This window comes from Lepidochelys kempii, chromosome 2 (genome assembly GCF_965140285.1).
Source record: "Lepidochelys kempii isolate rLepKem1 chromosome 2, rLepKem1.hap1, whole genome shotgun sequence".
NCBI classification, from domain to species: domain Eukaryota; kingdom Metazoa; phylum Chordata; order Testudines; family Cheloniidae; genus Lepidochelys; species Lepidochelys kempii.
The window spans coordinates 48,953,849-49,025,937 of NC_136381.1; the positions used below are offsets into that span (position 1 = coordinate 48,953,849).

A 72,089-nucleotide genomic window follows, 5' to 3' on the forward strand; every position below is an offset into this window, starting at 1 on the left:
ACAAATATGAAACTCCATAATATTTGTCATGAATATTTCTCAAAGTGTATTCTCAATTTAAGAATTTTAGCTGGTTTCTTTGAGGTTTTTCTTACTCTTCCTGTGGTTCTGCAGTGTGGATTTTTCTTCTTGCTATCAGAGAATGTTCATTCTATCTTACTGAACAACTATTTCTGTCTCTGAAATCAGTTTGTTCCAATGTCCTATCACCTGATCCAAGCTGCCTGTAAGTATTATTGCCATCTTTTTTTTTTTCCGATTTACTTTTCCTCAGTTTCTGCCCACTCCCTGTGCGGAAGATGAAGAACTGGTGGCTTGTGCTTGATCTCAGCTGCTTTTGCTTCTGAAATCATTGCAGAAGAATCTAACTTTTAGTGTTGGAGGCTTCATAATGCTGCTGTAAGGTCAAATGTGTGGCCAGTTACTACCTCCATTCAAACAACATGGATTTGCTAGCTCAGCAAACTTCTCTGCGTTTTAGGTCTTGAATTTGGACATTCTGAGACTGACAAACTCGGCCTATTTAAGCCAGGTAATTCTGCCCTATCTTACAATAATTGTCCAATGGAAAACATCCTTTCAGTTTTAACTATAGTCATAGGTTAGTCTATATGCTTGCCATAAAGATCAGTCCTGCTTTCATTTAGAGATTGCATTAAAAAAGAGAGAGAGAAATACTGATCTTGGAACGGAAGGTGGTTTGATCTCACTTAATTAAAAGTGGACAAATTTAGTCCAAGTACAAAACTACTTATGTAAGCAATATTCAACAGCTGTTATTATTTTAACTCTAGCCCCCACCCAACCCTAAAATAAAAAAAAAATGAGTTAACACAGCTGCATCTATCCATACACTGCTTTAGCAGCTGAGTATTGCCTCTACTGGCACCCAATGGCTTGAAGTAGAGAGGGGATTCTTTCCTCTCCAACCTCCTCAGAGAAACCTTGGCACAAAGCCTGTTCACTCAGTTTGTACAAATAGGGAGGATTTGAGTATTAGTGCAGACTCATTTGCTTTTAGTTCCTGTGTGATGAGCCTGTTAATTTTGTCCTCTGCATTTTTTATCCTTCATTATAAAATGATAAATAAACTCCTTAATTCCCATTAGCAAAAGAGTTTTGAGAGACATTTTAGTCTTCTTTTTTCCTATATTACTTATAATGTAGCTGCAGACTAGAAAGACTAGAAAGTTTTGGTCATAGCATAATGTGGGAAATAGAAATTTAGAAAAACAAGATAGTAAAAATAATGCAAGCAAGCAATTATATATACCAAAAATAGAATAATAATTCTACAAAACCCTAACCTGTCAGTATATTGTCCTTTTATAGTACTAATTTGTTTCCTGATTGAAGGGCTAAAATCCATATGCTGTTTATGTTACAACCTGATATATAGACTGTGTAGGCTCTTTTTACAGGCTCCAAAATCCAGAGTTTGGTCAAGAAGACCAAGGCCTAGCAAATAGTGAATAATATTAGCAAAGAAGCAGAACAAACAAAGGACAACCTTGTTTTTTGCTAAGATAAGCTTGGTCAGCAAGAAGCCAGGTGGAAATTATAATTGGTGGCTTTATCTCAAAGTTACAAACAGACCAAAGGAATGAAACGGGCCCTGTTTCTTCTGTAGAAGAGGTGCCTTCCTACACACCAGCCTTGAGTTTATGGAAGAGGTTAAAACATGTCAGTATGAGATATGATATCCTCCCTCTCACAGATGTACACCTCTCCTCCAAGCCACTGCCAGTGCCTGCCTTAGAAACACAAATGAACAACTAAAAGACTATCCTTATTGCTATATACTTTACATTTGTCCCTTTGCTTTAACTCCTAGGTGTGTACCTGTCGGACAATCAGGGGAGCTACTTCATTCCTATGGATCCCAAATCAGAATTCAACGTATATATTTTATACTAACACACTCTATGTATTGTTTAAAGGAAAACACCTGTGTACTAATTAAGTGTCATGTGTTAACCTGAAACCATGGGCGAAAACATTATGTAATCTTTGACTATTGGCTACTGTGCTTATCTTGTCTTGCTGTTGGACCTATCCAGGGGTCTGGGACTGCCTACCCCGTCATTTCCCTCCGCCCATGGACAATCCATATAATCTATTGTAATCAGTTGTTTGGCAGTGTCTCTGAGCCTAATAAGCAAGGTGACACTCCACCAGTGCTGTGCGTAATAAACCCATGTGCTTGATTCTACATGGTGTCCATATTTTGTTCCTTCACTGATAATGTAGGGTTACAAGATAAGGTGGTTCAGAGATACCAAATAGACTTACAGTGTAGTGAATTTCTTTTAAACAGTGACTTATATTTCCTCATTAATTACAAGCTTTTAAAAAATTCCTAATGCTGTAATATGTTCCTAAAGAAAATTGTCAACTGAAGTTATTACAAAATAATTTAAAGCACTAGTATTCTTCTGTACAATGATTCATGCAGTACATTAACATCTTTGGTTTTCCGTACAATTCATAAGTATCCAAAACAGCATGGGAAGTTCTGGTATTTAACTCATCAGTTACATCTGAAATTTAAGAGATGTTTATCTAAGTTGTGGCTTTCAAAGGAATTTATTTTTTCTGAAGTTTGAATTTATATAATCATCTTGATTCTCCTATGGTACTTAAAACATGGTATCTGAGTGCCTCCCATGGTTACAGTCTCTTGACCTCTACACCACTGGCTCCATGACTATGGAATTTGGTGAAGTTTAGTGCTCACATCCTAGATGTAGGGTTGCCAGGCGTCTGGTTTTCTACCAAAACGCTCGGTCGAAAAAGGACCCTGGCGGCTCTGGTCAGCACCGCTGACCAGTCCATTAAAGGTCCGGTTGGTGGCGCAGTGGGGCTAAGGCAGGCTCTCTGCCTGTTCTGGCCCTGCACAGCTCCCAGAAGTGGCCAGCATGTCCCTGCGGCCCGTAGGTCCAGGGGCAATCAGGGAAGCTCCACATATGCCCTGCACTCTCAGTGCCTGCTCCGCAGCTCCCATTGGCTAACCGTGACCAATGGGAGCTGTGGGGGGCAGCACCTGGGGGTGCAAGCAATGCACCCTGCACAGAGCCACTTGGCCATGCCTCCGCCTAGGGGCCAAACATGCTGGCCACTTCCAGGAGCAGCGCGAAGCTAGGGCAGACCCTAGCCCCACTGCACTGCTGATCAGGAGCTGCCTGAGGCAAGCACCGCGCAGCCAGAGTCCACATCCTGAATCCTCTGCCCTAGGTCGGAACCCCCTTGCGCACCCAAACTGCCTTCCAGACCCTGCACCCCAACCTTCTGCCCCAGGTCGGAACCCCCACCCTCACCCAAACTCCCTCCCAGAGCCCACACTCCCTCCTGCACCCCAATCCTCTACCCCAGCCCTAAGCCCCCTCCCAGAGCCTGCACCCCCTCCCACACCCAAACCCCTGCCACAGCCCTGAGGCCCCTCCTGCACCCCAAACTGCTCATTCCCAGCCCCACCCCAGAGCCCACACCCCCATCTGGAGCCCGCACTGCTACCCCAGCCCAAAGCCCGCTCGCACACCCTGAACCCCTCATGTTTGGTCCCACTCTGGAGCCCTCACCCCCTCCTGCATTTCAGCCCCCTGCCGCAGCCCAATGAAAGTGAGTGAGGGTGGGGGAGAGCAAGTGATGGAGAGAGGGGGGCTGGAGTGAGTGGGGGTGGGGCCTCAGAGAAGAGACAGGGTGAAGTTGTTCAGTTTTGTGCCATTAGAAAGTTGGCAACCCTAGCTAGAAGGAAGAAAGTGGTGGAAGAGCTGCAAGGGGACCGTCACAGGTTTTGTCTGTCTCGCTATTCCCCCAGTTAGTCCTTCTTGTCCCTTGTAACAGCAGCGTTAAGAGATCCTTAACTTTCACTTAACTATGATCTTCTAGGACTGAAATTGTGGTTCTACTGGCATGTATCAAACCATGTCCTTTGAGAAAACTGCTAGTTAGTTTCTCAAATTAAATCTTCTGATGAGACTTCCAAAAACCACTAGTGCAAAACAGACGTGACACTTATATTGGCATGGGAGGCAAAGAAGAAACAAACAGGAACCTGTAGGCAATTTTTATTGACCAACTAAATTAAAATGAGCATTTGAGGGGGGAAAAACAGCTAAAAATAAGATTCAGTCAATTATTATCTGATAAAGGGGAAAATACTTGTATCTATGATCTTAGTTTTTGTTTTGTTTCCATTGTGCTATGTATAAAGGTGACCATTAATACATTTTGTAAAATCTGTGAAAAACTTTTTAAAAATGTTCTTCTTCAGTATTCACAAATTGTTTCTGTTTGTGCACTCTAGAACTATAAATTAACTGAATTAGAAAATAGGAATGTAGTTGTTAATTTTTGTTCTATGTCTCTGGGAAATGCACTCAGCAATCCAGACAATATTTCTGCTTTCTTGTTCCTTCAGCTTGACATAAGCGTAGAACACTCCAAAATGGAACTGGTTATTGAAGGCAAGCACATTCATTTTTACCTAAGGAAAAACATTAAATCAGAACTATCTTTAAAATGATGCATTAAAGAAGAATAGGATTCTTAAGCACTTTACAAATTTAACTAACTATAACGAGGGATCTGCCCACTAAAAGCATGATCAAAATGCAGCAATGTCTGGTTTAATTGCGGCAACTCTTTAACAGATCACAGAAACATCATCCAAGAATTTAGGGCAGGAAATAAATGCTGTCTCCTATGGATATTGCAGAGGAAATTTCAGTAACTGGTTTATAATTGCTTGAGATGGAATTTGGCCATACCATGAGGCTTTAAACCTGCAATCACACACTTTCAAAGGGTGCCCTGGCATTTGTTTTACTTAGAAAGTGAAGCCTTCTGTTTTGTCTCCTCCAAATATACCAATTATAATAGTGCAGTGTGTCCTAACACAATGTTGGGTTATTGGGTCAGTATAGACTCAGAAGAAATAGCACTATCTACTGAATGACGACCACCACTCCCTGTCACAGATGAGTAAAATTGTTTTGATAGTAATACATTTAGAGGTGGAACGTCTTACCTCATGTTCAAAAAATGCATCTTCCAGTGTCTTTTCTCCCGTACCATTTCCTACCCCTTCAAACATAGCCTTGTATTCCTAGAAGCACAAACCATCACCAATGAGAAATAATATGTTAATTCATCCTATTTATCAAAATCAAACAAACCTTCTCTACATTAAGTAATCTTTCTGTAAATAGGAACCCATGCAGACTGTACTTGATTGTCTAGAATGCATGGACCATGCAAATATGCACTGAAGGAGAAAAATAGTGGCATTTGCCCTTGCTTGTCCTCCCCTTTTCCCTCTGAACTTCACAATTTAAATAAGAGAACTGTAAGGGGTTTGCTATTGCATGAGTACAACTACCCCATTTACTTCAGGACTTCTTCAGTGACTTAGAAACACATTTTCAGAAAGGCAGCCTCCATCTTGTGAATGCAGGTCAAGTAGCTAGAAGCACAAAAATCATGCTTGCATTCACAGTTCGTTTAGCAGATGCAAAATATGGGTGCAATCTGTATGTATTAATTTGTGATGCAACTTGTGTTGTAGAAGGGAGGCTGAACCACAAAATTCACTACAAAGATCTGATAGAAAGATCTGATGTTTTTTTTTTTTTTTGTGAAAGGAGGGCACCAATGTAGCGCATCTGGTGAAGATGCATTACATCGACAGGAGAGCGTCTTCTGCTGACATAGCACAGTGTAGACACCGATCAAGACTGCTGCAAGTAGCATTCGCTTAGTCTCTGTTGCTTCACCCTCCTCACAGAGAACGTTTGTGTGTGCATGTGTGACATGCCTCTCCAGTGGCAGTGCAACTTGTGTAGGAGCCATGCTGCCAGTGGACAGGGAGGTCCTATGGGGGCTTGGACCCCTTTTCTGTAAATCCCTATGATCTGTAGGTTTGGAAGAATACAGCCTGCATTTTCATGGCTGCCTAAACCCCTCTTCCCTGAGGTAACAACTGAGAAGCAGCGGTGCCAGTTAGGTGAGGGCTCTAGATGCGGAGGCAGCCCCACACACCAAGGTTTTTGCACTTACTCAAAGTACCATGGGCTGTGGAACTGGAGAGGGATATCCCAATCACTTTTAAGCAGTGATCCTGTGCTAAATCAGTACAGCTGCTGCCGGAGCAGTCTGGAGCATCACTCCAGCTGAGTGGTCACAACACCAGTGAAATTTGTCCCCACCACTGCTCTGTTCAAACAGAGGGGCGACTGGGCTAAATGATGTGGCAGCCCGGCACATGGGGAGCTTGTTTCTGTACAGAGTGCAGAAGAATCTACTGAGAACTTGACTGCTGGCGGTACTGGCTCATGCACTGTGCAGGTAAAAGAGAGGGGAAACTCTCCGGCTGAGGGAGGCCTGGGTCCCAGGGTCCCTACAGGATGGGGGTGGATACATGGGGACCAGAACTACCTTGGGACAAGGGGGAACCATAATCTGCCAAGAAATGTCAGACTTGTCTTCACTGCCAAAAAATGAACCTGAGTTTCTTGGGACCTTTGTGGTATGGGAACAGTTTTGCTTGTAGGAAGGTATGATTTGGCCCTACTTTCATGTCTCTGTGATGGGCATTTGTACTACACTAATGCAATAACTTCAATGTTCTCAATTTCCTGTACTGAAAGCCTTTGATTCAATATACCGTCATTTTGGATCCTTTGAATTTGATACTTGGGTTGGATACTTGACTTTTTAAAAAATGTTTTCATCTTGTAGTGCAGGGCTTTTCTTGGAAGCCAACATCCTGGAATATTGAAAGACATTTGAAACATCTTACATACTGCATAGTAATCTGCCACACACTTCACTTGCTCATAGTCCTCTGCGTTGGCCAGGAGATGTAAGCCTTCTGGATAAAGTTTTCCACAAGTTGGATATAGTTTCTCTCTGTCGTCTTTACTCAGCTCCGTGCCAAATGAATTAATGGTGATGATAAAGGCACGTCGGTCTGCTTCAAACTTAATTCATAAAACAAAACAGGTAACAGACTTAATTAGATGTCTTGATTCTAAAAAACAGCATAATAATGAGTGCTAGTGTTTAATGCCATGAGTAGTCCCATTAAAGTCTAACAGGACTACTCAAATCAGTAAGTGCTACACTTGGTAGAAAGTGTTTGCAAGAAGTAGGCCCTATGATTTTTGATACTACGTATTGGATGACTGCTCTATGTCATCTCAAAAGCTTGTCTCTCTCCCCAACAGAAATTCATCCAATAAAAGATATTACCTCGCTCCCCCTTGTCTCTCTAACGAGAAATTAAGAAAGTTAAGCTTTCATTCTATGACTCTTGCACTGACGTCTCATCCCATCCACTGCCCACCCCCTCATTTCCCTACTTGCTTCTCAAAACATTTAATTCTGCAGACTACTAGGAAATCTTTTCCCTTTCCCCCTTGTAGATTTAAGTAACATTGCTCAACACATTTAAACAAAAAAAAAAAAAAAAAAAGAGAGAGAGAGAGAGATCAAAAGTAGACCGCATTTATTTCAGTAACTTCAGGTCTCTGGAGAGCTGCTATTGAGATTAAAGGTGAAATGGAAAAGTTTAAAAATAATTGCTACATGTGCAGAGGACTTAAAACAACAGATAAGGACGTAGGAGAGGTGAACTGAAACATTTTGCCTGCCAGGTTCTAGCCTCCAGGTTTCTGTGTTTTCTCTGCACTAAATGATTACTAACACCTAAAGCAGAGGGCTATGTTTCTTCTGACAGCTTTAGATGTCAGTTCTATCTACTGCTGCAGGGAAAACTGTAAAATTCATGCCAACATATAGGCCTTGTTTTGTTCCTCTGCACAAGAGAAAATTTCACTTATCACCCTGAGGGATTTAATTCATATTTTAAAGATAAGTGAAAGTTTAAATGATCTTTAAGTTTACCAATTATTTTAATGACTTGGGACCAAAATAGCTTTTTTTCCTTTCTTCTTTTTTTAAAGCACAGTACCTTTTTAAAAAAAGTTATGGCTCAGCTAATTACTGGGCTTGCTTGAGAATTATCCAGATCAAAATACAGCCAGCATGAGCAGAATTTAAGCAGTGTGAAGTGCTTCCGAGTGTGTGAACTTTCAGAATGCTTTGGTGAGCAGAGAATTACAGTTTTCTATTGAGCAATATAATTTGTTTACATTTTAGCAGTTGCAACATTGTTTTGCAAATTTAAGAACAGATTTACATTCTTAGATTCTGAGCATGGACTAGAACAAGTTCTAACAGTGACCTGATTGCACTGGCATGACTTCAGCATAGGGAAAGAGAATAAACAATGGGGAAATGATTAGAAAATAAGTGTGCATGAAAAGATTTCTGGTTAATAAGTAATAGAGCCAAATCCTACTTGCCTTACTAATGTGAGTAGGCACATCAACTCCAGTAGGTCTACTTTCATAAGTAGAGAAAGCAGGAGGATTTGACCTATAATGTCTATATAGGGTGACGTTTAGCCATTATATCTATAGTATTTTGAGGACAATGTACATTTAAATTATATTTAAATATGGTAACTTCTTTAGTTTGGGGAATGATCATGCAACCCTTTCTTATGGTTATAGTTCCATTGACTGCAGAATGGCTGCACGTTTGAGTAAGGTTTGCAGGGTGAGACCTGAGCATATGTATGAAAGTACGGTATAAATGGCAACTTCTTCTTCATCCGTATAATTAAACTTCTTTATTAGATGTCTTTATAAAAAGACAGACGTTTCAACACATATCCTTAGATTAGTTTAATGTTATGGGGGCTAATGCTTCTATAAAGAACTCTACACTGATAGCCGGCTGATCTATATGCAAAAATGCTTAGCATGGGCATACTCTTGTTCCCACTGAAGTCACTGGTAAAACTCCCATTGACTTCAACTAGAGCCGGTCGAGAATTTTGTATCTGAATTATTTTCTCATGGAAAATGCTATTTCTGCAAAATGGAAACTTTCCACAAGAAAATCTCAGTTTGTGCAGAAAGTGGAAATGAAATATTTTATTTCGGATCAGACCAACCCAAATAGGAATATTTTGTTTTTTATTCTGTTGTTTCATTCTGAATCAGTTCAATAAAACATTAAATTGCATTTCCATATCAACTCATAGGCCTCCATTCTCTCCAATAGTCTGAGCTCCCTGGAGGACTACATCTCCCATAATGACAGGTTTCAGAGTAGCAGCCGTGTTAGTCTGTATTCGCAAAAAGAAAAGGAAGTCTTGTGGCACCTTAGAGACTAACCAATTTATTTGAGCATAAGCTTTCGTGAACTACAGCTCACTTCATCAGATGCATAATGCTGTAGCTCACGAAAGCTTATGCTCAAATAAATTGGTTAGTCTCTAAGGTGCCACAAGTACTCCATCTCCCACAATGCAACACAGATTTCACTCTAACCAAGCTCTGTATGGCACATCATGGGAGATGTAGGGCAGTCTCCCTGCCTGGCCTACCATAGATGAAAATGGGGGCATCAAGCTTCTGAGATGCCTTATGGGAGTTGTAATGTAGTATAATGGGAAATGCAGTTGAAAATTATTTTAAACAAAGCACTTTGCTTCATTACAACAAATGAAACATTTCAGTTTTGTGAATGTCAAACTGTTTCATTTGAAAACTGTCAAAACAAAACATTTCAACATTTCTGAATCAGTTATTCTGGAATTTCTGTTCCACAGAAAAATTCAAAATTTCTACTGTGTGCCAATTTGGGGTGAAAACAAATGTGTTGAAATGTCTGGATTTCCTGCAGGATGGAAATTTCAAAAGTCACTCAGTTCTGACTTGGAGAATTAACTTCAAGGGGACCAGAATTAGACCAACAATAAGCACTTTTGAAAATCAAGGCTCTACGACACTGTATTTCTGCCAGTTAATACCCTTTAAAAATCAGTGATTTGAGACCTTCAATATCAAGACCTAATGTCAGGGGGAAAGGTGTTAGAAAAATCTAAATCAGCTTTTTTCCTTCCTTATACCAAGTGTATTAACAAATGTAAGAGATCTCCGATACTACTGCACAGGTTGGTAACTCTTCTACTGTGGCAGTTATAGAAAAATACTAACTGAGGCTGACTCCTCTCTTGAAATGGAATGGCTACTTTTGTAAGTAATTGTTGAATTTGGACCTGAAACAAGTGTTTTCATCAGATCCTAGTAAACCAGTTGTCACTCAGAGAAAAGTTGAATGTCAGGCAAAGTAGTTTCACAAATCGGGAAAAGAAGGAAGGAGCAGGAAAAGCACTTTAAATAATTGAGCTAGAAAAGCCTCATGGAATACTTAGATGCGTAAGGTCTGCACTCTTCTTACCTCAAGAACAGGGCACATTATTTCTGCTGTGGTGCCTCCTTGTTTTTCACAGAACTTATAAAAAGCCTCGAGATAAGACTAGGAGAAAAGAGGGAGAAAAAGACACATTTTATATAGAACTTCATTAAGGCCCCAGTCCATCAAAGCACATAAGCATGTGGGTATTCCAGTTGAAATTGATGGGATACTTACATACTTAAAGGTAAGCATGCGTTTAAATGCTTTACTAGATTGAGCCTGAAAAATTAAAATGTCTTCCTCTTAAAATGTTAGCCCTGGTCTACACTAGGACTTTAGGTCGAATTTAGCAGCGTTAAATCGATTTAAACCTGCACCCGTCCACACAGTGAAGCCCTTTATTTCGACTTAAAGGGCTCTTAAAATCGATTTCCTTACTCCACCCCTGACAAGTGGATTAGTGCTTAAATCGACGTTCCCAGCTCGAATTTGGGGTACTGTGGACACAATTTGATGTTATTGGCCTCCGGGAGCTATCCCAGAGTGCTCCATTCTGACCGCTCTGGACAGCACTCTCAACTCAGATGCACTGGCCAGGTAGACAGGAAAAGAACCGCGAACTTTTGAATCTCATTTCCTGTTTGGCCAGCGTGGCAAGCTGCAGGTGACCATGCAGAACTCATCAGCACAGGTGACCATGATGGAGTCCCAGAATCGCAAAAGAGCTCCAGCATGGACCGAACGGGAGGTACGGGATCTGATCGCTGTTTGGGGAGAGGAATCCGTGCTATCAGAACTCCGTTCCAGTTTTCGAAATGCCAAAACCTTTGTGAAAATCTCCCAGGGCATGAAGGACAGAGGCCATAACAGGGACCCGAAGCAGTGCCGCGTGAACCTGAAGGAGCTGAGGCAAGCCTACCAGAAAACCAGAGAGGCGAACAGCCGCTCTGGGTCAGAGCCCCAAACATGCCGCTTCTATGATGAGCTGCATGCCATTTTAGGGGGTTCAGCCACCACTACCCCAGCCGTGTTGTTTGACTCCTTCAATGGAGATGGAGGCAATACGAAAGCAGGTTTTGGGGACGAAGAAGATGAGGAGGAGGAGGAGGTTGTAGATAGCTCACAGCAAGCAAGCGGAGAAACCGGTTTTCCCGACAGCCAGGAACTGTTTCTCACCCTAGACCTGGAGCCACTACCCCCCGAACCCACCCAAGGCTGCCTCCTGGACCCAGCAGGCGGAGAAGGGACCTCTGGTGAGTGTACCTTTTAAAATGCTATACATGGTTTAAAAGCAAGCATGTGAAAGGATTACTTTGCCCTGGCATTTGCGGTTCTCCTAGATGTAGTCCTAAAGCCTTTGCAAAAGGTTTCTGGGGAGGGCAGCCTTATTTCGTCCTTCATGGTAGGACACTTTTATCACTCCAGGCCAGTAACACATACTCGGGAATCACTGTAGAACAAAGCATTGCAGTGTATGTTTGCTGGCATTCAACCAAAATCCGTTCTTTCTCTCTCTGTGTTATCCTCAGGAGAGTGAGATATAATTCATGGTCACCTGGTTGAAATAGGGTGCTTTTCTTCAGGGACACATTCCTGCTGTGCTGTTTGCCTGTGGCTGAACAGAAATGTTCCCCGCTGTTAGCCACGGGGAGGGGGGAGGGTTGAGGGGGTAGTCACGCGGTGGGAGGAGGCAAAATGCGACCTTGTAACGAAAGCACATGTGCTATGTATGTAATGTTAACAGCAAGGTTTACCCTGAAAGAGTGTAGCCACTGTTTTATAAAATGTGTCTTTTTAAATACCGCTGTCCCTTTTTTTTTCTCCACCAGCTGCATGTGTTTCAATGATCACAGGATCTTCTCCTTCCCAGAGGCTAGTGAAGCTTAGAAAGAAAAAAAAACGCACTCGAGATGAAATGTTCTCCGAGCTAATGCTGTCCTCCCACACTGACAGAGCACAGACGAATGCGTGGAGGCAAATAATGTCAGAGTGCAGGAAAGCACAAAATGACCGGGAGGAGAGGTGGAGGGCTGAAGAGAGTAAGTGGCGGGCAGAAGACAGGGCTGAAGCTCAAATGTGGCGGCAGCGTGATGAGAGAAGGCAGGATTCAATGCTGAGGCTGCTGCAGGACCAAACCAGAATGCTCCAGTGTATGGTTGAGCTGCAGCAAAGGCAGCTGGAGCACAGACTGCCACTGCTGCCCCTCTGTAACCAACCGCCCTCCTCCCCAAGTTCCATAGCCTCCACACCCAGACGCCCAAGAACGCGGTGGGGGGGCCTCCGGCCAACCAGCGACTCCACAACAGAGGATTGCCCAAAAAAAAGAAGGCTGTCATTCAATAAATTTTAAAGTTGTAAACTTTTAAAGTGCTGTGCTTAAAGTGCTGTGTGGCATTTTCCTTCCCTCCTCCACCACCCCTCCTGGGATACCTTGGTAGTCATCCCCCTATTTGTGTGATGAATGAATAACGAATGCATGACTGTGAAGCAGCAATGACTTTATTGCCTCTGCAAGCGGTGATTAAAGGGAGGAGGGGAGGGTGGTTAGCTTACAGGGAAGTAGAGTGAACCAAGGGGCGGGGGGTTTCATCAAGGAGAAACAAACAGAACTTTCACACTGTAGCCTGGCCAGTCATGAAACTGGTTTTCAAAGCTTCTCTGATGCGTACCGCGCCCTCCTGAGCTCTTCTAACCGCCCTGGTGTCTGGCTGCGCGTAACCAGCAGCCAGGCGATTTGCCTCAATCTCCCACGCCGCCATAAACGTCTCCCCCTTACTCTCACAGATATTGTGGAGCACACAGCAAGCAGTAATAACAGTGGGAATATTGGTTTCGCTGAGGTCTAAGCGAGTCAGTAAACTGCGCCAGCGCGCCTTTAAACGTCCAAATGCACATTCTACCACCATTCTGCACTTGCTCAGCCTGTAGTTGAACAGCTCCTGACTACTGTCCAGGCTGCCTGTGTACGGCTTCATGAGCCATGGCATTAAGGGGTAGGCTGGGTCCCCAAGGATACATATAGGCATTTCAACATCCCCAACAGTTATTTTCTGGTCTGGGAAGAAAGTCCCTTCCTGCAGCTTTTGAAACAGACCAGAGTTCCTGAAGATGCGAGCGTCATGCACCTTTCCCGGCCATCCCACGTTGATGTTGGTGAAACGTCCCTTGTGATCCACCAGAGCTTGCAGCACTATCGAAAAGTACCCCTTGCGGTTTATGTACTCGCCGGCTTGGTGCTCTGGTGCCAAGATAGGGATATGGGTTCCGTCTATAGCCCCACCACAGTTAGGGAATCCCATTGCAGCAAAGCCATCCACTATGACCTGCACATTTCCCAGGGTCACTACCCTTGATATCAGCAGATCTTTGATTGCGTGAGCTACTTGCATCACAGCAGCCCCCACAGTAGATTTGCCCACTCCAAATTGATTCCCAACTGACCGGTAGCTGTCTGGCATTGCAAGCTTCCACAGGGCTATCGCCACTCGCTTCTCAACTGTGAGGGCTGCTCTCATCCTGGTATTCATGCGCTTCAGGGCAGGGGAAAGCAAGTCACAAAGTTCCATGAAAGTGCCCTTACGCATGCAAAAGTTTCGCAGCCACTGGGAATCGTCCCAGACCTGCAACACTATGCGGTCCCACCAGTCTGTGCTTGTTTCCCGAGCCCAGAATCGGCGTTCCACAGCATGAACCTGCCCCATTAGCACCATGATGCATGCATTGGCAGGGCCCATGCTTTCAGAGAAATCTGTGTCCATGTCCTGATCACTCACGGGACCGCGCTGACGTCGCCTCCTCGCCCGGTATCGCTTTGCCATGTTCTGGTGCTGCATATACTGCTGGATAATGCGTGTGGTGGTTGATGTGCTCCTAATTGCCAAAATGAGCTCAGCGGCCTCCATGCTTGCCTTGGTATGGCGTCCGCACAGAAAGAAGGCGCGGAACGATTGTCTGCCGTTGCTCTGACGGAGGGAGGGGCGACTGACGACACGGCTTACAGGGTTGGCTTCAGGGAGCTAAAATCAACAAAGGGTGTGCCTGTACATCAAGGAGTATTTCAGGCAGGACTGCACGGAGGGTTCCAATAAGAAATGGTGCACCAAAGTTATCGTTGTTATTGGAACAAGGAGGTTAGCCTGGCCTCTGATTGATACATGGCTAGATTAACCTCGCTGCGCCTTCTCTGTGACTGACTGCAGTGTGATCTAGACAGGGGAGGAGGAAAATGAGTCCAAAACAAATCTGGTCTATGTCTTGTTCTGACCCACTCCATCGAGCCTTTACATCTTTGGCTGGCAGCAGACAAAAAAGGCGCGAAATGATTGTCTGCCCTTGCTTTCACGGGGGGAGGGAGGGTGGGAATGGGGTCCTGACGATATGTACCCAGAACCACCCGCGACAATGTTTTAGCCCCATCAGGCATTGGGATATCAACCCAGAATTCCAATGGGCAGCAGAGACTGCGGGAACTGTGGGATAGCTACCCACAGTGCAACGCTCCAGAAGTCGACGCTTGCCTCGGTACTGTGGAAGCGCTCCGCCGAGTTAATGCACTTAATGCACTTAGAGCATTTTCTGTGGGGACACACACACTCGAATATATAAAACCGATTTCAAAAAAACCGACTTCTATAAATTCGACCTAATTTCGTAGTGTAGACATACCCTTAGTAACGTCTAAAGGATGTAATGGACAAATACTGCACTCTCCCTGCTCTCCAAAGAGGGTGCTGAAGGCCTCTGGACTCCAGATCCAATGAACTGCCACTGCACAGGAAGCAAATGGCTGAGGGAAACTCAGCAGTCCAATGCAGAGGAGGGGTTTGGGGACAGGTGCTACAGCTGTGAGTCTGTAACTAGGCGGATACATGAGCTAATCTCTGCCCCATGCCTCTCAAAACCCTGAGTTAGGTCACATCAGCCAACAAAGCTACTGCAGCTTGGGGCTGTACAGCACATCCACTGCCACTGTGACCTGGTGAGGAGTCTCACTCCAATTGCCTTGGAACTTTCTCAGCACATGATCTGTTTAGTGAAACCCCTGTGTGCCCGAGAAGTAAACTTTGTGTTAGTAAATATTTTTCTGAGTTACATGCTGTTTTTCCTATGATCCCCTCTGAGGGCATTGTTACTTTTAAGTTGTGGAAAGACATTTGCTACAACATCACAGAATCTTATTAAAGGAAGCAGTCTCTAGCTCCACATAATAAACAGCTAACCATAAATGGAGGCAACCTATTGAGAATCTGTCTGTGGGGTTCCATGATGGACCCAGGACAATACCATCTGGAGGAAGGGCTAAACAATTCATTGATAAAATTCAGAGCTGACATTAATCTGAAGGCAGGGAAAGCGGAAATTCTTAATAATTTAGAAGATATTGAATGATCCCCCAATAATTTGGAGGAGTGAGAAGAGAGGGATATAAAGAGATTTAACAAGGATAATTTAACAAGCATTGCACATAGGATATAAAAATTAAAGCTATATGTTATAAGAAATGAGTGGCTGGACAGTAGTAATGTGGGAGAATAAAAACCCTGGGTGTAATTGTTGATGAAAATGTAAATATGAATGGTAATAATGCACTGAATATTTAAAAAGCAAATGCAGACTTGGGAGGTATAAATAATACTTGTAAGACCAAATGAATAGTTTTTCCCTTTTGCACTATTACAGGAATATTGCATACAATTTGGGGCATCAGCTGTGAAAGGAAGAAAGAAAATAGCTGAACAAATAGGATACTAAAAGGTTTGAAGAGAATGGATTAGGACGAAAATTTATGGGAATGAAATATGTATAGTCTGGAAATAGCCTATGATATGATATGGTCCTATGTACTAATTAATATTCGTAAAGCACTGAGAAGATGTAAATCACTATGCTACAGTATCACTGCATGCTACAGTAAACATCCAATAAGTGCAGAATGAGATACTACAAAGAAGAAATTGTTCTCACAAGCTGCTGTAGCAATGCTACAGACTAGAAAAAGCAGGATTAAAATTAAGCAAAACACTTAGTTTAAATGTAGAGCTGGTTGAAAAAATTAACACACTTCATCAATTTTTCCCTTTTGTCAACATTCAAAAATGTACACTAAAACTTCAAAATTTGAAAAAATTCAATCAACTCTACTGATCATAGACAATGTCAATAATGAACTCTACTAAATGGAATTTAAAGTGGTAGAATCGAAGTAATTAGAAATCTTCAAGTTATTTACCTTTTGTAAATAAGAGAAAGGTTAGTCATGCCAAAAATTGTGGGAGTCTAGAAAACCTATTATGGATGTCTTAAGATCCAACAATGCTGTGATGTTTGGTTGACAACTTAAAATGACTTTTAGTTAATCGTAAGCAAATGGATTAAGACACTAGTTTACACCCACAGCATTTTCATTTTAAAAAATAGAACATGATGATAGTTCTCAAATTCCAGATGTTCTATCATTTTCTTGTGATTTTTTTTCACTTTTATAGGAAGTTTACAGTATAGTATTCTAAGAAGCATTTACCTTGTACAGTTTGTTTCGCATTATTTCAATGTTCATTTCATCCAAGTCATTTTCAGACAAGCAGTCTTGAAAGAAAGGAGCTGAAAGCAGAAATTGTTAAATTACAGAATAAATTCATATGGAGATATGTGAGTATCCCTGACCAGTAGCAATCTACAAACTCTGTGGTAGCGATCAAGGAGTTGTGGTTTCAATAAAAGGTAATTTGAGGGGGAAGTGGGAGGAGAAACAGAAAGGTAAATATGTGAAATCCTCTTAATTTTTCTCTATATGCTGGGATTTTGCTACAAGGGAAATCAATCTAGCTGTCAGTGCCCAAATCTCCAGAGAGCATCAGATGGGGATGCCTAACAGAGTAATTATTTTAAGGCCCTAACCTACTCCCTAGCACTTAGCACAAGTAGTTGGGCTGGGCTTTGGGGAGATTTCCAGAGTGGAATGAAGAGAAGAATCTTCCTTCCCAGGTCATGGAGCTGCTCTGCAGAGGGTACTCCAGCCCAATTGGTGGTGTAGCCTCCCTTCCCTAGCCATACCTCTTCCGTGTGTGTTTTTGTATATGGGGAAGGACCAGAGGCTCCATATAACAAAGGATCCTCCAGCCCCAATCTTTCCCCAGTCTATCCCTGCTCTAGCTCCTTTACGCAGGGAATGCCTACAGAGTGGGGCTCAACATAGCACATAGGGTGCACACAAAATCCTATCCCACTTTGCGCAGTTGAATAACTTAAAATTACTGTAAGTGTAACTAACAAAGCTATGCCAATTGTTCACCATATTCTTTTGCTTGTATATTATATCCACAACCTCATTCCTTGGTCTGTTTTATCTTTTGATTGTAAACCATTCAATGCAGGGATCGGCTCTTTCTGTGTTTGCACTGTGCCAAGCACAATGGGTGCCCACACGCAGCTGGGGCTTTTGGGCACTGCCATAAAATAAATATTTAATAATAATAACTGGTGCCATTACCAGGGACCTTGGCGCCTAAAGAGACATGGGCAGGAGTTGTCCTAAATGATTCATTTATGGAAACAGCTGTTGGCATATGTTTACAGTACACTTCTGAAATAAGAATTCAAACATTATCAGAGTCCCTTGATATTTCTGAAAGTAAGCTATAAAAATTTGATCTAGAGTAGCATATTTTCTATATGTGACTTCTATTCGGGTTAAATAAAAATTGTTAATCAACTGACTTATTTTAAAATTGTTTTGTGAAATGCACAAAATACCACTTTAAAAAATGCATCTTGTCCTGCAATTCACTTGCCAATTACTCATAGGTTAAATTATCAAATCATATAATATCTGGTGAAACAACTGCTGGTGTGTTCTGAAATGAAATTATCAGGAATATGTGAAGAGGAGCATCTGCAGACAGATCATTACATTTTCATACCTAATGGTGTGTCAACCAAAATTGCATTGAATAGCTCTGCAGGGTTTGGGGCAATGCTGACTGCTTCCATTTGCTCAAAACTGCCCAAAGGGTGGCACTTGGGAACAAGTTCAGCTATGGGTCGCTGATGCAGTGTACCAGTTATCAACAGAATCACGTTGTCAATCATATAGCTGTACCTGAGTTTGAAAAAAAGGTTACAAAACAACATTATTTATTTCTTAAATATAAAAAAAACCCCTACAGACCATAAACCACCAAAGGACTTGCTCTGTTTTCATCTATTCAAATATCAACATCTCACAGACAGAAAAATGGCTGCTAGATAACCTTAATTTTGAATGCTGGTGTTGCTTTGACATATAAGTGCTTTTGGACTTGTTCTAAAGAAAGGAGTAAGCATGAATGTATGGTAAGTCTTCTTATGCAGCATTGCAGCCTCAGGATGTGATTCTGATTTAAGATCTACTAATATATTGCATCAAAAGTACATCTGATGAACTAGAAGCTGTTGCTATTTGGGGATACTGCTGTTTCCCATGGGGAACATAAGGATAACTGCAAGTATCTAACGTGCCTGTATTCAAAGTTCCTCTAGAACCACTTCTGCTGATGGAGTTATTCTTTTAAGTGAGCTATCATGACTGGTGGACACTATAACTACAGAGCTCAGGGGAAGATCCTGGCCTCCTGCAGATCCCTCAGCATCCTTGAGACCAGCCCCATGGCTATAGGGATCCTCACAGAGATTTCTTCCCTCTTAGCAGTCTTCTGTGGGTTTACTATGAGAGTGAATGATCTGGACCTTTTCAGTAACTCTGAAATTGAAATGCAAAACCTATCATTCATGGACATCATGTTGCTATGACCCTGAGGAACTTTGGGGCTGTAACACATGTGGACAGAATAGATTTCCATAGTGTTTTACCTGTGACATTTAAAGAATGGATATTACTCTTCAGTTTTGTTTCGCTGATTCTGAATTTCCTATGCAAATTTTGAAAGGAGATTAAAGGATTTTGGACATGTAGCTTAGTGAAGTGAAAGGTATGTGATGTACTACGAAAGTACTATCCCTACTGCAAAACACCACAGTGTATGCTGATGGGGGAGGGGAATGTGTGCATGCAAAACTGTGAAATGAAAACAGCAATAATTTTTGAATGAAATTCTGTAAAATAAGAATTGTGAATTTTGCATGGTTCTAGTGCATAACTGTCCTAGTGCGGTCTTTCAGAATCACCATGTTTATTAGTCCATGCACAAAATTAACTCAGCAATCTTTATGATGATACTGAGGAAAAAATTAATGATACTTTACTTTTGTGTCAGGAAAAAATATTACTACCCCAAACTAAGCTGGGAAGTAAAGTCTTGCAAGTTTGTCACAGTCACCATGTATTAAAAGATAAGATAAGAATGTGTACTGAAGTGTTTACTACAGAGAAGAGGTGATTTTGCTAAAGCATCCAAACCAACATAAATCAGGTCTATGTTCTCTCAGTAATATGTTGTTAAAGTCAAGACCAGATCAAATAGCACTTAGATCTTTCAAAAATAAAGCTACTAGGATCTAAACATCTCACTAAAGACCACAGAAATTCATATTTAGATTGCCACCTTGAAACAAGATGCAGAGTTTGCTATCTGGATGGAAATATAGAGTATGTACTCTGCATTAGAACTCCTATCTTCTATATCATTAGTTTCTTCATCTTGCCCCAAAAATCCAAACCCTAATTTAAAAACAATTATCTTTTGAAAAATGTAAATTTCTCCTCCCCATCTCACCTCCTCCACGCCAAACAAGTAATACAACTTTGAAACTGTTAGTTCATGATGTAACAAATAAGAACAGACTTTTATTTAGATTTCTAAACACTGAGTTACACTTTTTAAAAATGGTACAGTATTAAATAAATTTCACTTATTGGCCAGCTGTGTGTAAATTGCGAGAACAAGAAATTTACCCTGACTTACTTTGAATAATGTGGCAATTGAAATAAAGAGGTAACTTAACTTACGTGATAAAGTTCAGAAACATGGCAAGTGGCTCAAAGGCATGGTTTCTAAAGTATTGAAATTCTGTGAGTAATTTGTCTTTCAGTTTGTCATCAATGGTGGAAATGGTGAGAGGGCCAGTTTCATTGGCCAAGAAGTTGCCATAGTCTGTGGTCTGTAGATGTAACTTCAAGTCTACAAATAGATTCAGAAGAGACCATGAGGATAAACTGTCACAACACTAGAAATAGATCCAACTGGAATAACTTTACATATTTCGGTGTTTTTACCCTATATTTCCATATTAAGACTTGATCATCTTCCAGTGAAGTCAAAGGGAATTTTGTCATTATCTTCATTTAGAGCAAGTGCAGGGCTAGCACAGATTTGCACCTTCCTTTCCTAACCAGGCTTTTTTACATATTATAGGAGATGCAAATTGTACGTAGCTCCTCAGAGGTTGTCTTAGGGCAGGGCTGCCGTAATCTCCATAGAGTCCCACCAGTGACACTGCAGTGGTGATGGGGTGAAACAGCACATTCTCCCACCTGCTCTATCTCACCTCTTCTCCAGTCAGCTTTATTCACTACCCACATCCTAAGCGTGCGGTTGCACCACCGTAACCTGCCTCCAGTTGACTATCTGTCCCCAGAGCTCCTGATTTATGTGGGTAGAAGCTGGGATAAATCAGGAGTGAATCTGGCCCTATAACTTTATTAGAGAATTCTTCCATTGTTCAGATTGATTATTTATATCTCCAGGAGGACTATGGTCTTATATATATGAAGATATATCAGCACTCAGATGTATACTTGTAATGGTACTGCTTAGCCCAGAAACAGGCTCCAGCCAAGTTCTGTACAGCACAGCTCAAGAAAAGTCACTCTGATGCTCTTCTGACATTTGGGCCCTGACATTTGGACTTTTCTAACTTCTGCTGTTAGCAACTCCAAAGGGCTATTCTAGAAGCTGGGTCATAGACATAGGAAAATCCTGTCCATGCTTCCTGCACTGGGAGGGTCTGCGGAAGTCACTACAGAAACCCTATGCCACCAAAGGATTCCCAATATGAGTTCCCTTAACTATTGTCCCCTGGCTTTATGACCATTTTCCAATACTGATGGTAGAACAAGGGATTTGGATTTATTTTTAGTATTCAGACCTGTTCAGCATTCATTCCCTTTTAAAAAAAAAAGCCACTGACATATTCTAAAATAATAGCTTCATATGCTCTAGTGGCACTATTGTAAGTGATAGGGTTTGGGATAATATCTTTTTTGTGATTCACAATTATTACATTTACAAATGAATTCCAAAGTGGCAGTTAGCAAAAAGTAGTAGACTTGCTATAGTGCCTTGATAACAAAGCCTTTCTGAATACTGTACAAATGTTCTGTTGCGCTCAATAACATACACAGAGTAACCACCCGACTGGGCCCATTATAGTGATTGCATTCAACACACTCCTTTTGTCAAACTAACTCACTCCAGTTAGTACCTGTGCATCTGCTAGTGTTTCTCTAGGTCTTCCTGCACCAGACTGAATGCTGCCAGTATTAACTAATTCCTTATGAAGGAAATCATGTTAAACAAGTCTTTACAATATTAAACACAAGATTCTGTTGACAAAACATTTGTAAAGGTTATGTCCTTTCAAGCACATAGACAATGGAGTCAGATAACTGGAAGTATCCAGAGTGGTGCAGTACAGGTTTCTTTTCTAACTGAAAAAATACTCAGCTTAATCTCGCTAGATCAAGGAAAAATATAAGCACGATAAAACAATCCAACATAAATATAATTATGCTTAAAAACAAGTCTAAATATATTAAAAATCTTTTTATACTCACCCATATTTTGTATCACATACGTACATTTTCTATGAAGATGAAAAGTGATAATTTAGCTTTTTTTTTTTTTTAAATATATCAAACTAATATGTAGAGGTTAGAGTACATTACTGCGTCATCAGAGAGGAATAGGAGTCAAGCTTCCTGTGATCTATTTCCAACTGTGCCACTGACTCATTTGCCTTGATTTACTCCTCACAAATGCACTCCTAGCATCTTGGGATACAGCTACTCTACATTGTATTCCACTGAATGCATCTGATGACATGAGCTGTAGCTCACGAAAGCTTACGCTCAAATAAATTGGTTAGTCTCTAAGGTGCCACTAGTACTCCTTTTCTTTTTGCGAATACAGACTAACACGGCTGCTACTCTGAAACCAGACACTCTTAAGGGGCCTTCCTCTCTGGAGTGAGGTGGCTAGTCAATCCATACTGCATAATCCAGACACCAGTCTCAAGTATCAAGCTCTGCAAAGAGCTGTTAACATGCTCCCCTGATAAGATCATCAAAATATGTATTGTATGCAGTGTTGTAGCCATGTTAGTCCCAGGATATTAAAGAGACAAGGTGAGTGAAGTAATATTTTTTATTGGACCAACTTATGTTGGTGAGAGAGACAAGCTTTTGAGCTTACACAGAGCTCTTCAGGTCTGGGAAACTAAGAAGTGTCAGTGCTAAATACAAGGTTTGAACAGAATGTTTAGCGTAAGTAATTATCACATATTTCAAGGTGAAGTGGCCTCTTAACACCCCATCAGTCATAGGGAGGAAAGGGGAGGGGAGAAGCTGCTGGGGGAGTTGTTAGTGGGTTACAGATTGCTGCAATAAACCATAAATCCAGTGTTTCTAATTAGTCCATGATTTTCGGTGTCTAGCAAAGTTATGAATGTAAGCTCTCAGGCTTGTCTTTTGAAAGTGTTGTGAAGGTTTCCTTTGAGGAGCAGGACTGATAGGTCAGATATAGAGTGATCACTTTTGCTACAAGTGTTCGCCTACAGGCGATAGTGTGTTTTTGGCTATGACTACACTAGAGACCTAATAGCAGCACAGCTGTACTGCTGCAGCTGCACCACTGTAAGGTCTCCCATGTAGCCGCTCTATGTCAACAGCAGAGAGCTCTCCTGTCAGCATAATTAAACTACCCCAATGAGTGGCGGTAGTTATGCTGGTGGGAGAGTGTCTCCTGCTGACATAGCACTGTCCACACGGGCATTGCTGTCAGTGAAACTTACGTCTGTCTGGGTTTTTTTAACCACACCCCGACCAACAAGTTTTACTGACAAAAGTACTAGTGTAGACATAGTCTTTGCCTTCTATCATTTTCCTGTAAGAGTTCATTAAAGAGTGTAGTGATTGTCTGGTTTCTCTCACATCATTGCTATTGGAGCATTTAGTGCATTGGATAAGGTACATCACAGGTTGTGACAAGGATGGTTAGGACTCATGGATTGTCAAAGGTGTGTTGTGGTGGGAGGGTGTTGCAGTGAAGATATGTTTGCAGGTTTTGCATCTGTTGTTCTGGCAGGGTTTGGTGCTGCTTTTGAGGTAGTGTGTTCTGGTCTACGGGGAGCTTGCTTCTGATGATTAGCTTGGAGAGGCAAGGGAGTTGTTTGAAGGGCAGAAAAACTTTTTTCAGGATGTGGTCCCTGTCAAGTAATGGTTGTAGTTGTAGAATATGTATTGAGCTAACTGGGAAAGAAAATTCCACCTGTGACCAGCTTGTATTATCTGCCCCATCACTGCTGACTGAGTTTGGCCTCATCACACATGCCAAAGATGAAGAAACTCTGAAAAATTATTAAAGTAACAAACCTATTAAATAGATCCCTGCTCCTCTTGCTGGTAAAAGCCAGAGAACAGTAGCTATGCCCACTACTAATGGAAATAGTGACTCCTTCAGAGAAGCACATTAACCAAATTACTTGAAAAAATTACATCGTTCATCCAGTCCTCAAGAAGCCAACGCTTGACCCTGAGGAGCTCTCCACTATTGTCCAGTCTCCAACTTCCAGTTCCTGGTCAAAATAATTGAGCAAGTAGTAACCACCAAGCTCCAACAACATGTGACATCAGCCAACATCTTTGTTGCCTCACAATCAATGTTTAGACTGGGGAGAGCAAGGAGACTGCTCTCACAACATTAAAAAACTGTCTCCTCATGGCCATGGACACAAGGTAAGATCTCAGTGCCCATACTGCTGGACATCCCTTCAGCTTTGACACAGTGGACCCAAAGTATTACTAATACACCTACATGATATAACAGGAGTAAATGGCCCATCACTACAGAGACGCCAATCATTCCACTCCAGCAGAACTCAGAGTGATGATGAGTAACTGCTCCTTCTTCTAAAACCCCTTACCTGCAGGATCTCATGGGAACCCACATCATTTATTCCTTTCAGTATCTACATGAGACCGTTGGGGGAGAGAGAGAGAGGGAGATGCCATGCCTTTAGCTGCCAATAAGTTTCCACCATAAGTGATGCTCACAGTTCAAACACCTGTTTTTATTTTCATACCTCTTGCAACCTCCCACCTCCCCCCAAAAACCTGTGCCTCAAGCAGAGTTTAACCCCGTAAAGAAAGAAGTGTCAGACTCCACAAAGTCCACAAGGGACTTTGCTATTGCTATTGATTTTTATGCTGAAGGCACTCATATGCTATGGTGATGGTGAGCAGTATAAAACTCTAAGATAGCTAGGGACAGCAAAGGCAGTAGCATTTCCTTCCTATGGAGGTCTACCTTCAGCTGCAGCTGGGACTCCATCGAAGAGGATTCCCTGGGAACTGCTCCCAAAAAGCACTGAATCAGCCCATCTGTTTATCTTCTGTATTTTATATTGCCCCCACTACTGTAGCATCTGAGCACCTCACACTCTTGAATGTGTTTGTTGTCCCAACTCCCTTGTGAGATCGGAAAGTGCTATTATCCCTATTTTACAGATGGGGAACTGAGGTACATACTGAGTGATATGCTCAAGGTCACACAGGAAGTCTGTGGTGGAGCAAGAAATTGAACCAGGTCTCCTGAGTCCTAGGATAGCAATCTAACCACTGAAACACCCTTCATCTCTCTACCATATCCCCCAGTGCTTTGTCCCTGCATCATGCCTTATGGACATCATCTAGCTCTGGCTGGACTTTCCACTGCTAGGGTCACAGCCTATATTGGGACAGGTAAGGGCCTACTTAGAGGGCCTACTCTCACTGATGTTAATGGTAGCAGAATTGGGCCTCTAATTCTTCTGTGACTTAGCTACCTACCTAAGAAATAAGAAATTAGTACTATCCTCTTTGCACATTGGTGTTATGAGGGTAAAATATTGAGGGTGAGACCCTCACCAATGTGCCAGCTCCTAACTTTGTGTAAAAGGGCCAGAATGGCATAAGGGGACCCTAAAAGCCCCAGCTGAGGCTGAAAGAGGATTTCCCTCAGCACACGTACTGTGGAGACAACCATAAGGCTTCCTTTCAATAACCCCATCACAGGTCCTGATGTATGGACTGTGTTGTGGGCAGGGAAGCAGTACACTGATGCAGAGATTCCTGGCTGTGTGGCAGCCCCTCAAAAATTGCAGTAACTTAGACAGGAGGCCTCTCCTGCACTTGGAGCAGCCCATGACCCCCCATATTAGCCCCTTCTCCCTCTGGGCTGAGTATTCACTGCCACTCTTGACTCATCCTAAGATTTTCAAGGAAGTGCAAAGTTCTAACCTACAGTCTTGTAGTTATTATTATTAGGATATAGTGCATGTAAATCAGGGGTGGGCAAAATACAGCTCACGGGCCGGATCCAGCCCATCTAACATTTCTGTCCAGCCCGCCAGGTTCTTTGGCTGCCCCCTCGCAATCTCTGGGCCACTAAAAGTTCCGCAGTGCAGCGGGGCACTCAGGCAGGCTGCGTGCCTGCCGTGGCCCCACACAACTCCCGGAAGTGACTGGCTACTACTGGCATGTCTCTGCGTGCCCCTGGCTGGGGGGAAGGGGGAGACAGCTCTGCGCACTGCCCCCGCCCCCAGCACCATCCTCACAGCTCCCATTGGCTGGAAACCAGCGAATGGGAACTGTGGGGGTGGTGCTTGCAGGCGCAGGCACAGGCAGCGCACAGAGACCTGCTACCCCCTCCCCACAAGGGGCACGCAGAGACTGCCAGCAGCAGATAGCTGCAGCTGCTTCCAGGAGGGGACACAGTAGGCAAGTAAGCAGTCTGTCTGAGCCCTGCTGCACTGCCGGCCAGGAGCCACCTGTGGTACGTGCCTCCCGGCCAGAGCCTCCACCTCGCACCACCTCCTGCACCCCAACCCCCTTCCCCAGGTCAGAACCCCCTCCTGCAACCTCCCAGACCCTACACCACAACCCCCTGCCCCAGCCCAGAGCCCTCTCCTGCACCAAACTTCCTCCCAGACCCCACACCTCCTCCATTAATATAGTAGAAATGTGCGGCCTGTGACAATTTACCAAAATTTGTGGAGTGGCGAAAATTATTGCCCACACCTAATGTAAATAGTAATGGGTGTAATTCTGACACTCTGGTTTTGGTTGTCACTGTTAAATTTGGGGTATATGAGGGAATCTAGTATTATTTTTTTAAACTGCCAAATGCTACTAAGGAAGAAAACACTGAAGAGTTAAATGGGGAGAATACAATTATACAAAAGCCCATGACAGAAGGGGGATTGCTACAGACTACGGCTCTAATGTGTGTGGATTCTAAAGTAAAGTTAAGATTAGGAAGCAAGATTTAAAAAAAAAATCCTCATTAGAATTAATTTATACTGCAAAGCTCATTTAGAGAAGGATCTTGGCTTCTTACACTTATCTGTCTGTAAAACATCATGAACACATACAGTACTTTTGAAAGGCAGATACATTTTTAATAATTGTTTTCTCTTTAACAATATCTTAATTTTTAAATGAACCAGAATTTCTTTAGTGTTGTTTCTGTTTTTCCAGAACCCCATTAAGTATTTTCTTGAATGATCACTTTTTGAAAAGATGGGGTATTTTTTTAAATGTATGAAAAATAAGATTTTTCTCAAAGTGAGGAATTTCTTCACTCTTTGAGAAAACAGCTATGGAGCTAATTTATACTCTGAGGAGACTCAGGGAACATCACCTGTTTGTCTCCTGGAGAGCACAGAAGACATAAAGGAAGAAAGATCACTGTGTTTAATAACTCAGTCACTCTGTCAGTTATTTCTCTCAGCATTTTGAAGTAGAGCTTGTACATTCATTGAGCAGGAGATATTTGTTTCATGGAAATTACCTGCTGTAGCTGGAATATATCTGTAGAATTGATAAGTTCCTTAGGCCATATTCACTAGTACAGAAAGGTTACAGGAACTGGTCACACTTCCAAGCTATTGTAAGATCCACTAGTCCAGCCTTGTAAGGAGGGAGGGATGAGTGTTGTGGGCAAGTTTCAGCTTCCTACCGATTCTGCTACCATCACTGCAGAAGCAAAGCTGCTAATTTTCCAGACACAATGAACTTGCATTTCTAGTCATTATGCTGATAATTTTACCTAATACAATTCCTAAGTGTAAAAGATTTTGGTTAAATAATTGCTGTTATTACTCTCAGATACAGAAGAAAGTCTGTGTTCATTTACTTGCAAAAGAAGGTTTCTGCTTGTAAGTTGTTTTTTCAGAAATGCCTGGAGAAGGATCATCTCCTTATCTATTCTCACAAATCTGCATGATCTAGTCTGTGGCCAGTCTGACCCGCAGAAAAGCTGCTTTGGAAACAACTGCATGTTCCCGTCTCCTCTGCAACAAAGTCACCTTCACAAAAGCCTTTCTTCGTTTAATAGTAATACAACTTTATCTCCCTAAAACCCAGTTTTTCCCTCACTTTAAATGGAAACTCTCTTAATGATCTAAAAACCATGCAGTAACACAGTCCTAAATCCTATGGGAAAATCCTATGGATTTAGTACCAAATGATAAGCTTTTTCCAGGTTTTTGTGAACCATCCTATACAGATATATAATTCTGTGTAGTATGGTGAAAAAACTGTAAGTAGGGTATCAATCCCTTTGAAAATCTCAGCCTATAGATTCATTGAGTAACTTCTATAGAACCATATTGACTTCACTCCTATTAAATAGGATGAGGAGTAATGGTCTCAAGTTGCAGTGGGGGAGGTTTAGGTTGGATATTTGGAAAAACTTTTTCACTAGGAGGGTGGTGAAACACTGGAATGCGTTACCTAGGGAGGTGGTGGAATCTCCTTCCTTAGAAGTTTTTAAGGTCAGGCTTGACAAAGCCCTGGCTGGGATGATTTTGCTGGGGATTGGTCCTGCTTTGAGCAGGGGGTTGGACTAGATGACCTCCTGAGGTCCCTTCCAACCCTGATATTCTATGATTCTATATTCTCTAGCATGTTTCCAAAAGGGAAAAACAGGATTACTACTTGTTTTCAATTACATTATCCCTTATCATCTTTCTTTTTCTCACCTTTCTCTTTTTTAACTTTCATCAGTGATCTAGCCAACAGTATTTGTCTCTCGATAAGGTAAACGAACAGACTCACCTTCCAGTGTTTCACACTGCACTAGGTTGATGTAGTCTGCATTCGTCAAGATCCCAGCTTTAAAACCTCGGACCAGCCCCTCCAGGTAGCCATGGTCCACATTGAAGTAAAACTCTGAGTACCCCAGCATGGTGATGAAAAGGGCTTAATCTCTGTGCTGTTCTGTGGAAGTGACAGCCTTGAGTACTAAGTCTTGTGCTTCTCTTTTGAAGGTGATGACGAATAGTCACTAATTTCCAGTCAGCTCGTGGTTGGGTTTTCTGACTTGTTTCTTCCTGTTTATTGCTCCCAGTGTAGTTTGGCTATACTTTGCTTGATGCTTACAAAACACCAGCTAATCAGCCAGACAACAAATATAACTCCTTCCTGTCAGAATCAGAGCTGGGATCTGCTATGGGCTAAGGAGAGACAGAAGAAGGGGCAAAGGATTTAACCACTTTTTACATAAAGTGATTTGGAGCTGGACTTAGAATGTACAATTAAACTTGAATTGGATTTTCATACTTCTTGAATATATTAGGGTCAGGTTTTTTTAGGTCATCTCTGATCAGATATTGAAGAATGATTGCACTCAATTGCCTGAATGCAGATGCTGCTATTCAAGAAACTCATATAATTTGTAAATGTCTGGTTTTTACAAAAGAAAAAATTGTCTTTTGCACTCCTGTGTAGAAAGCAATGTGTAAAAAATGCAAGATTACTACCCTGATGTCCTACCTCATCCTGAAGTGTGATGGGGTATACAAAGCCTGCATTGGTGAGGAAAGGGTTAATGACCTTCTTTGGGCTTAATCAGTCCTGCCCTGCTACACCTGCCGTAGGTTTCAGGCTTGGAGAGAGTAGTTAAAAGGGAAGAACACAACTTAGCTGGGGGCTGACTGGGAAGAAGATCAAATCTCCAGCTCTCACTCAGAGAGAGAAGCCTGTCTGGGTTCAGGAAATGTGAGAGACACTGCTGCCTTCCAGAGCCTCCCTAAAGGAAGTAAGGCCTGGCATGTCATTATTGTCTCTTACCTGTGCCTGGCTTGTTCATGTGTGGTAAGACTGTGACAGCCAGATAAACACTATCTGCCCAAGACCTTGGTAGTTGTTTGTCCCGACACCTGGAGTGACTTACCTTACAATACTTCTTGATTTTTTTCCCCATCAGTCCTTCCCTCTGGCTGATTCTGTCACAGTCCAGGAGAACAGAATGCAAAAATTGAGACAAATACTGAATACTTCTGGTGTGTACTAAGAGATGGAGTCAGCACCTCATCCCTCTTTGTGTCAGGCCTGATCCAGAACACACTGACTTCAATGAGAATCTTTCCATTGATTTCAATGGGCATTGGATCAGGCCCAAACATTCCAGCCAAGAAAGGATCCTCAGCGAAGTTCCTGACCTTCATAGGCCTTGGGAATGAGCATCTAGAGGTCACCTCCAAGATACGACTTCCCCAAAACTGTGTCAGGATACTCAAGCTCTGGTCATTCAAATGTCAAAGTACCTTATTAAAATACAGATCTTACAAGAACAATCTCATTGATGTAAATTCAATGGTCTTTTTAGGCTTCCCCCTTTTGATTTGGACTCAAAATAAAATTTCAACTTGTGTGAACTTGATCAGTAATGTGTTAAGCTTAATTGATATAAGAATGATGACTGTCTGACTTGGTCATTTCCTGTGGTGTTTCACAGCTGCTGTTGAAAGGCATTTTCTAAAATTAAAATGTGTATGTGCTAATTATCATCAAATTGATCTCTTGGATCAGAAGTGGCTGCACACTTGGCCTTAAGCTAAAAAAGGGGAGGAAAAGGACTTTAATGCCTGTTAGATGAGACTTGTGTGTATACTTGATTAGTGCTCAGCTGCATTGAGATCAGGTGCATAGCACCTCCCTTGTGGTGTCAGGGAGAGGGTTAAGCCAACAGCAAAAACTACAATAGCTGTCTGCCCTCTGCATTTAAACACTCAGCTTCATTTTCAGCGCTTTGAATGGCTTCAATGTAGTATATAAATGGAACATAGGCTGTGATCAATTACATTGAAATGTGGCTGTAGTCAGAAAAGTAACTATCTAAGATGGCACTCTCTTGGGCAGCACCTCTTCCCTGTGAGCCAGATGCTAAAGGGCCTCAATCTGATCTCCAATTTTGTGTCTATAACAGGGATCGGCAAATGATTATATTTACATCTCTACCACCTAATATGTTTGATGTTTAAATGGTGTGTCCTTTCACCTGCAATTGGTTGTAGACCAGGGATCTGCAATCTTTGGCACGCAGCCTGTCAGGGAAATCCACTGGCAGGATGGGACGGTTTGTTTACCTACAGCGTCCACACGTTCAGCCGATCGCAGCTCCCACTGTCCGCGGTTCACCGTTCCAGGCCAATGGGGGCTGCGGGAAGCGGCAGCCAGCACATCCCTCGGTCCGTGCTGCTTCCCGTAGCCCCCATTGGACTCGAATGGCGATTTCTTGAAAATCAAAATGTGTTTTGGGTCAAGTTTGTAAGCAGAGCTCATCCAACTATGGAAGAGAGAGATAGATTCTGTTCTGTCTTGTACATATTAAAAAAACAACCCCCACATCCACCCACAGGCAAATTGAGAAAAGTGGATATGTCACTGAAAGAAAATACTTGTCCTTCCCGCTATCATCCTTACAGCACTTTAAATTTAACCTTTCAAAGGAGAGCTGTCACAGAAAAGCCGCTTTGAGGTGCAATGTGAGATGCAGGGTAACTAGGTGCTACCTATCTATTGCGGGATGTTCTGTAGTGCTCTCACCACTGTATCTAATCACTTACAGGTATTGCAGTGGCTGTCTAAACAATACTCTTCACTTAGGCAAATACAATGAGTTTCTAATACTTACTACAGGACAGCCTGCCTTTCATTTTTATAGGCAATGTCTGTACAGATGCAAATCTCTTTAGTGTCCCTGGAAACCACGTGTAACATTTTGTCAGTCCTTTTTCGCTCTGTCCTAAACTTCCTTTAGGTTGAACATCATTATATGTCTAAAGCATAGATGCCAGCTTCCTCATTTCCCCAGGGGTGCTCGACCCCCTCCCTGCCCCAGGCCCTGCCCCCACTTCACCCTTTCCCCAAAGGCCCCTCCGACACTCCACCCCCACTCCATCTCTTTCTGCCCCATTCCACCCCTCCCCAAGTGCATCCTGCGCTCGCACCACCCCTTACCCCCAGCGCCTCTTACAAGCCACTGAACAGCTGATCTGCAGCAGGCAGGAGGCACTGGGAAAGAGGGGGAGGAGCTGATCCATGGGGCCATTGGTGGGTGCTGAGCACCCACTATTTTTTTTCCATGGATGCTCCAGCCCTGGAGCACCCACGGAGTCGGCGCGTATGGTCTAAAGGAGTGGGAAATCACTTGGCAAATCTTTCAATGCTAATTCCACAAAACAAAATAAAACTCACAAACTTCGTGAAGGCTTGGCTTTCTATCATGTATGCTTATGTATGTGATAGTGCTGTGCAAATATATTATCATACTATCAGTGTTGAAGGGTCACTTTCTCATGTGATACTTCTTACTGAATTATATCCAAGGGACCTTGTGTGAGTAAATGAGCAGGATTTGGCCATTTAATAAGTTCCTCGACACATCCTCTTTCCTGCAGTGTAAAATGCTAACACCTCTGGTGCTTCTATAGGGCCACTCTGTGAACTCCTTACTCCTGCTGTTGACTAGTTATTGCCAAGTGTAGCACTTTGAACTAGATGTGTCTGTCTATTTGCGTAACTCTGATTAAGGGATTCACAGTGTAGAGCATAATAAGTAAGGAAAAAAGAACTTGTGCTCTTGGTATCCACATAGTCATTGCCTTGATATGCTGCCCTACTGCTAAAAGACACACACAAACCCCCATTTTAACTTAAACCTGCTATTTTTTGTTTGGCTCAACAGACAATGACATTTTTTAAGAAAAACAAATAGAGAAAAAAATACAAACATGAGATTCCACCATTGCTTTCACCAAAAGCAAGTATTTTTGTTACATACATCTCTGAGGTTGTATTATATCAACAAGTAATACCTCAGAGCAGGTAAACTCTGGTCTACCCCAGTCACATTAGTACTTGAATAGGGAACAAATCTAACTTGTGGCCACAGAAGGTTATATTGCTGAGGCTCTTTCAAAACTCTGTGAAGAGAAAGCCTGTGCAGAAGTGTTTTTTGCAAAATGTCCTTACGGTAGTAAGGTTTGGGCTCATATGGATCCTTGACTGAAGCAAATTCCACAATCAAGGATCCTCCACTGAAAAACTTCTGCCCCTTATCCCCACAAGCTCTACTGTGGGGACTATAAGCCAAAAGTGTCCTCACTGATCTTGGATGTTGTGGTGGTGTAGAGAGAAGCAGTCTCTTGAGATATATATGGGTCCCATATTGGGCTCAAAATGGCCTTAAAAAATAAGGGCTAGGATCTTGAATTGGACCATACAATACATGTAGATGAATTACATTCAGCAAAAGACTTAATTGATTTTTGGTACAAGGAACATTTAAAAAGAGACTGCCTTGGCAATGGGTCAGAATGGATTTATGTCACAATTTAGCTAATTAACAAACATTTTTAGTATTGCCTTTATAAATAGAAGACTTTTTTTCTAATTAAATGAAAGTTGCCAAAACACTGCAGCAGTCAGCTAAAACAGTGACTTGATTGTTCCCTCATTTTGGTTAACTTGTCTTTTTATAGAAACGTCTTTTTGGTCTACACCCAAAAGAATGGCCTTGCTCAATACCTACTGTTGCAACTTCTGGGTAGTAGTGGCTAGAATAGTACATGTCTCTTATATTTTGTGGTTGACTAGAAGTATATGTAAAATTCTATGAGTATGTACTCTGGTTATTTATACACAGATGTCATTCAGCATTAACAAGTTTCCATGAAAGAAAATGACACTGTTGCCTATTAACTTTGTTGGGGGTATAAGGGTAAAGGTTGAGATTTTTCAAAAGAACGTATAGCCAGACAGCTTCCTAGTGGTGAAACAAATACAGATAGCATGTAGATCATGTTTATGAGGGTAAGTTAGTTGAGGCCAAACAGAATTAACATGAAAAGATAGTGCAGATCTAAGGTCAGAATTTAGCCTTTGACATAAAAAGGTTCAGAGTAACTCTTTATGAAACAGCATATTTAGTTTTTACCACAAGGGGTCATCATAACACTGCAATAAACTACCGTTAGTCCAATCTACCAACTTCCATAGCCAGAAATAAATACACAAAGGAAAGACAATTTTTTTCCTTTTTTAAAAAAGAACTAAGTGAACTAAAGTTAAAAATGAAAAGAAAAATGAAAATAGGAGTACAAGATACTGTATATCCATTCAAGTAAACAGTTCTATTTTCCTTGTACGTGCATATTAGTCTTCCTCCCATGTTGTTGTCCTTTAAATATTTTCCTTTCTCTTATTTTCCTCTCTTGTTATAATGTCTGTAACCCCAATAAGAGCTAGTATTACAAAGCCTGAATAACAGATGACAAAGAATCAGCTGATAGGAAGCACTGAGTAATTGGTTCTCTTTCACTTAAACTGATCTTAAAGAATATGAATTCAAAGCATTTTATTTAGATGGAAATAATTAAAGGTACCATTTTTACAGAGCTCTATTTATCACTCTTTATTCATGCAGGCAAAACTCTGTCTAACTTGTACTTTGCTAAACCAGAAATGAAATAATTCACAAAAGCCCTGTTCCTGCAAGCACTTAGGGATGTGGCTAACTTTGCGCACGTCAGAGTCTCACTAATGTCATGACATACAGTTGCTTTCTAATGTATAGGATACATATCTTTTTTGAAAGTACAGTACAGTTCTGTACAGGTCTGTATGGGAGATTTTTTGACCTATGGCTGACTCTACCCCTCCTGCCCTGCTAATAAAACAATATCGCCTCCATTATCTACTCAATCTCTGTCTATAGTGTAAAGAGCATAATCCTTTCTCTGGTCTCTGACTTTTCTTCATGGTAATGTTACCTTGCTGCTGCTTAGCCCGAAAAAAGTGAAGTGGATTTTCTTTGAAGCAAGCTGGGCAGTTTAGTTGGGAAGTTGTGCACTAAACCAGATGATATTCATCTTAATTTCATAACATTTGAACTCAGCTAGAGAGAATTTGGAATGCCATGTTTCTAATATTCTGCTGACACATGCTTGTGATGGCTTTGAAAACCAATTACACCAAAGTCCTTTAATTACATGCTCAGCATAGCTTTGGCTGAATCCCAAATTTAAGATGTATTTATCGGGCTGTAAACATCTGAAGAAAGTATGAGATCCTCCCTAGGAGTCTTTCTTAACCACTAACAGTTGGAATGCCTCATCCACTGAAATACTGGTAGGAGACTTCTGGTTGCAAGAATGTCTGGCAACAGGTCAATGGTCTCTTGTTCAGAAGTGCTGAGCACTTACTACCCCCATTGAATGTACTGGGAGCTGCAGATGCTCAGCACATATGAAAATCTAGAGCAGTGATTCTTAGCTGGTGGCTCAAGAACCACAAAAAACTCTTTATGATGTGTTGTACAGATCTCACTTTGTAGGATTTTGATCAATGCTTTCAGAAGGGCAGGTAGCAGTGAGCAAACAAATTGGCATTGCAGCATGTTGCTGAGATTCCCTTCTCACATAAGGGTTGGGGCAGCAGGAAAAAAATCGCTGGGATTCTATCATAGGTAAGAATGGAGCTTACCGCTGAAAAAGCAAAATCATATTCCCCTTCCTCAACTGCTGGGATGAATGGGTTTGAGTAGATGATGATGCACCATCATTATACCTTGACTGCATAAATATGAAGTGATTGCAGGTGGTGGTTGAACATTATCCTATATTAATGCAGTATCATGGCCTGTTTATTCTGTGGTTTTCCAATTCTTAATCTAATGACTTAAATAGTTTACCACTATATTAGAGGAAGCATGTTTTTATGTCTGAGCCAGCATTTTCTACCTGGTCACTCACTTCTTTTTACAGATTCACTGTCCCCTAGGCATTGCACTGACCTCACTCTTTTTGCATCTTATCACCATGTGACTTCATCTGGTCACATGATGTCTTCAGCTAGCAAATCTGCATTGATGACTTGCAGACTGACCTCTCTACTTGTCTTCTCCTACATCGTTCAGTTTGCAGCTGCCTCTGTGGATGTCTCGATGCCAATTCAAACTAACATGATCAAGACTGAACTCTTTTCTGCTTCCAAATCCTCCTCTCCTGGTTACAGATGAGAATGCCACTCTTTCCTGTCCTTCAGGCTCCCAACCTCAGTGTCATTTCTTCTCCTCGCTTCACGCATATATTGTTGCAAACCACTTACTAGTGGTTGTTTAACAACATATCCAGGATCCATTCATTTCTCTGTCTCCACTGCCAAACTCTTTGTTCAGGCCCTGACTATTTCTCACCTCCTGGGTTGTCCTCATGGCCACAGAAATAATCTAACTTGCTTGCCTTTTGGACTGTGTTCAGCCCTCCTTCAGATCCCTTAATTGTAGTCTTTATTTCTGCTTCCAATTTAAGCTCCTTATCTTGACCTTTAAGGCTCTATATAGCTACCTCTGTACTGCTTTCTCCTTCTTGGTCATCCGCTGCTCCCCAAGACATTGTCTTTCTCCCACTTTCATCTCTAGGCCTTTTTCCATGTGTCCCCATATACATGGATCCCACATCCTCCCTTACCCAGTCCACTTTTTAACAAGGTGGAGCAGCCACATAATCTTGTCATCATGTTGAAGCTGTGGCTGTGATTATAGATCCCTCAGAGACCCTTGTTTTTTACTGGAAAAATGTTGAACATTGTTTAGCAGATAGGGAGGCCAGGTGTATACTTGTGCCTCTCTATGTACTGATCCAGAAGACCGCTAGCTGGCTTCTGATAGCAGATAGTTACAAAGTCCATTAGAGGTCTGAGATGGCATGGAAAGAAGATATTGCAGTAATATGAAGTAGCAGTTCCTTCAACAGACTAAGTTACAAAATGTAACCTTTTTAGATACCATTCAAATAGGATTTATGCACTCCCTACCCTCTACCCCTTTGACAGACTGGCTGATGCCACGAGATGAATTCAGGGTTAAATATTAAGTGCATGGGGAACTCTTGATGCCTTCCTACTGACCTTTAGCTCCTCTGTAACACTTTTAGATTTCTTAAAGGCTGATGTAAAATATTTCACTTAATTCTTAGCTACACTCTCATCCTTGTTATAAATTAACCTTAGCCTTCCTGACAGGTGCCATCACATCAAGGTAGGTTCTTGTGCCTATGGAAAGATTCCGGGTAAGGGGACAAATAGACTTGCAATCTTGAGATATAGCTGGAACCTTATGGTGACTTGGTTTACGCCCTCCCACCCCCCGCCCACCCAGAACATATTAAACACATTGTGTGTTCAGAGCGAGAATGAAAGAATTCAGAAATAGGAGTAACAGTGTGACATAGCAGGGTGCAATCCAGTCCAGTGGGAGACTGTCTCCCCTGCCCTGCAACTGGAGTGCCTAGCAATGCCTTCCTATTGTAGCTCCCAACCTGTACTGCTCACAGACAGCTTGCCAGCATGCAGGTCCCTCCCGGAAGTGCTTGTGTAACAGCTATCTGCCAGTCACTCTGGCTTTCACTAGCCTTGGTTATACTGCAGGATGACCCCAACAGACTCCTAGTCCCAGATTTTACCCCAGAAATGTAGGTCTTGTACTACCCAGCCCTCACCTGGTCAGTTCAAATATATTAAGACCATTATTCATTTCAGGGAATAATATACATCAACTTGCCATCTTAAATGGAGTTATCCAGACATTTCAATTTAAACACATGGGATTAGCTAAAACAATAAAACAAGTTTATTAACTACACAGAGAGAAATTTTAAGTGAGAGTAAGCAGAGGCAATGCAGTCAGAAATGGTTACAAGAAAAATAAAGATAAAATGCTTTCCGGTGCTAAACTTGACAGATTAAACTTTATTCAAGGTAAAGCTCTTACCCACATGCTCCCAACAGCATTACTGACCAAAATCTCAGGTCAGGACCTCTCCCCCAGAGTCCATCGGCTGCTTTTTTGTCTTCTCAGCTGTCAAGTGTGAGATGGACAGGAAGAGAGAGGAGAGGTCCCTTGGGGGTGTTTGCCCCCCCTTTTATAGTTTGTCTCCCTTTGAAAAGCATTTCCAGCTGAGAACCCGGGGACAAAGTCTGTGTGGAAGGATGTTTTCTGGATTTTTTCACCTGGGAGAGCTTCCTTTTTCTCCCTTCCCCCTTTCTGCTTAAATGCAAATTAAGATAAGCATACACTCCTTCGTTCAAGATGGGTCTGTTTGATCAGTGTGGGGCTAGGTGAGTCTGAACATGTATTTTTAACACCATGCAGGGGGAAATTTGCCACTTGATATATAATACTGCTGCATACATTTCAGCACGATATTACTTACGAATAAGTTATGAGTTTTCACAAGGCGTGTCTTGTACAAAGATTACTACAGTAGTGTGGAAGGTTTGAATGCAGGGGTGCTTTCTGTCACACAGACTGGCTGATTTTTCCCCACTGCGTTGCACTTTGTGAGGTCATTTACCCTTTATAAAAGCAGATGTAAAATGCTGCCATCCTCAGTTGATAGCATTTTGCACCTATTTTGTACAAGTATAAACAAATACACAAGATGCAAGTCAGCTGGAGAATCGGGACCAGATTCTTCATTAGCAATGAGAAAGGCAATGATATAGCATATAAAATTCAGAGATAGATCCCCTGCCTATTTATGGCAGATGTCTTTTAGTTAATGTCCCAAATGATTGTTTCCTCTGACAAAAAATATTGCCATCTCTAAGACAAATTAAACTTCTATTGTATTAATCCATACTCTTAACATTTTTCTCTCATTTGAGGAGTCTAGCATCCATGAATAGAATCAAAAAGAAACGTACTCTCAGTCTTTATAAAACTATTGCTGTTCTGATGTTAAAACTATTCTCTGGTGGTCAAATGCTGTACCATAGACTACCTTGAGCTTGCACTAAGGATGGGTGGACCAGTTGGGCTAAAATAAGTACCTGCAACCTCCACTCACTTTTTAAACAGAACTTGAACCTTTTGGAAAATATTTGGTCAACTTTTTTTGCAGAACGTTCGGTCAACTTTTTTTACTGTCAGTATTATTCATTTTTGCCAATCTTTGGACTTCCTAAATCAAGCTGGAATTGGAATTAGATGTGGCAAAATACCACAGGAAAAGCTATTCTGAAAGAATTCCTGAAGCAGCAAGGAATAATAATAATAATAATAATTAATAAAACCTCACAGGAGAGTCTGGGTCTCATGAGACTTCTAGCTCAGTTTTGCAGTCCAAAGATGGTTGTATAGTTTTGGACTACAGAAAAGTAGTCCAAACTTCTGGGTACTCATGTCAACTGCACCAAATGTCCAACTCTCCATCTGTTCATCCTTTTTGATTCTCTCATTCCCTGATAGATAAAGGCTATATGGAAGTGGATAACTGACAGTGCTAAATGCTGTTGAGAGATGGAGGAAAAATGAATATGGAGAAGAGACCCGGTCTTGGAAAGGGGCTTTAGAGACCACTCAGGGGTTGAGGAGCACCTTCAAAGTACTGCCCCTTTGCCTTACTAGTTACTGTTCTGTTGTCCACCTGTGACTCCAATCTACCTCACTCATCTGCGAGTTAATTATTAAAGCCATGGGTGTATTGCTAATACATTTATATTTTAACTAAAGTATGAATAGAATATCGTCTACAATTACATGAATCCAATATATGCCATAAAAATGAATCAATCTTTTTTTCCCCTTTGGCTCAAATCTAATGTCTGATGTGTTAAGATTTTTTCACTAGATGGAGCTATAAGATACTACTATACATGGTGGTAATTTACTGAGTCAGTGAGTCCACTTAGTAATCATACAGGAAACAGCCTGACCAAAATCATTCTAAGTTGTAAAAGGAATGTTTAAAACCTGTACATTTACTATTTTAGACATAAATTACGTTCCTTTTCCAATATGAATCCTTTTCTAATGCCTTACAGAATTTTGCCTGCTGGTTTTCTGATACTAAAAGAATTTTTCAGATTTACACATATGATCTTGGTAATTATATTATTTACCTTTGTTCTCAGACGAACTGCAGAACTGTTTCTTAAGATAGTGTGGGCTAACCTGAGAGTTAATAATTTTGGTGTGGCACTTAAATATTTCTTATTTTCGAGTAAGCAATATCAAAGTGACAAAATTTGATATATTTATTACAACTAGTCTAGTTAAGATTCGGCATAACAGTTCTCTGAATAAATGCAAGTCTAAATACAGCATTTTCCTATTTCTATGTGTAAGTGGTCCCTTTGCAGCAGACTTCTATGAAAAAAATTGAATGTATTTTTAGAAGCCCTTTAAAATCTATGGTATCGATACTACTGAAATGTGCCTACTGGTGGCCTTTTATGCCAATGTTTTGTCAGCAGTGAAATTCAGAGCTCTTCAAGTTATGATATTTGCTGCAACCATAGGTGCTGACTGTGTGAGTGCTCCAGGACTCAAGCACTCACAGGGAAAAATATAGTGGGTGCTCAGCACCCACCAGCCACAGCTGTTAGGTGCCGCCGATCAGTTGTTTGGCCACTGGGGGAGGGCGGAGAGCAGTGAGCAGGGGCGGACAGGGACCTCTAGGGAGGCGGTGAAGTGGGGGCAGGAAGAGATGGAATGAGGACGGGGCCTTGGGGGAAGAGGCAGAGTGTGGGCAGGGCCTCGGGCCGGAGCGGGGGTGGAGTATCCCTGGGGAAAAATAAAGTCGGTGCCTATGGCGGCAAGGCAGTCTTTGATAACTGGATCAGTTATGACTCTCCATATAAAGCTCCCTTTGGCTGAGGGGCTATATTTTCACAGACAAACTTATATTCTGAAAAAAGGTGGCAATCTCCTTTGACAGCAAACAAAATACAGTAATGTATTTAATTCAGGAATCAATATTCAATTTGTTCCTTGTTTACATTATTTTTATGCTTCAGCTCGCAGCTGGATTTGTTCTAGGTGTCTGTAAATCATAGAGAACTTGATCCTAGTCCCTTTGACTTCAATTGGCGCAAAATCAGGCTGACTGTAGTATTTAGGAGTGTGCTTGTCACTTTATTGAGTTATGCAATGGCAGTAATGCTTTTCAGTGTTTTCTTTCCAGATATTTTCTATTTCAAAACTAAATTGATCAGAATAATTGACAAAAAAAATGAAATTATAAAATGTAAAATAATAAGGATATATAGGATGTTGGTATGAAGAAAAGCAAGTCTTAATTAAGAATCATTTTGGTTTGCTTAGTTGCCTCCTTTGTAGCAGGATTAAAACAGATTTATATTGACAGTGTTCAACCAATTATTTAAGTGGTGAGTTGTGTATAAAGCAAGTAATTATAGACATCTTCTGAAAAAAGTGTAAGTGGTGCTGAACTGAGACAATTGTGTGATATTGTCCTGAGTTTAAAAAGAAAACCTAATACGTAGAGCCCTGCACGGATACAAAAACGTGGATCCACATCTGAAAGGATCAGCTTGTATCCAACCCACGATCTGCACTCCGTCTTTTATCTTTATCCACATCGGCACCGCACCTGCAGCAGCATGCTAACTCATAGTGCCTCTCAGAAGGAGCGTCTGGGTGCGTGCATGTATATTGTATAAGAAAACTATATGGCTTAATAAATGTGCACGCGATTATTGTTATTTTTATTTTAAACATCAATCTTATTATACAATAGGCATCAGGACAAATAGCCTTTTACATTAAAAATAATAAAACAAACGTCTCTAGTCAATAATGCTCAAAATCACAAACTAAACTATAAAATAAAAAAGTCTGCCACCTATTTAGCTTGTGGTTTATAAAGTCATCACACTTAGAACTCAGCATTCCCAGTTTCTTTGCAGCAGCCACTGTTCTCCCTGTGGAAGCATTCAAGGGGAATACTATTGCAGGGCTACCATGCTTAAAAGGAGCTGAGCCCCAGCACCTCTTGGCTTGGCAGGTCGCCATCCTAGAGGGCCTGAGAGAGGGAAGCAAGGCGCTCTGTGACTCCAGGTCAGTTTCCCCAGGTGGGCGGCGGGAGGGGAGAGTTAGGGCAAAGGGGGTACAGTGCAGGGGTGAGAGGCACAGGAGGAGGATTGAAGGTCTAGGGGTACTGGAGGTGGGTGCTGGGGTTAAGGGTACAGAACAGGGTGAAGGTGTGCTCCGATTGCCCAGCCAGTGTTTAATTTCTGCCCTATCAGGTCAGTTGAAAAGAGAGGCAACTGCTTCTGCAAAGTAAGTTAGTATTCCTTCATGATACAGCAAGTCATGAGAGGATTCCTAAATTACTTTTATGCTTAAACTGCAGTGATAGGTGCATGGGGGATTTTGCTGCCTGTCTTGATCTATCAACTCCCCTTTCTCTGTATGGGGTGGAGGAGAGGGAATATAAACTCTGGAAGGCAGGGAAGCAGCCTCATAGGCTATGAGCTTCAGACAGCAGCTTCCCCACCTTTGAGATCCTATATTTAGAGTCCTGCACCAATACAAAATTTGTATCTGCATCTGATCTGCTATCCGCAAAAATGGTCCATGGATATAAAGTGAATATCTGCAGATTTGCAGGGCTCTACTCATCGGAAAGATGCTACACTTTGACGTTTTTTTCCTAAGTGCCTTACTAGATGTATAAATACTTTTTGTTGCTAGATTCCATTATGTCAGGAATAGGACATTCACGACTGCTGAATTAAACTTGAAGCTGGCCTCCCTTCAGCAAATTACAGACATTATTTTTCAATATTCACATTGTAGTTTTAGAAGACTATACACAGTGTTTTTAATTGTTTCCCTTTTATACCATCCCTTATACAAAAATTCCAGCTGTTGATGAGTATTAGCAATTCTGCAGAATAATGGGTGATTGAAGTGCCAGAGCTCACAGTCAGAAAGAGAACTCAAATACAAGTAAGAGTACAAGTACCACTCAGGGTACAAGTTTTGAATACCACATTATTCTTTGAACAGAAACAGAAGCAAAAATCACACAAGAGGTCATTTCAGAACTGGAATGCTGTATTTTTTTCTTGGCAGAGAGCCATACACATTAATGGGGATATTTACAAATATTTAATAGTAATATAGTAGAACCTCAGAGTTATGAACACCTCGGGAATGGAGGTTGTTTGTAATTCTGAAATGTTCATAACTCTGAACAAAACATTAGGGTTGTTCTTTTGAAAGTTTACAACTGAACATTGATTTAATACAACTTTGAAACTTTACTGTGCAGAAGAAAAATACTGCTTTCTCTTTATTTTTTTAGTGTTTACGTTTAACACAGTACAGTACTGTGTTTTCTCACCCCACCCTTTTTTTTTTTTTGGTCTCTGCTGCTGCCTGATTGCTTCCGGTTCCAAATGGGGTGTGTGGTTGACTGGTCAGTTTGTAAGTCTGAGAGTCTACAATACAATACAGTCTACTCTCAGAGTCTACTGTATTACTACTAGAAAGCATAATATTATGATACAATAAATAATTTGGAGCAACCCCACCTCTTTTGTCATGATAGTGCCAAAAAACCATCTAAACCTCTTGAATTCCAGGGCCTGATTTTTTGTGCTAAGTGCAGGACCTGAGAGATGAGGAACTAAGGTGATTTACACCACCTTTTCTGGGACCCTATTTCATGAGCCAGTTGGAAGCTGATTTGGCATTAAATGGTATAAACATGGCTTCCTATGGTCCCAAGGTGCTATTCTGGCTACCAAGAATAGCCAGAGTGTAGAGAGGTTCTGTAGATCCGTGCCTCTTATAGCTATCCCATTTAGGCCATGGGGGTGGGAGAAGGAATAGTTTGGGGCTGCTATGCCAGTTCTACACCATCTGGGAATTTTCCATACACACCTGTAGAATTTCCAGCTGGCCAAAGCTGTCAATTTTGCCCTCTTGCAAAATTGGAATAGTGCACAGGGGCTAGAGCAAAGCAGTTAGAGTTGTAGTGAGGAACTATGCCAAAATATCTAAGGTCTGGCTTGGTGAGACTAAAAGGTGTTATATGGTGCTGTGGAGGCGGAGAGAAGTAGTGATGGCACAACAGAAACCATAACAGAGGTGGCATGGGGCAAATGGATCCAAATGTTTTACAGTCTTTTGGGGAGGGTCAGTAGCTGGAACAGCATGAGAATTGATTTGTTGTTGTACAAGGAAATCAAATATTAACCTGTAAGGCACCTAATTACTGGTTTTTTTTAATTTTATATAATAATTTTATGACCTGAGAGCAGAAAACAATTGACCAGCATGTAACTTAAATTGTCAAGGCAATGAACAATAAAACACATATAAACTTATCAGCAAGTCCCCAAAATGCCTTGAACAATACATATCTATTAGACAAAATATTAATAATCAAGAAGCAGTTCCTGTTTCAAAAAGAAAAATCAAATTCATGTTTGTAATGCTTACAGCAAAACTCTAATTACTTTTATACAAAACAGTTATGAAAGACTAAGTTAAGAGTATGTTTTCATGCAATCCCTAACTAATTCAGAGATCTACATCTATTTTTTATTTTTATCTTGAACAAATTCTAGCAGTTCCTTAGCAGCTCCTATTGTCGTTTTTCATAGTAAAATCAAAAGCAAAGAACATGTTGACATTTTAAGCTGGTACAGTAAATAAAGCCTTTTCAATCTGCTTGGTATGGCGGTGGACAAACATTTAGATAAGAAAATTTCTCGTAACTGTATTCCAGATAATTTACTGACCAAAAGACTCCAGTAAATTGGCCACAGTGAAAACTGCTTTTAAATATATTGTTCCAGATCCTCAGTTGTTGCAAATCAGTATAATTCCACTGAAGTCAATGGAGCCACACTAATTTACACCAAATAAGGATGTGGCCTACAGTACTTCTATGTACCACTCACAAACTGATGCTTTCTGGAGGGCTTTAATACACGTAAGACTATGAAGCAAAGCACCACTCTGAAAAGCTTACAGATAATTGCTACTAGCTTTACAAAGTATTGTGAAATATGTATTTTACAAAAATCTTCATTTACTTCTCCTTTTTCCTTCCTGGCTTCTCCCAAGTAGATGGATTTTGTGGCATTTTGTGTTGCTTTAGAACGGTAGGTATCTTTTCTACAGTATGTGGGAGCTCCTTCATACTTGGGCATAATCTCTCTGGCAGGTTTGGTTTCACTGAATTTTTCTAATTTGTGTTGTTATATTAATGCATAGAAGGAATCTGTAGATCTGTCTAGTTCTACTCCTGCAATGATTATATCACTGCATCTGAGCAGATCTATAATCATATAAATCCTTATAGAATAGCAGAGGAAAATCTGGATTACTGTCAATGCTTGCTTGCCACAGTGCCCCCTCTTAGCTAGGATGACCCTAGTCCTAGCTGACCCTGTTCCTATTGAAGTGTTTAATCTCCTCTGTTGCTTAGTAGGACTCAGAGTTTGTGATATTTGCAGCTACATCTGTAACTCAGAAGACAGGGTGGCAAAATATTCAACTACAGTAATACTTCTTGATGTGGTGTTTTAAATGCTGAACAAATTTTGCTTGCTCTCTGGGATTTCACATCACTACCAACTGCTGAAAGATTCTCCAGTTTAACAGTTAAGATTTTCTCTCCTCTGCCCTCAGCCCTTATTGTTAGTGGCTATGAGGAATGGAAGAACAGCATTACTAATAGAAGACAATTTTAACTAAAGGGAATTCTGGCTTGAACACATTCGTTCTTGAATGAGTTATTTGATTTTTCTGTGTACTTAACATGCAGAGCATATTAAGTTTTAGGGCCTAATCCTGTAAACACTTATTCATGTGAACAATTTTCCACCAGTGAGTAGTTCTCTTGAAGCCAACGGGAGTAGTCGCTAATATAAAGTTACTCCATATATGTAAGTTTTTGCAGGATTGGGCCTTAGACTTTTTGCCAAATGGGATAAAATGATGAACAAATCATTTGAGACTGATAATTTACTAATTAAATAGGACTACTCTGAACGTCATGGGCTGAAAATTATTAAAGATAGTTTGTGATATGACCCCCATTTACTTTAACATGTAAAGTTGGAAATTGGAAATTTTAAATGGCTATTTTAAAAGATGTTCGTAAGATCTTATGGTTAAATAAACGGATCTTGCTTTAGGTTTTCCTTAGAGTGGAGCATGGACTCTATAAATACATAATGTTTTAGAATGAATGAGAACCATAATGGATGCCTTTACAATTATTTTTAATAGAAAATCAAAATTTCTGGAGAGATGAGCTGGGTTATCAAATAGGTCCTTTCCATCTCTAGCATCTCTGCATTTTCCACAATGGCTACTGATTTTGTATTCCTCAAAGCTTTTATGTGCCCTACTTCATTATAGACAATGGGAGCTCTAAATTTTGAACACCTCTGAAAATCAGACCCAGGGGAGACTCTCAAGGAACAAATGGGAGTTAGGTACATAATTTCACTGACTTTCAATGGCAGTTGGGTGCCTTTGAAAATCTCTCTTGTGGCTGAAACTGCAATCTGGGTACCTAAAATCAGTGGCCATTTTTGTGAAGTTTGCCATATGGGCCTATGAAAATACCTGCTGGTTCCCAGTGGTTACCTGTGCAACCAACTAAAAGTTGAGTCAAATATTCAGACCATAATTAGTTAGCTGTACACAATTGGCAGCATTATATGTTCGATCCAGGAAAGAAAACCACCACAACAACGTGAAGATAAATGTTTAACTGTACTATGGATGTTTTCGCTTCAATAGATTTCCTCCTGATGCTAGCCTAAGCAAAGCAAGAACTTTGCAAACAGAACTAGTGATTACTCATTAAATGGCACAGTTACTTTACAGGCACGGAGCACATATCTAGTTCAGTTTGATTCTGCCAGCTAAGCAGCAGCTGCCACCATATTTTGTGAAGGGCATGGAGGAGAGCAGGGGATAGGAGGCGAGGGGGAATTCCTCCTGCACTGATTACATATAAAGTGAAAAATCGAGTGTTTCACATTCTCTCCCCTTTTTTTTTTGAAATAGGAAAATGAAAAAATGGCATGGAACTGGCCAAAATACTTCTTGGTTCCACATGCATGAGATTTTGGTTATTGTTATAAATAAGGCTTTAACCTTTTTTAAAAATAGGTAATTTACATTTCTGTTCCTATGAAGATAACGGTGAGTAGTTGACTTCAGTGGGAGCAGGCGAATAAAAGTTTAGATGTATATAATTTACCATCCACTGCTGATCATATTTACGGCATACATATTTAACTATCATCCACTGCTGTTCATATTTACAGGGTACATATTTAACTTTTAACAGTCTCTACAACAATTCAATGCTTTCTTCATGCAAGGTATACTCTATCAGTTTATTCATAGGATGATGAATGGACAATGGGCCCTCTGTGTTGTTTGTTTGTGTTAATACTATGGTCAATCCTACTTTCTTTTGATCTTGTTTTCACTGGTGATTTTTCTCCATTACAGTGATAGGAAGCCCTATTGCAATAGCTACATCAGTGCAAACCGTTAATGTAGACAGACGAAGTTACTGTTTGCACAAGTGGAGCTCTCCCCTGCTTAAAACCAGAGTAAACTGCATTGTTGCAAATTGTAGCTTGTAGCAATTTAGCCTGTATACTCTAGTGGCTTGCATCATAGAATCATAGACTTTAAGGTCAGAAGGGACCATTAGGCTCGTCTAGTCTGATCTGCACAACGCAGGCCACAGAATCTCCCCCACCCACTCCTGTAACAAACCTCTAACCTATGTCTGAGCTATTGAACTCCTCAAATTGTGGTTTAAAGACTTTGAGGTGCAGAGAATCCTCCAGCAAATGACCTGTGCACCACGCTGCAGAGGAAGGCGAAACCCCACCAAGGCCTCTGCCAATCTGCCCTGGAGGAAAATTCCTTCCTGATCCCAAATATGGTAATCAGCTAAACCCTGAGCATGTGTGCCAGACTCACCAGCCAGACACCCAGGAAAGAATTCTCTGTAGTAACTCAGATCCCACCCCATCTAACATCCCATCACAGGCCATTGGGCATATCTACCGCTAATAGTTGAAGATCAATTAATTGCCAAAATTAGGCTAGTCCATCATATCATCCCTTCCATAAACTTATCAAGCTTAGTCTTGAAGCCAGATATGTCTTTTGCCCCCACTGCTTCCCTTGGAAGGCTGTTCCAGAACCTCACTCCTCTGATGGTTAGAAACCGTTGTCTAATTTCAAATCGAAACTTCCTGATGGCCAGTCTATATCCATTTGTTCTTGTGTCCACACTGCTACTGAGCTTAAATAATTCTTCTCCCTCCATGGTATTTATCCTTCTGATGTATTTATAGAGAGAAATCATATCTCCCCTCAGCCTTTTTTTGGTTAGACTAAACAAGCCAAGCTCTTTGAGTCTCCTTTCATAAGACAGGTTTTCCATTCCTCGGATCATCCTAGTAGCCCTTCTCTGTACCTGTTCCAGTTTGAATTCATCTTTCTTAAACATGAGAGACCAGAACTGCACACAATATTCCAGATGAGGTCTCACCAAGTCCTTGTATAATAGTACTAACACCTCCTTATCTCTACTGGAAATACCTCGCCTGATGCATCCCAAGTCCGCGTTAGATTTTTTCACACCCATATCAAATTCGCGGCTCATAGTCATCCTGTGATCAACCAATACTCCGAGGTCCTTCTCCTCTGTTACTTCCAAGTGATGCGTCTGGGACTGGCTAGGTGAGGAGAATGGGAATTAGGGAATCCAGGGTGGGGAAGAGATTGGACAGGGACAGGTTGGAGGGAATGGGGTAGAAGGGGTCAAGTATGAGAGGAACAAGCAGAAAAGTCTGTGCCCACTGGAGCACACTCCCCTCCAGATCATGGAATGAAATCCAAGATTCCTTAGTCTTAAGATTCCTCAACTGTCGGCAAATATCTGTGAAACCCACTGACAAAGAATGTCTCATTGCCCTAGATACATTTGCTGGTGCAAACAGAGGATAACAACGTACTACTGCTATCAGTTACTCCATTTGTTCAAGTGGCAGAGGTTTGTGTGGTAAATATAAAGCATCCTGCTTATGACCCATGTGGATGTCAATATGATGCCACATGATTGAAAAATCAGAAAATCTGTTTTTCTGCATTTTAAAAAAAGCAATTCAGCACACAAAAACTATGTTAAAAGAACATTTCTGTAGGACCTCTGCCTCTAGGCTATTCTATGGCACTCCTGAATGAACAGGAGTTCTGTGGGGGGAAAATAGTATGTGATCATGTAATTAAAGACTGTATCCTAATGCATATGCACAGGAGGCCAAATTAAGCTTGCACAGGTAACCTTAATTCTGGCATTTCCTAACTTTTGAGTGCTTGACTTTGCAACATTAAAGTTCTATTAAAATTGATTTTTTATTATATGTTTGATGAGGTCATGTGAAAAGATATACTTTTGAGTTTATATATTTTCAAATAATTCTAAGTGTAATAACACACGCCAGGGTAGGAAACTGCAGTGAGGTACATGCTTATCTCAGGAGTCTGAAGATCCTTAGCTGTGGACTCATCTCACAATACATAACAGCTATTGGATGGATATATATTTGCTATGGATGTACTCTGTTCATTATTGTTTTGAGACACAATTCTGGTATGCCATATGCCAGCAGTGGGGACTATGAACTGCAGTCAGTTACTTTGAGTTCTATACCTCAAATCATTCAACTGTGGGAATAGGCCCTTCAAGGCAGATGTCTAGGAGTTGTCAGATCTGTTAGGCATGTCACACTCTGGATTGTTATCTTTTGTTGGTTGAGAGTAGCATGTACAGTAGTTCTAGATGAGAGAACAAAGGAAAATACGATGACCGTGGGGTTTTTAGAAGATGATGTTTGTGTCTCCTTTGCTCTTTCTAACTGAGAGAACTGAGTTGATTCTGAAGATTTCTGTAGTACAACAGTACAAGCATTAGCATCAGGAATTTTATGTCTGTGTGCTATTTATAGAGTAAAATAACAAGGAAATTAGATACATTAGATAGGCTAAATATATAGTAGCGATAATGAAATATCAGGTTTCAGAATACAAGCCAACCATCAACTGCCTGGGTTTAGGAACACACCTTCCTTATGGGCAGATTATTCCATAATGATCCATTATAGAATTTTTATCTTCTTCTGATGCGTCTGACACTGGCCACTGTTAGAGACAAGATACTGGTTAGATTGGCCATGGGTCTGATCCAATATGGCAATTACAATTCTAGACAGAGTAAAAATAACATTCTGAAAAGCCATCTTTCTGTTTCCAAAGGTTTTAAAATAATGGATTTCAGATTAGTCTGTCTCCTTCACTCTCTTCAGATAATTTCAGTCATAATTCCTGGCCACATTCTGAACACTGCACTGCTGTATAATTTAGAAAACAGTACTACTTTAAAATGTTTGTTTAGTTTTTGTTGCTTTAATTGGTTCTTGAGGCAAGACATAACTGTTCAGGTAAAATTATTTTTTGTCTGATGTCAGACTTTTCGAGTGAAGCATCTTTTCCCACAATCTTGGCAGTATTGCTTCTTGTAACTTGCTTCTGAGTCCTCCTTTGAGGTGTGCTTGGCATATTGTTATGCATTAACTCAAGCAGAAAAAATTGAATTATTCCCTGCTGTGAACCTTATGGTTAGATGACAGATGTGCTGTACAGTGAAACCAGTTTGCCCGTAAACTATATAGTTAACATTCATCTCACCATCTCTGAAGGGCTGAGGTTTATAAAGTGCTTAGCACTTATATGACTCTTTACTTTTTCAAAATGCTGTATAGGCATTAACTAATTCGCTTCCACACCACCACTTTGAGGCAATTAATTATTAGCATTCCCATTTGACATCCGGAGATAGTAAGTGGTAAAGAGCTAAATAATTTAGCAAAAATCACACAGTGAATCACTGGTAGAGTTGGAATTAGAGAGCAAGGAGTAGATGCACAGCTGGTCTAAATTGTTATAGCTCCACTGACTTCAGTGAAGCTATGACAATTTACACCACCTGAGGATCTGCCCCCAGGAGTTCCCAGTCCCAGGTTTAATCTAGTACTTGCCTCAGCTTGTAACTGCCATTCCCCCCTTTCTGTGATAAACATTCTGCTGTTGATTTTACAATCATCCTTGAAGATGCAGGAGTTCAACCTCCCTAACCCTTCAGAGGGCTTGAGAGCTGTATGAATCATGGGTCATCTACAGAGGACAGTGGCCCAGGTCTCAACACAGCTGGGTAGAAACATAGAAATATAGGGCTGGGAGGGACCTCTAGAGGTCATCAAGTACAGCCCCCTATGCTGAGGCAGGACCAAGTAAACCTAGACCATCCTGACAGGTGTTTGTCCAACCTGTTGGTAGAAACCTCCAGTGATGGAGATTCCACATCCTCCCTTGGAAAGCCTATTCCAGAACTTAACTACCCTTATAATTAGAAAGTTTTTCCTAATATCTAATCTAAATCTCCCTTGCTGCATATTAAACCCATTACTACTTGTTCTGCCTTCAGTGGACATGGAGAACAACTGATCACTGTCCTCTTTAAAACAGGTCTTAACATCTTTGAAGACTGTTATCAGGTCCACCCTCAGTCTTCTTTTCTCAAGACTAAACATGCCCAGTTTTTAAATTTTTCCTCAAGGACAGGTTTTCTAAACCTTTTAATAATTTTTTTTGCTTTCCTCTGGAGTCTCTCTCCAATTTGTCCACATCTTTCCTTAAGTGTGACACCCAGAATTGGACACAGTACTCCAGCTGAGCCCTCACCTGTGCTGAGTAAAGGAGGACAATTACCTCCCTTGTTGTACATACAACACTGTTGATAATACACCCCAGAATATTAGCATTTTTGCAACTGCATCACATTGTTGACTCTCATTCAGCATGTGATCCACTGTACCTCCTGGATCTTTTTCAGCAGTATTATGACCTAGCCAGCTATTCCTGTTTTGTAGTTGTGCATTTGATTTTTTCCTTTCTAAGTGTAGTACTTGTTGCTGATTTCAGACCAGTTCTCTAATTGGTCAAGAACTTTTTAAATTCTACCTCTGTTCTCCAAAGTGCTTGCAACCCTCCCAGCTTAGTGTCATCCTCAAATTTTATATGCATACTCCACATTCCATTATGTTACTCTTTGATAAAAACATTGAATAGTACCAGACCCAGGATTCTTCCTTGCAGAACCCCACTAGGTACTCCTCCCAGTTTGACAATGAACCCTTGATAACTACTCTTTGAGTATGGCCTTTCAACCAGCTATGTGCCTTGCTTATAGTAATTTCATCTAGATCACATTTCTCTAGTTTGCTTATGGGACTGTGTCAAAAGCCTTACTAAAATCAAGAGATATCATGGCTACTGCTTTGCCCCTATCCAGTAAGCCAGAAACCCTGTCAAAGAAGGAAGTTAGGTTGGTTTGACGTGATTTGTTCTTGGCAAATCCATTCTGGCTATTTCTTATAACCCAATTATCCTCTAGGTGCTTACAAAATGATGCATAGTCTTTCCCATGGCTGCCAAGTAGTCCCCTTATAAAGGCTTTGAAGCTGCACAGTGTTGTCAACAGCAATAACTCCTGGGCATACTTCCATATTGGAGGGTGTACCACAGAGAGTACTCCCCCAGCTTTCTTACTGACCTTTTCCCACCAAAGCTGTGGAGCTTAATGCTGGAGAAAGGCTTCTATGAGCACCAAGGCACCAAAGCACCCAAAAGGGGGAGGAGAGCTACATTCTACCCATTTTGTCACAGTTTGCAACTGTGCACTACACCTTGTAGCAGAAGGTAGCACATGGCCCACTGCGTATTGTGTCCATTGTTACTATCGGCTAAACATTATTGTTCCTACATGGAAGATAGTATGCAGAGGGAAAGAGGGCAGGAAAGGTGAACCAGGAAGTGAGAAATGTATGACTATTGTTAGCTGATGTAATTTGGTTGGGAGATGGGACAGGAAAAGAGAAACAGGAAGTGGCAGCGGTTTGAAAGTTATAGTTCAGTGTTAGTTGATTCCTAGGCATCTCTGGTCAGGCATCTTGCTTTATTTAAGTAGGTCAGAAAACCCTTCAGACAGTCAACTTTGCCCACCAATTTGTACAAATTACAGTATGAAGGCCAGCATGACAGGTATGTTGCCACTTGCAGGACAGAGTTTTATACTATAGGCAATATCACTTTCAGATACTGTATTTTATTTGGTATTGTATCTGCCTGGGTGCTGAGTCTGTCAGCATTTTGGGGCAGGGTCTTGTTATTCATTTGCCACATTGGATTTGCTGAAATGGCATGCACATTTGTGATACAGGGTAAATAATTTGCTTGTGTTTCAGCACTAAGTGTAAGAATGCTGTCTCACAAGAACATTTGATGGGTACTCGGGGTGTTAAAAATACTGCCTACTATCTGTGCTAGTTATTGCTAGTAGTTAGATAGGGAACAGAGTCTTAGAACATCTATGTGTAAGCAGGGTCTGAATGAATGCTTCCCTGACAGCTAGCTGGGAGGGGGAGAGACTTTGGGTGTGTTTATGTAAATACAGTTTGCTCCTGCTCTGCTTAGATATCCAGCAGATGGAGCGGTGTTTTGCTCAAAGTAATCAATTTTGGCTGATGTTGGGTTACAAATCACTTTAGTACTGAATGCAGGGGTAGTGAAAGGCTGTTTCCAATATTGTAATTATTGTAGGAATACAGGGAAGCAGGACTGTGCTTAACCTGTCCGAAATGAGGAGGGTCACCCTTAGCTGAAAGGACCTCACCTGAAAAGACCTCATTAAGCCAGGGACTTGAATACCAGAGGGTATCTTAGTCAGGAAGCTGTGAACCCTCCCCAAGGGTCCTCACTAGACTGGTTTGACTTGTTCCTCTCCACTGTTCAAAGAAAGAGCTAAACAGGCTTCATTAGGAGCCTCTTTTGTTATTTTAAATGCTCAATCAGAGTTGAAATCAATTGTGGTGGGACTGTGTTTCTACCCAGATTCATAAGAGCTAAAAAAATAACTGAGAACTGAAATCACTTGAGATAGGGCAGTGTTTTTGCCCAGTATGCAAAGAGCTGAAAATCACTAAGAGACTGATGTGCAGAGGTCACAGCAGAGAGGCAGGTTGCAGCAGAAGGTGACTGACAGTCAGTTGGCAAACGAGTGGTTGGTGAGGTGGTGAGCAGAGCGAGTGGCCAGCAGGGCAGCTGGTGGAGAGGGGTAACAGATGAGTGCCTGAGCAGCAGAGTGAGTAAGGTACCTCCTTACCTCCACCCAGGGTGGGAGGTGAACTCTGCAGATGCATCTCTGAACTCTGGGTCTGCACTGACAAAGGACAGCAACTGTGAGTTGGGTGCAGAGAAGGGACGGGCACATTTAAGGGACTTTTGGGTTGCTGGACTTAAGACCCTGAGGAGAAAAGGACACTGCCCAGCTTATATGGGCCTTTTGCTCATGATTTATGTTTATGAACCCTGTTTGCCGTGTTTTCCCAAATTAACGCTGAGTTACTTCCCTCCTTTAATGAAACATTTCTTTTCTACATTTAGACTCTGTGCTTGTGGGTGGGGAAGTACTGGCTCTCAGAGGTGCATAGGGATGGTGTGTAATTTTCCCAGGTTACTGGGTGGGGGCTTGAGCCGCTTCTGTGTTGTATGGATGGAAAGGAACCCCTAGATATTGAACCCAGCCCTGGTTGCTGCCGGCTTTGCTGGGCAGAAAGTTACATATGTCCTTGTTCCTGCTCTGCCACCGGCTTCCTGTGTGGCCTGGGCAGATCATTTATGTCCGTGCTTTAGTGTATTCATTCTGCAAAATGGGTTTAAAAGACACTCCACTTAAATGGGACACACTTAACTGGGAGCACCAAGGGAGCTGATTTAAGGCAAATGATAATACAGTGATTCATACTTAATGAGTCTTAGGTGGAATTATGTTACCATGGCAAGAGTAAAGGTTAACGTAGTGGTAAACCATCACACTTGGTATCAGACATATGTAAAGGCACTTTTTGTTGTTCCATCTACAAAGAGGAGAAGATAAGAGGCAGGCATCTCTACAGGAGAAGAATTAGGCTGGTTTGGTTACATTATCTCTAAAGTTCCATACTTTGAAAGGTTTAGGTTTTTTTAAAATTTAGTCTCAACTTTGAATTTCCTGCCTTTTAATTTTTTCTTACTAACTATATCTCAGTCTCTCATTCACACTCTTTCATTAACATTAACAAAATAGTGGTTCTGTTAAACTCAAACTTCCCACACTGTCCTTTTCTGAAGTCGATTAGGATAGGCTTATGAATTGTATTAAATATTCTTTATCATGGTTAGATTTCCTAATCTTCCAGAAGATAAAAGTTGCTCCCACCTACAGTTCAACACACAGGATATTAATAACTATGGCTCCGTAGTCCAGGGTGAAGTGGCTGATCATAGAATAAAACTCACCTCAACCTCTGTTCATACTGATATTTAGCAAAGCAAGGTGTCACGTAACTCAGTGGAACCTTTCCAATAAACTATTTGAGTCCATCTTAAAGATTTTAATTGCAGTCTGTAGTAAATAATCACTTTTATTTACTCAGCTACTTTAGCATTATTACAAGTTTCTGGTCCCAATTATATGGAAGTATTGAGAGCCCCAGTGGCTGTGAGATAAAAGTGTCTCTATTTTTTAGTTAGAAGGTCTACTCAGTGCAAACAATTTAATTTTCTGCTCCTGAAATCAGATTCAATGATACTGTTCATAAGAAAGTGGCTAGACTGAGGGTTATCATCAGGACAAGCCTCAATGAACTAAAATTCAATAACCAGGCTCTCATTTGTCTGCTCAAATATGACATTGTATTTAAGGTTCATTTTATTTTGGAAAGTTTGATGCTAATAAAATGAGACAGTTTTGGCCAGAACCATACTTGTATGGTACTGGGAGGTGCAGCTTGCCCCAGGCACCAGAGAAAAGATTCATGCTTGTGGAAGGACAGGCAATGTTTGGCCTTCATCAGTGAAACTTTAAATGGGGGCTTCACGCAGAGGCGATGAGTGATGGGGGCACGTGGGGTCACCTGCCTCCCAGATTTCTGCCTTCTATTTAACAACAGTTTCTACCCAGAGGTTTTCAAACTGTGGGGCATGCCTGTTTGAAAACCTCTCTGTTAGATCCAGATGTGACACATGGCTCAATCATATTCCTTCCCCCACCCCCGAACCTTTAAATTGTGCCTCCCCACTTTCAACAGTTATGTGTCACCTCTGGCTTTGCAAGAGCCTTAATGATGGCAGCTTATCCCCAACCATTTTTCTAGCTGTGTGGGTTGCCTGTGGGTCCTCCATTAGAAGGAGGTTTATGTCCGCTTTCAGCCCCTAGTGCCCTCCTTGGTGTACTTCTGGGACAGATTTATTCCAGAGTCTGTTCTGACAGAAGCTGGTCAGAAAATGAGATGGGGTCAGGAAGGAGGGAAACTAGTTGTGAAAACATTATCCCGCACAGGATGGGGACTAGCGGTACAGGGTGTCTAAAGTCTTCCTCAGCTGGGGGACCTTGTGCTAACCAGCAAAGCCTCAAAACCAGCTGGCTACAGCAGTGATGGATAGGACTCCTGGGGATGCACTAGTTCAGCAGCCATTTCTTGCAGATCTCCAAGTTTAACTTAAAGGTGCCTTTCCCTGATGTGACCTCCACACTATAGATCCATAACATAAACGTAAAAGAGGGACTGCAGAGCTGCGAACTGTTATAGTCTGTGGCCATTAGCAGTGGGAAGCTTACTTAGCCACTCCTCCTCCCCAGATTGTTGGATTGGTGAAGGACCAATATCCTCAATCCTCCTTAAGGCCTCTGCACAAACCCATGCTTTATGTGGGTTGGGTGTGGGGACGCCCTTTGGCCTTTATTATGAAAATTAGGAAGAATACATTGCACAGATAATACTAAATGCTGTTGTACACCTATGCCATTAAATAGTTTTAGTTGTGGTTTATTAAAGCTAGTTGAGAAATGGGGAAAACTTTTGAAAAAAAATTATCATATGTTTTCTGTGTATAAAAATAAAAATTTGGAAAACCGTGACTAACTTTCTTGTTTCTAAATCATATATATGCTCTCACATTCACATATTGTATGTGCTGTGTGATGGTGATACTTGTGATAAATCACATTTATCATACAGCTGTGATCATCTCACATGTACTCTGCCCACTAATCTCTCTCTCCCAGGACTACTACTAACATCCCAAACTTCTGAGTAGCATCAAACGGCTAACATTTTGGGGAGGGAAATTGTCAGAGAAATGTTTTCTTCTTTCCCTAACAAAATGATGTCCAGGACAGGAAATGTAGAGGAAACATTTAGTCCAAGACTAGATATCTAACAATTGTTCATGATTAGAAATGGGCATGTTATAGGGGATATAACCAACTTTCTAGTGAGTCACACCACTGGAAGGTTTAGAAATATCAAACCTTAGAATCACCACATCACTCCTGCAGAGAAAAATTATATTCAGTAATATTTGAAGGTTACCAAATTTTTTTGTTCTTTTGTCCCCCTCCCTCTTATCTTTGTACATTTGGAATCCTGGTACTAAAGGCTTTTCAGAAGAAATGTTATAAAATAGTGTCAATAGCATTTTTAAAAACATTTCTAAAATAGTCTTTCTGTAATATATACAGAATACATGATGCTGTGGTGTGACAAAAAGAACAGGAGGACTTGTGGCACCTTAGAGACTAACCAATTTATTTGAGCATAAGCTTTCGTGAGCTACAGCTCACTTCATCGGATGCATAAGAAAGCTTATGCTCAAATAAATTGGTTAGTCTCTAACGTGCCACAAGTCCTCCTTTTCTTTTTGCGAATACAAACTATCACGGCTGCTTCTCTGAAACCTGTGGTGTGACAGTGGCGTTCTTGGTACTTACTCAGGATGACCTGCATTACTTACATTTGGATTTACCACTAATAATTTTTTTTTTTTAAATCCCATCATCCATATGTTTTCTCTCTGTGACTTCTGATAAAAGAAAAATGTAATATGTAACTATAGGAATAGTCTGACAGCATACAAGTATAATATTATCACTTGCATTGTATTTGGCACTTCAGCAATATATTAACATACATTTCAGAGCCCTATGGACTAAAAAAATACCATATAACAGGCCCAAAATGTATGTTGTTTATTTACAGTCAAATATGTTCTGAAAATACATTGGTGACCTCCCAAATTAGCAAAGATGGTATAAAAAGATTCCATCTTTTTGTAGAAAAATTCTAAAACCCCTCTTTCCTACACAGCAGTTAAGACAAAATTCATTTTAACACAAAATGAAAAGTGTACCTATTGTAGCAGTCTCTAGTTTACATAATCATTTTACTCTACTATAATTATTTCCATTTTAATCACAGACTTTTAAGGCCTGATTTTCAGTGGTGCTGAGGACCAAAACTCTCATTGATTTCAATTGAAACTGTCTATTTGTAACATCATTTTTCCGTCACTAGTGAAAAATATAATTGTCTATAGTGGGGCAATTCTCCAGTGCCCTGCAACCTGTGTAGTAACTTACACCCATGGAAAATGTTGCTTTTCTGGTTGGCACTATATATACCCCCATTTTGCATTCACTATGCTCTGGTGTAATTGACTGCTGTAGGTGTACAGCAATGGTGAATCTGCCCCCTTATAATATTATAAAAGTTGAAACACAATTTGCAAAAAGATGCCTACTATCCATACCTTTGCTCATGGCTTTCTGGATCAGCACCCACTATGCATCAGGGTTCCAGACACACTTCTATTGCTAAAAAACTGCACCTATTGTATCTGATCAGAGGCTCCGTAATCTGGGGGCCCACTGGAACAGATGAAATTCAGTGTTGATAAATGCAAAGTAAAGCACACTGGAAAACATAATCCCAACTATACATATAAAATACTGGGGTCTAAATTAGCTGTTACCACTCAAGAAAGAGATCTTGGAGCCAATGTGGATAGTTCTCTGAAAACATTCACTCAATGTGCAGCAGCAGTCAAAAAAGTGAACAGAATGTCGGGAATCATTAATAAAGGGATAGATAATAAGACAGAAAATATCATGTTGCCTCTATATAAATCCATGGTATGCCCACATCTTGAATACTGTGTGCAGATGTGGTTGTCCCATGTCAAAAAACATATATTGGGAAAAGGGAAACAAAAATGCTTAGGGGTATGGAACGGCTTACATATGAGGAGAGATTAATAAGACTGGGACTTTTCAGCTTGGAAAAGAGATGACTAATGGGGGCTACGATAGAGGTCTATAAAATCATGACTGGTGTAGAGAACATGTTTGCCAGAAGCTGGGAATGGGCAACAGGGGATGGATCATTTGATTATTACCTGTTCTGTTCATTCCCTGTGGGGCACCTGGCATTGGCCACTGTCGGAAGACAGGGTACTGGGCTAGATGGACCTTTGGTGTGACCTAGTATGTCCATTCTTATGTTCTTACGTAACTGAAGGGATTAGATCTGGGATAGTCAATTAGTTTTTGTCAAGGTCCAAATTTTTTGGTCCAGATATAGTCAAGGTCCATACTCCAGAGAAACATTTATGAACACTGCAATAACAATAATGATAATAATAAGGGCAAGTCTACACTACATAATTAAGTCAACCTAGATTAGGCTGACATACAGCCACCGCAGTAATTACTGTGGTTTTTCATGTTCACAATACGTCCCCTCTGTTGGCGATGCGTGTCCTCACCAGGAGCGCTTCCACCAATTTAAATGACAGTATGGGGCATTGTGGAGTCCTGATGGCCTGGAGGTCCACCGCCCAGCAGGGCTCCAACAGTCAGCCCCAGATGGCAGGACTCCAGGACATCAGCCCATTGGGGCTGACAGTTTGGCCTGTCAAAGGCAGCAACAGGTGGTAAAAGCATAATTAAATAAAAAGATTTTACAGTCCCTTCAAAAGCACCTGGTGGTCTGGAGTTGGCTCACAGTCCGCCTATTGACTACCCCTGGATTAGATAATTTTATCTATTGGATTCTCCCTTAGTCCATCACTGTCCCTCTGTCTAATTGGTAACTAGAATACCAAGAAAGAAGATTAAAAAAATGTTCAGAAATCTGCAGGTATGCACACTTTGCTACCTGTCTGTCCCTGATTTTTGAACAGCAGTGGACAGTGGTTGCTTCTATATTTCTGATATACTAGTAACTCAAAAATACTTCCTCAGGAGTGATATTTCCTCTTAATGTGACCTTGTTAGCCAAGCTTAGATTGTCTAGCATTATAAAAGTGCTATTCATCTGGAATTAAATCACAGAACCATTGTCCATAGTTATGCAAATGTTAACAAATGTTTTAAGGTTTTATTTCCAGTTCATCTTTATTTAAGAGGCATACTCAATCCTCTAACCTTTACCATTTGTTCTACCATCTGAATATTGAGTCAGTGTTTGGATTTTATTAAACAAAGGCTTGTAAACCACACACAATTCAATGTGCAAAACATGAATTACTCCTTTGCCTGGCATCAGCTTAAAAAACTCTTATCAAATTTCCTTTATTATGCTAGAAATCCTAATTTGAGAACGTATGTGACATCGTTCACATAGAGATGTAGAAACAGTATCTGGGATTCTAAGACGTGGCTTCTGTGAACAGTTGGTCAGTTGACATTTAATTTGTATTTCTTTAATAATCATGAAGAACGCCCCAAAGTCTTTTATTCAGCCCTTAACAAAACAGTGGCTTTTAAATGTCCTTCTCAAACCTGAGTTAAAATACCTGAACCCTGAGCTTTGCTATGTTAGATCTTGGTCTGGCTCTTTTGTGCTTTATTAGTGGCAATTTTTCATGTTCCCAATCACATGCCAGTTCCTATATAGTGTGTAGAGAGAGAATTTCCCAGTGATCTGCTCTTCCTCATTGCAACAGAGAGAGGACTGTTTTTATTCTAGTGCTCACACAGGACTAAATCTACTTAAGTTTGTGTGCAAATTAGTGGACATTTAGTAGAAATCTGATTACTAAGGGGTCAAGATCACCTTAGCTAAGTCTTGAATGAATTATTTATTGTTTTACTTGTTGCATGAAAAGCTGTTTTTCCATCATTTATACAGTTAAGACATTATACACACAATGCCTGTTTTTCTTTGCTGTGAAGTGAAATTATCTACAGAAAATCATATTTCACCAGTTGTATCATACAAAGATTGTTAACTAGCAGGGCAAGGTGTCTAAATTATGACTGCTTTAAAAATTAAGAAAAAAAATGATGGCAGAGACTGTTCCATTACTGTAGAATATCTTCTCTTTAAGAATTTTCAAAATAATTTCTTTATGTAGTAGCATAAAAGGATTGATTGACAACCCACTGTGATGCTTCATTCTTAATGTAGTTGGTGCATCTAACAGTATTTTAGGAAGATATACTAATGCAAATAAATGCCAGACTGATAAATTCTTAAGTATATTGTCTTTACTTAAAAAAAATAATTAACTCAGCCCATGGGCAGAGACTGAGGAGAAGGGTGTGGAGGACGCAGAACAGCTTAATGAGCATTGGGACATTCAAATTGCAGTTAGTGGCTCATCAATTCCAGCAACTGATTGACATTTTATGGTACAGATGTACTGCAATTTACTATAAATTTATCTGTTCTGGTGAAAACCAGATAAATAAATACTACTAAATATACTGCTGTGTAGTGTGCCATATGCTCTGTTTTACATAATGTCAACCTACTCCAAACATATTGGACCAATGCATTCCTGATATGATTTTATATTACCTGTGGCAAAATACCTGGTTCGCCTCAGTAGGCTCTGTCCTATTTAGCCTTGGAGGCTCAGGTTTGGGGCAAGGTGAATCCTTATAGGTGGCACAGGGTCCTGCTACTCCTCTCCTCTGTCAGTCCCTTGTGCTTATTTTCCTTCCCTCCTGGGGAGTGAGTGCAGCCTCCCTACTAGGAAGGTCTGGTGTCTTGCTGTAAACAGCTTACCGGCAACTTCCCTGCTCCTCTCACTCCTTCACTCTCTCTCTCCTACCATCCAGTGGAGGATTTAAAAAGGTCCCAAGTAGTTGGAGTCAGCTGAACCTAATTGGTTCCCTAGCAACCCCTTTTCCAGCTGAACCTTATTGTCCCCTGGTTCTCTCTCCTCAGTGGACAGGGAGGGGCCTTTTAAACCCCTGGGACTAATTACTACCCCTCTTTTATAGCTGTTTGTCCTGGGTTTACCACATACCCTATTCACAAAGATCTAAAGAAGTTTACGTGTAAAGTCTGGAGCTCTTAAAAATTTATCAGCTCAGAACCTGTGGCCAAAATATCATGATGACACTAGGAAAAAAATGTAAACAATTTTTTGACCAAATAACATGTAAATATCTTAATCCTACATTTTCCAAATTCCTAAGGGCGAAAAATGTTCTCTTATGCTATTGTAAGCATCCTGGTTTGCAAACATATTGGTTACTTCAACCAAAAATTTGAAAGAGGTTGAAAATAGGATTTAGAATGAAAATCTAGACTCATTCTTAAGTATGGCATCACTACCAATACCTCTGTAATAATATTGTATTTGCGTTCTTTACCTGTCTACAACATAACAATTTTAGGAGTTTTGTCTTCTGGCTTTGTAGAGTGAGAACTATATATAAGCAAAATGACTATTTAACATGATATCCTCTATTAGTTATATAGTGCAAATACCTTCAAAACTGTAATGAGTGACAATTAAATTCTCAGGTGACATTTTAATATGTCGAGTTTTTGCCAGGCTTATTTCCATTTCCAGTTAATCCTCACATGCTAATTCTTAAACTCCTCACATAATTTTCCATTAGGCATTGCTGAATGTCATAATTTTCTGTACTATGCAACCCATGGAACAGTGGGTCATACCATAATCACCAGCTGGAATACAATGTACTCTATCCAGGTAGATTGAGATTCAACAGGTATATATTAAGGCTCCAATCCTGCAATTTACAACTCGCAAGCAGGCTGTTATGGCTACAGGGAACTGCACCGAAGCCATAATCTTCATGATGTGCAGGTGGACTGTGGTGCTCATAAATTGCAAAATCAGGCCCTAAACTGTTATACCTCAAGATTCATGTCCAAAGAGCAAGATATAATGTGTGTCTGATAAATAGCCTTTACTCACAGAGTAGGCTTTAGGGGTATTTGCATGTTTAGGCAGCTGAGTACATTGGCATAGTCCCAACCCCTTATTTTTAGCAGATAATATTTTCCTGTACTGTATTGAACATAGGATATTCTATCTATTGTGGGGATATTACTACCACTTAAAAGCTTTTTTCAGCAAATGTTTTGTGCTTAAATAAGCTGTGTTAAATAACTAAGCCTTTTGTTGAAGTACTCTTTGCAAAGGTAAAATGCTACTGAATAGGTAGCAGCTAACATCTGTGTTGCGATTTGTGTGATAAATGTCTGGTTTGAATATCTTTGTTTTAAGCCATTTTCAGTAATGCTAGATTAAAATGAATTTTATATTAAAGTAGATATTTTAGGATTTACAAAAGAATAGGGTGAGATATTCAAAAGCACTTAGTATTCATCTAATTTTCCTTCTACTGAAGTCAATGGTACCATTAGGTCAGTGCTGAGAACTTTTGAAAATCCTACCCCTAGTATTTTAACACTTTAAAATGTATAGGTTTGGATAAGTGTTTTAGTAAAACCCAGTATCTCTGGAGGAAGGTGTGAGCCACAAAATACAGCACAGTGTTCAAGTTTTTCCAATGTTCAGTGATGGCCACATGAGGCATTTCTTCTGCTTCAGTAAGGGGCAAGTTCTAAATCAGTACAAAATCCGCAGGTCCTTTTCAAAGAGGACCTAGCATTCGAGGGAGTCTGACTTGAAGGCCTGTCTTCCGGAGTGGTCCATGCATCTGGATTTGGACCCTGTTCCCCGGGCCTTCAGACCGTCGGGGGATCAGAGGTCCTTTAGATCCTCAAGATCTGTGCCCAACACATCTTCAAAATGCTCTGAGGTGTCCTCTAATTTGGTATTGATGCCCAGGAAACAGTGGGATCAGTCGGTCACCAAGCAGAGGATCCTCAGAAGAGAAGGCTTGGACACTAAGCCTCATAAGACCACAAGGCTGTCTCAGATTAAGGGTGCCTCAAAGTTGGGGAAAAAAAGCTCCCTGAGCACCGGAGCAAGCACTAGCCAAGATGACTCAGTTGTCCTGCCGGCCTTGCCTAGCACCATCTCAGCCAAACTGGCTTCTGTGGTATCAAGAGTGGCTAAGCATCTGCTGATATCAGGGCCACCCCACCTCATGAGGCACCGACAAGCAGCAAGGCAGCCTCAGTCTGCCTCAGAGGCCCAAGGATCAGGGCCTTCTCTCCCTCATACACAGGGGAGCCTCCTGGCCCCTTTTGGTGTTCCAGACCATGACCAATGCCACCATCCACGCTCCTGGATCTAGGGTTGCCTGCAGGGTGATCACAGTACCCTTGGGGCTGATATCAGGGGTGCTGCTGATGCCAGGGAGAACTCTGCCACTCCTGGAAGAATGTTCCTGGTCATCCTCTGATTTGGAGGATGGCCCACAATTATCCCCAACCAGATCCAGGAGATCTTTAGGATAAGGAGAAAAAGTGTATGGTCTTATTTTGAAGAAAAGCTTTGAGCCTCCAACTGAGGATTTCCAGTTACCAGGCTGTCCTGGTGAAAAGTGACCATGTCAACTGGTGTGTGCTGAAGGGTAGTTTGTGGATAGGCTCCCACAAGAATTCAGAGTTTCAGACTTTGGCATCAAAAGCACAGCTAGTCACTAAAACAGCCCTCCAGGTGGCCTTTAGATGCTATAGAGACAGCCTCATGGTCTCTGTGTCTTCTTCAGAAATATTATGGGAGTACTTTCAGCTTGTATCGTTGGAGTTAGTTGTATGTGCGTATTTGAAGTCAGAATTTACCCTCAGTAAGTAGTGTAACCTGACTCATTTTGGAGTACTATGGTGGAGTGGTTCATGGTAAAGTTAAAACTTCCCTTCAGAAACAAACATCAGGAATAGAGATTAACAAAAGAAAATAAAGGATTTGTGTTATAAAATCTTGAATTGCTTTTGTATACTACTGAGACTATGCTATATAAGCAAGCATCCCTGCTGTCTTAATCTTTATTGAAAGACAGTGGCAAGGGCATGAGTTGTGCATCCTAAGATGAAAGCAAGCATATAGACTACTTGGCATGATTCTCTGCTGCCTTGTACCTTCTGTAGTCATTCACACTGTGCAAAATTCCATCGTTCTGATTGGTAGAATTTTGCACCCACTCTTCACTCTCTTTATATGTGTATTAACGACTATATAAGATGCAGGGCAGTGGAGAATCAGGCCCTCTATTTCTAGATGAAGCTTGCAAAATAACAAAAAGACTATTTATATTTGGCCATTCTGTTGAAAGATTATAAAATAACGTTTAAAATCCATATTTATATTACTATTACTTATTTTGAATCTAGGCAGTTGCCAGTTCTTAAAGAACAAATAATTTGCTCCAAAATTAATGCTCATTATGTAACCAGAGGCTAACAAGTTTCACTGGTGACCATGTGCAGTCTAAAAAAAACGAAAAAAACCCAATGACAATGTACAACCTGGACTTTCCAGCAAGCTTCCAACATGCATTAAAGCTCCTGCTGGGAAACAATTTGACTGGTGGCATCTACTGTGTTTCTTGTACACTTAGTGCCTGGGATTTATACTCCACCATTCTCTTCTTTTACTAATGTTGTAATCATCATTTTGGTGATTAATTCAGCCACACAAGTCCAGAAATGTAGCCGATACTCATTTTCCTATCCCACTTTCCTACTGAAATGCTGCTGTGCCACCAACATAGTTAATTAGATAAACAAAAGGAAGAATGCCCTGAATTAATATGCTGGTATTTATTGATGGAACTCCATGTAGTAAATCCACTCTGGTCTTAAAATCCCCTCCTTGCTGAACTAAAGGATCATGGACGAGTACCAGAAGAACTCATACTGGAGTGCAAAATATCCAGTGAGGTGTTCAAACATCTGAGTTCTGCTTTTGCTTCAGAAACAGTAGCAGCTTAGAACACCCACAATAATCCTTTTGTGCAGTGAAATTCTCTCACACTGTCTTTGTATTCTGAATCAATAGCTGTCCTGTAGCCAAGGTTACTATGACGCAACATTGAAGCCAGGGAGAAATAGAATCCCAGTACTGAAGTTGGTGGAAACTAATACACAAATTACCCTAGGAGATATTCAGTAATACTTCAGGTCATTTATTTTCTTAAAAAAAAGAAGAGGCTTAAAACACCACTACAGTTATAAACCAAAGCCACAGCAACAATTTGACTTCTTGTCATGAATGCAATGCTTCATCATCATTGTGGAGAAAATTAAAATAATGTTCAGTTTTCCAAAATGTAACAACTTTAGGTAGAAGAGGTGCAGGCAAAATATTAGGGGAGAATATTCTAAAAGGTGGCCTTGAGTTTTCAGTTGGTTTTGTTACAACATTAGCTTCATGCAAGTGTGGTTCAGTTAGAATAGTTAGAATAGAATAGGTAATCCTTTCGTGATCTCTCAAAGTGGAGGGTGTCTCCAATGTGGTGTTGCACTGGGAAAGCCTGATGGAAGACTAAGAAGGGAATGCTCATGAGGATGCCTGCTATTGTCCATGCACTTTTCTTCTAACGCAAAGAAAACTCATGAGTTGTTATGTTCATACATTTTTCATAACTGATGTGTAAGCATATAAAATATGCTTGATGTGTAAGCATATGTGTAAACTTATGATGTGTAAGCATATAAAATAATAAAACTGTGAACATTTATAGTTCCTTTCATCAAAGATCTCAAAGCACTTTGCAGACACTAAGTAAGTAGGCCTCTGAGACCAGAGGGACATTAATGGGAGATGGACATTCATTATCACATTTGACAGTTGGGTAAACTGAGGCACAGAACAGTTATGTGACTGGCTAAAGCAAATCAGTATCAGATATGGAAGAATACTCAGGTCTCTGACTTCCATTTCTGTGTTCCAGCTACTGATCTCATTGTGTTTGATTTTCTGATGAATAACATATCTGGTAAAATTCTTTACTTATCTTTCAAGAGTATTCTCCTCTCAAATATTTTCCCAGGAGAGAAGCCAAACTCATTCAGGTACTGTAATATGTTTTTCCTTGTACTCACAGTGGAAGTGAACAAAAGTGAAGGAAAAGTTAAATCTAAACCACATTTGTGTGCAGGTTACTAACAAATGCATACCATTCATGAAGCAGGGAAACAAATTAAATTGATGAAACTTAAATTCAGTTTCCACTCAAGGGACCACATATTTCTTTCTACTGGGGTACAAAGAAATGAGGGGACCTCATGGTGACCCGAGGTGAGTAAAACCATAGACTATTGCTTAATTTAACTTGGAATTGACATGGTATATTTGTTCTCTAAATTGTGTCCTTGAGGAGAATTTGAGTAATTTCTCTGGTAGTGTCTTTTGTGTGTGTGAGTGATAAATTGCTCAGGTGTTAATTATCTGAGTGCTTATAGTGTTCTCGGTATGAAACAAGCACAAGGCCTACTTCTGCTGTGTACTCTGGCTCTAGAGAAGTAGAAGTAGGTTCCCTCTATGACTTTGCCTGCTTATTTTTGAAGACAGTTGGCAGTTTTTCAAAGAGACATTATTAAGGGCACAAGAGCAACCTATCCCACTGCATAGGAAAGATAGGAAGTATGGCAAGAGACTACCCTCCTTTAACCAGGAGATCTTCAATGATCTAAAATTAAAAAAAAGTGTCCTACAAAAAGTGGAAACTTGGTCAAATTACAAAGGATGAATGTAAACAAATAACACAACTATGTAGGGACAAAATTAGAAAAGCCAAGGCACAAAACGAGATCAAACTAGCTAGGGACATAAAAGGAAATAAGAAAACATTCTACAAATACATTAGCAACAAGAGGAAGACCAAGGACAGAGTAGGCCAGTTACTCAATGAGAGGGGAAAGACAATAACAGAAAATGTGGAAATGGCAGAGGTGCTTAATGATTTCTTTGTTTTGGTTTTCACAAGGAAGGTTGGTGGTGATTGGACATCTAACATAGTGAATGCTGGTGAAAATGAGGTAGGATCAGAGTCTAAAATAAGGAAAGAACAAGTCAAAAATTACTTAGACAAGTTAGATGTCGTCAAATCACCAAGGCCTGATGAAATGCATCCTAGAATACTCAAGGAGCTGACTGAGGAGATATCTGAGCCATTAGCGATTATCTTTGAAAACTCATGGAAGATGGGAGACATTCCAGAAGACTGGAAAAGGGCAAATATAGTGCCCAACTATAAAAAGGGAAATAAGGACAACCCAGGGAATTACAGACCAGTCAGCTTAACTTTTGTACCCGGAAAGATAATGGAGCAAATAAAAAAGCAATCAATTTGCAAACACCTAGAAGACAATAAGGTGATAAATAACAGTCAGTATGGATTTGTCGAGAACAAATCATGTCAAACCAACCTGATAGCTTTCTTTGACAGGGTAACAAGCCTTGTAGATGGGGGGAAGCAGTAGATGTGGTATTTCTTGACTTTAATAAGGCTTTTGATACTGTCTCGCATGACCTTCTGATAAACGAACTAGGGAAATATAACCTAGATGGAGCTACTATAAGGTGGGTGCATAACTGCTTGAAAAATCATTCCCAGAGAGTACTTATCCATGGTTCACAGTCATGCTGGAAGGGCATAATGAGTGGGGTCCCGCAGGGATTGGTCCTGGGTCCAGTTGTGTTCAACATCTTCATTGAAGTTTTAGATAATGGCATAGAAACTACATTTATAAAGTTTGCGGACGATACCAAGGTGGGAGGGGTTGCAAGTGCTTTGGAGGATAGGATTAAAATTAAAAATGATCTGGACAAACTGGAGAAATGGTCTGAAGTAAATAGTATGAAATTCAATAAGGACAGATGCAAAGTTCTCCACTTAGGAAGGAACAATCAGTTGCACACATACAAAATGAGAAATGACTGCCTAGGAAGGAGTACTATGGAAAGGGATCTGGGGGTTATAGTGGATCACAAGCTAAATATGAGTCATCAGTGTAATGCTGTTGCAAAAAAAGCAAACATCATTCTGGGATGTATTAGCAGGAGTATTGTAAGCAAGACTCAAGAAGAAATTCTTCCGCTCTACTCGGCAGTGATTAGGCCTCCACTGGAGTACTGTGTCTAGTTCTGGGCGCCACATTTCAGGAAAGATGTGGATAAATTGGAGAAAGTCCAGAGAAGAGCAACAAAAATAATTAAAGTTCTAGAAAACATGACCTATGAGGGAAGACTGAAAAAATTGGGTTTATTTAGTCTGAAGAAGAGAAGACTGAGATGGGACATGATAACAGTTTTCAAGTACATAAAAGCTTGTTACAAGGAGGAGGGAGAAAAGTTGTTCTTCTTAACCTCTGAGGCTAGGACAAGAAGCAAGGGGCTTAAATTGCAGCGAGGGCGGTTTAGGTTGGACATTAGGAAAAACTTCCTGTCAGGATGGTTAAGCACTGGAATAAATTGCCCAGGGAGGTTGTGGAATCTCCATCTTTGGGGATTTTTAAGAGCAGGTTGGACAAACACCTGTCAGGGATGGTCTAGATAACACTTAGTCCTGCCATGCGTACAGGGGACTGGACTACATGACCTCTCGAGGTCCCTTCCAGTTCTATGATTCCTGCAGTCACACCAGAGGACACATTTCTCCATCTTCTCTCCATGGAGTTATTGTTCACATTAGCCCTTCCTTCAGAGAAGCCTGCTGAAGGGGCTCAAATAAATTTGCAAGATGAAACTAAGTGTTTCCAGTGTATTTTCTCCTCAGGGGTGTGTGTGTGGAGGGTGCAGCTCCTCAGAGAGTGAGAAAGGGATACTGTCGCTCTTTGAACCACAGGGTGCTGGTTCTGCAGAAGTGGCTCTCCCTTGTGTGTGTACAGGAGGATTTGGGCATATGGAAGCTTCCCTTTGCATGCACACACAGAGGGCAAAGTGCAGGCCCAATCCTTGATGTTTCCCCAGCTTACTGCCCCCCTTCTTGATGCCTCAGCCCTTAACTTTTATTTCATACATCTTTGTCTCTTCTCCCACATTTCTTGCTCCCTTCCATCTTCCTCAATTATTTGTCCCCTTCCTTTCCCTCTTGCAAAGTCTCAGGGTGGCAGAGGGACTACTCAGAGAACATTTGCTCCTTTCAGTGAGCTCTGGTGGTACCTCTCAATGTTCTACTTCTCTCTGGCTTCCCTGGCAACAAAAACAACAGTCACCAACCAGACTAGCTGCTGCATTCAGTGAGATACCATATTACTGAGCACAAGTTTACAGCAGCACAGACTTATTGATGGTCCCAAGCATCCCATTTACCCTTCAATGCTGGACCCAGGAAAACTTCTCCTGCCCTCTCACTCTGGCAGCACCCTGTGAGCAATTCAACTCCTGTTGGCTTCAATGGGAACTGAGTGCTCAGCGCCTCTCAGAATTGGACAGTTCATTAGGTAATGGGTGTTTCTTCAGCTCTCTATATAATTGCATTTGGAGTTTGCCGATTCTGTTTGGCTGATAAAGGTAGTGAACTTTGCCATGATGTTATTTTTGTCTTTAGTGACAAATTTTGGAGACTGTCTCCAATGGTTGTATTTCTATAAAACTGATTTAGCTGTAGAACAAAGTTGCTTGAAAGCATTCCACTTTTACCCAAGGAAGGACTGGAGCAGTGTGTGAAGCTACTGATGTATGCTTGACACAATTTTCAACACAAAACCTGAAATATGTATAGAGAGCTGGGAGTTGCAAACACTTTGCACTGCTTTCCAGGTGCTGACATTTTATGGTAGTTCTATTTTATGGTAACTTTAGGTATGATTTTGCAAATCATTATGCACACTTTCACCGGGGAAAACAGAATTTTTTACTAGGGAAAAGGTTATAAAAACTAGAAGATGCTTTTTCTTCTTCTTAGAAAAGGGCAGGATGGGGGGCTTTTCCTCAGTGGACAAGGCAAAACATCCCGTGTGAGACTGACAAACAATTTTCTAATTATACAGTTTGGGCTCTTTGTTTTTTGGACAAGTTGTCAGAGGAACAGTTTATTTTGCAAGACCAAGTCCAAAACAACTTTCCACTACTCATCCTTAGTTTGTAATAGCACATCCATCATTCACCAAGGGCCTGCATTTATAAGTTACTGGGTGAAGGTGCTTGACACTTTGCAGGCCTGGGCCTTAACAGTCTCCAGTAGGCCCCTTTAGAAAATCTCAGGCTTGGTATTTTAAGGATCTAATTCTCTCGGTCTGTGGAGTGCTTTGAAATTCTTGGATGAAAGATAATATGAAGTGTAGTGGAATTTTGTGTGTGGGGAGTGACAGTGATTGCTACACTTATGACTACAATAAGGGGTTTCATTCTAAACCTTTGTAGTTTATAGCTTTAAGCTATCACCTCTGGAGTAGAATTTATGGGGATTTCAACTTTGCCAGAGGGTTTGAGTAAAAGTAGTTTTGTTTTTTTCTCCAAATTAAAAAATAGCTACTTTCCCATTTTTAAGTTGAGTAGTACAAGGCCTTCCATAAATTAAAATTTTTACTAATGTGGTCTGGTGACTAGAGTATGGGGAAAGGAGCCAGAGTTGACAAGGCATTCAGAGGGAGTATGCTGTATCCCCTGCGGGGTCCTAGCAGTGAGTTTATTCCTTCTGCATACTGGGTAGCAGTAGAAGAAGTCTTCCTGTGGCAGAATTTTTCCCAGAGCTTTCCTGGGGTCACGTGACCTCAAAGCACTCATCATGTGGAACTTTTAAGGCATAGATGACCCTTCAGTGAATGATAAAATCCTCATTCAGGGTGAAATAGTAGATGGAAAAAGAACAGTCCTGTTTTCCTTCTTATTTTAGGGAAGCTTCACATAAATATTTGTATTTTGGCATATTCCATAATGCCACTCTAATCTCAACCATTGGTGTGAGTTATGCATCATAGGGGAGCTATAACTCAAAGTATCCTTAGTTGCGTGTGCTTATATAAATATGTCTGACACTTAATGTTATCCAAACAATTTTTTAAATTTAAAATGTTGGCTGTTTTCAGAAATTTGTTAATGAGCCTTCTTCTGCATCTCTTTTTTTTGTTTGTTTTTATTGTGTGAGAACTGTGAAGCTGAGCAGCTTTGCTTTCCTCAGGGAAAATAGGTAACATTCTTAATGCTCCCTGTCTCCTTCCTCAGGTGCAGCCTGGGCAGTTAATTGGCCTGCCTAGCCACTCTTATCCCTCGAACACACTGGTATTAATGTTATTGTAAAATGCATTCTATGGGAGGTTGTGACTTCCCTCTGTATGATGCTACTAGAACATGTTTAAGACAAGCCAGTCTAGCTTAGGTAAAGATGATGAGCAGGTCTGTCCTAGACAA

At 41.0% G+C, this 72,089-nt stretch overlaps 2 protein-coding genes across 2 annotated transcripts; one reads left to right on the plus strand and one right to left on the minus strand.

The window, feature by feature from the left end:
* Positions 1 to 4,058: 4,058 nt before the first annotated feature.
* ATP6V0D2 (ATPase H+ transporting V0 subunit d2) lies at positions 4,059 to 28,780 on the minus strand. The gene is made up of 8 exons (XM_073329370.1): positions 28,583 to 28,780; positions 20,216 to 20,387; positions 18,192 to 18,370; positions 16,793 to 16,872; positions 10,315 to 10,392; positions 6,804 to 6,980; positions 5,030 to 5,107; positions 4,059 to 4,486 (listed from the first exon to the last, which is right to left on the minus strand). The coding sequence occupies exons 1-8, from the start codon at positions 28,710 to 28,712 to the stop codon at positions 4,325 to 4,327; spliced, it is 1,056 nt and encodes a 351-aa protein (XP_073185471.1). The 5' UTR covers positions 28,713 to 28,780; the 3' UTR covers positions 4,059 to 4,324.
* Positions 10,943 to 12,622, plus strand: LOC140905875 (uncharacterized). The gene is made up of 2 exons (XM_073329368.2): positions 10,943 to 11,525; positions 12,102 to 12,622. The coding sequence occupies exons 1-2, from the start codon at positions 10,943 to 10,945 to the stop codon at positions 12,620 to 12,622; spliced, it is 1,104 nt and encodes a 367-aa protein (XP_073185469.1).
* Positions 28,781 to 72,089: the final 43,309 nt, after the last annotated feature.

Excerpts from the sequence above, each read along its gene's own strand:
- LOC140905875 (XM_073329368.2), top strand. The coding sequence starts at position 10,943 with ATGCAGAACTCATCAGCACAGGTGACCATGATGGAGTCCCAGAATCGC. Across the intron at positions 11,526-12,101 it reads AGGCGGAGAAGGGACCTCTG|CTGCATGTGTTTCAATGATC; the intron begins GTGAGTGTACCT and ends TTTCTCCACCAG.
- ATP6V0D2 (XM_073329370.1), bottom strand. The coding sequence starts at position 28,712 with ATGCTGGGGTACTCAGAGTTTTACTTCAATGTGGACCATGGCTACCTG. Across the intron at positions 20,388-28,582 it reads GCAGTGTGAAACACTGGAAG|ACTTGAAGTTACATCTACAG; the intron begins GTGAGTCTGTTC and ends ATCTATTTGTAG. Across the intron at positions 5,108-6,803 it reads GTGTGGCAGATTACTATGCA|GAATACAAGGCTATGTTTGA; the intron begins GTATGTAAGATG and ends TTGTGCTTCTAG.